The following is a 72,089-nucleotide window of genomic DNA, read 5'->3' as shown; positions in this document are numbered from 1 at the left end:
CATTGCCCCATTTGTAAGGAAATGGAAAGTCTTAGAAAAAATCATATTAAGTGAAGTAAGCCAGACTCAAAGAACATAGGCTCAATGGTTTCCCTCATTTGTCATAATCAGTAGAAACCTTGGGCTCTCCTAGCAGAGATTTACAATAGAGCAAAACCAAGATACATAAGGCCATATAGTATGACACTAAATGAAAGGACCTCCAGGATATAGAAACAAAAGCCATACAATGAGTGATTGTTGTCCTTAAGGTACTATGTTATCTCATCTCTTTTGCTCTCCCTTGGTTATCTCAGATTTTTACAGTAATTTACCTTGTTATCTGATATACTATATATATATATATGCTTATTTGGTTATTTGACATAGGACAGGGAAGGTGGAAAATAAGATGAGGGGTGGGGGTGGGGGATGGAAATGGGGATCAAGACATGAGAAAGGGTATCAATGTATGTGAATTAATGCACCTTCTATCTGGTGAATATAATGTAACCCTTCTATTAATTACAATAAAAATATATGAAAAAAAGATGGCATTGTCCAGATTCTTCTACCTACTTGAGGAAGGAGGGAAAGAGAAAAGGGAAGTGTTTCTGGAGGCTTCAAGGAATGAGAGGCATGGGGCTTTGACTGTTTTTCTGTAGCCATGAGTAAAACAGGATGCAGAAAGAACTTGGCAGAACTGAAAGGCTTCAGTGCAACTCTTGCATGCTGGTCCCACTGCACATGCTCTCTGAGCGAGCCCAGTGAAAGCCAGATTCCCCCAGTGAGTTTTGAGGCTGAAGCATTACTGGGCAGAAGCAAAGGAAAGAGAAGCAATAGGGAAGAGTAATGTGGCTTATTGGTAGATAGAGTGCTTGCCTAGCATGCATGAGGCCCTGGGTTAGATTCTTCAGTACCACACAATCAAGAAAGAAATAAAAGAAAAGAAAAGAAAAAAAGTTTTGTTAAAAAACAAAGAAAGAAACCTCAGACTTCACAGATAGCCTACTATACCATCCTGACTTGTCCAGAAACCAAGCCAGGATCCTGACTCCTTTCATCTTGTGTTTTAATGGAAATCTTTCCTATTTTATTTATTTATTTTTTGCCAGTCCTGGGCTTGAGGTCAGGGCCTGAGCACTGTCCATTGGCTTTCTGCTAGAGCTCTACCACTTGAGCCACAGTGACACTTCCTGGTTTTTCTATGTATGTGGTACCAAGGAACTAAACCCAGGTCTTTGTGCAATGTCAGGCAAGCACTCTACCACTAGGCCAAACTCCTGGCCCCACATCTTTCCTATTTTAAGCACAGTTTTCTAACACCTGTAAAGAACACAGTGTACAGAGCCTCCCCATCCCCCCATCAGTTCCAGGAGACCGAATATGAATTCTTCCTTCGGGTTGGTTTGTTAGAATTCTGTTCTGATTTCTTGTTATCTTTCAGTGTAGACATCAGCTGTGAAGACTTGGGTTGGGAAGTGTGAGGCCTTAAGGGCATGTAAAATGCTGCAGATGACACCAGTGTCATTTGGAGGCCAGGTGGGGCCTCAGACAGGAGTGGCGGTCTGTGAGCAGGAATGACACAGGCTCCCAGCAGATAACCTCAAACCAGGAGCTAACAAGTAATCATGGTTTATTGTTTGGTTTCATCTTACTTTTAAAGAGATTTATGGTTTAAGTAAAAGACAGAATAGCAAACATGATGTTTATGCAACAAAAGACTAAAAAAAATGATAAGGGGGCTGTAGGCATGGCTCAAGTGGTAGAAAGACAGCTAGTAAGAACAAGGTCTTGAGTTCAGTACCACACGCATGCACACACAAATACCACCACACATACACACAGGCAAAAGGATCATTTGAACCCAGGAGTTCATGGCCATTTAAACAGCATGGTAAAAACCTATATGCTCCATTTTGTTTCAGCATAAAAAGACTATTTTAAAGCATTGGTGACCTTACCATGAAAATGACAGATGGGCAAAAGAAATTAGATAGGTCTGAAGCATTGATGACTTCAGATATATCTAGAATCATACTTTGATTCTAAAAATACAGTAAGCCACAGAAATGAGAAAGAGGTTAAGATAGTGAAATTATTAGTCTCAGAAGAAGAGACATAAAAGTAGTAATACTTGAATGGCTGAAAATTTTTCTGTTCTGATTACAAGTGTGGATTCAAAATGAAAATATGCTTTTGAATTTCTGAATTTTTCTACCAGCCACAATTGAAAATCGTATACTTTGTTATCCATACTGGTATTCTCTCATGTAAAGTGGAAGAAAATTTATTAAAAGCTTTCTGCAGGGGGCCAGACTATGACTGAACATTTTTCTTTTTATTTATCTATCTACTATCTAGCTAGCTAGCTTGTTAGCTAGCTAGCTCTCTATCTGAATCTATATATCTTGTTGTCTGTCTATTCATCCATCTGTCTATCCTCTATCTTGCTTTGTAGGATTCAGGCTACAAATTTAAGTTCAATTGTGCAAAGAAAAGAAAAGCAAAAGAAAGACAATACATTAAAAGAAGTAACTGCTTAATTGATGCTTATTATTAGAGATACAGCATTTGCCAATGTTAGAAAGTTATTATAGCTCTGAGTTTTTCTGAAATCATATGCATAGATTTCTTATTGTAATAGGAAGTATCTGTAATTATCTGCAGAGTCTCATATCCTAGCTTCAGAAAGAAATGCATTTGTCTTGGGTCCTTATAAATGCAATTGATATTAAGAGGACACTTTATATTATTTCAAGATAGAAACATTATTTGGTCTTAAGCCATCAAAGCTTTTCTCAGACAGTTAGAAAAAAAAACTTTATAATTATTTGGAAAGAGGAATAGCAGGTGAGATCCTAGAACCAAGGAGAATTTGGGATAATTATTATTATCACTCACAGACCCCTTCTAAATGAGCCACATATATGTAGCATTTTATACTTACTCTCTCATGGCATAGTCCTACCAAACTTATACTGAAAATAGGTAATTTGTTTCATCTTCATTTTCTACAGAGGACAGCAAACAGCTGCCACAAGATGGAGCCACTAAATGATACCAATCAGACTCTAAATGGGTTCCATTTCAGAGCCTGGGCTCTCCATCACTACATGCACTGTTTTCTAGCTTCAACAATTACTATGTTGTATTGAATTGGATCCTAATCAGGTCAAGTTTAATACTCCAGGGATGACCTTAAGAGCTCATCATCACACGTAGTAAATTTTAAAGAGTATCTCTGATACTGTGTATGTTGGGGTTTTTGTTGTTGTTGTTGTTTTTCTGTGTTTTTGGTCAGTTGTAGGTGTTGAACTCAGGGCCTTTGTTCAAGGTTAGCATTGTATCACTTGGAGCCACAGCTCCACTCCTGTTTTTGAGTGCCTAATTAGAGATAAGAGTCTCATGGATTCTTCTGTCCAAGCTGGCTTTGAACTGTGATGATCAGATCTCAGTCGCCTAAGTAACTAGGATTACAGGCATGAGCCACCTTTGCCTGGAGTTGATGTTATTCTATGAAAGGGGACTTATGGGTCAATATTTTGCATAAAAATATTTTGGTCCACCTAAATGTTGATAAGTAATAGATTGGTTCCTTAGAAAGTACAGAGTGTGAAACAGTAGGAGATTCTCCAAACCAGCACAAGATCTGAATTCAAACCATAGTATCAGAAAAAGTAAATCTCATTCAAAACAATAGTGAATTCAATGTCTAGGAGAATAACAAAACATAAGATTCTTATGAGAAAATGTAAAAATATTGTTGAAGAAATAACTAACAAGCAGGAGAGAAATGTCGTGTGTGTGTGTGTGTGTGTGTGTGTGTGTGTGTGTGTGAAATCACAATTATTCAGCTGATGCTTCTTGATTAATTCTAATCAAATTGCATAAAATTCTCCATGAATTTGCTGTTGATTGAAGACTATTTATATAAAATAGAAAACTCAGATATAGCCACGAGTGGTTGGAAAATTTAAATATTTACTTTTAAAATGAAAATTCCAAGATTTTTAATGAAGCTCTATTAATATATATATTGACAATTGATATAGGGAAGATAGATAAGACCAAAGAACTCAATGAGACCAACATAGAAATGGAGTCAAGTGCCGGTGGCTTACACTTGCAATCCTAGTTAGTTAGCAGGCTGAGATCTGAGGATCATGGTTCGAAGGCAGGCCTGGGCAGGAAAGTCTGTGATAGCCTGGAGCCAAAAGAACTTGGGGCCAGCACCAGGGCCTGAGTTCAAGCTCCACAGCTGACAAAAAGTAAATGAGATTGTGAGAATGAAACATTTTTAATATTTATTTATTTTTGTTTTATGTCCGTGCCTTCAGGTTTTTGTTCAAGGCTGACACTGTGCCACTTGAGCCATACCATTCTAAAAAAAAAAATTAAGACCTAGATAGTTTTAAAGAACCTGCGTAAGAAAATGTTCTCTTTTCTTTCTCTCTCTCTCCCACAGAAACAACTAAAATTTAAAATTTCATGGTTTAAACACGCTAGACTATTAAAGTGCAAATGCAATTCACATATTGAAAAAACCTGTTTATGGTCAATCTAGTTGGCAAAGAACAGACATCAGAATATATAAATAATTCTTACCAAACAAAAAGAAAACCATCAAATAACACCAAGAACAAATGGTATTCCTATAGCAGAAAATACAAATAATGTGAAAAAAAATCACCTTAATTTCTAGGTCTAAAAAAACTACCAAGTACCATTTTTTCTTGACTTACCCACCTATTGAAACTTTGCTTTAGTCTTAGTTTTTATGTATAATACTAACTTATCTGGGTGGCTTCTAATATATCTGGCTGGATCTTTTCTTTTCTTCTCTTGCCTTTTCTTCTTCTTTTCTTCTCTTTCTGTGGGATCAGTGGCATATTCTGATTCATATTAGAATGCATCTGTGTTCCTATGCGTGCATGTGTGTATCTTTTGCAAACAGATTGTGACTTGTTTGAGCACAGGGTGGTAGCTTATTCATCTTTATGTCCAAACAGCTGATGCAGCACCTTGCACACAGTAAATTCCCACACACGTTTGTTGTTATCTGCCCTCTGAAGCCTTGTGCCAGCCACACTGGCACATACAGCTCCTTCCCTCCCTCAATTCCTGGGAAGCATAACTAGTGGAGACTAAAACCCCACAGATTGCAGAATGAATATGAGACAAAACACACAGATTGTCTAGGTCTTGGAAAGGAGATATTACAGATGGAATTGACATTGGCAAAACACCAAATAACATAAAAATGTGGTCAAAGTGATTAATTCTACTATGCGAATAAACAAAGTTAATTTACCTTCCTAGTTAAGCTGTATACTTCTTCTCCTGACCCAATCAAGGGTGGAGGTTAGTAGGCTCCTCAGGCCCAAGGTTAGAGCCATTTGATTTAGGAGATCCAGATAGGGCTTCCCTGCATGTTTTGATGTGCCCACACCTGGGTTTTGAACTAGCTGTTTACCATAGGGAGAAAAGGGAGTATATTTGTAATTTAAAATGCTGCTTCTATTTATATTGTTACCAATATTGATCTACAAAAGGAGACCCAGGATAGGCATATCTTCCATGGATCTGATTGAACCTTTTATAAACCAAGATTATGAGTTTATGCTCTACTTCTGCTTTACTGGGTAGGGATTTGAGAGTTTTTCAGTCTCATATTCTCTTTTGTACATGGTGAAATTAAGGCCCAGAGACAAAAAATAAAGCAAACTAATCATTAAAGAATAGCAAACAAGAAGAAAAAATATCACATCACCAGAAAAGATCTTTTTTTCATAATTAATTTTGAAAATCCCATGTCTAATCTGGAACGAAATATATCCTGTAAAAGAGAATTCCTTGAATACCATGGAAAATGCATTCTAACATCCAACAACCTTTGCAGTCAGAAGTGTCATTCTTGAGTGTAATGACCTCTTTTCATGCAAATTAAGCTTATTTCCACTGGTTAGATGCTTAATAAAGATGGATGACAGTCACTTTAATAATTATAATAGCACACAGGAGTATTAAAACATCTTCAAGTCCTGTCTTATTCTGCATTATTTTCTTTGCATCCCCTAATGACTTAGTGCCTTTACTCTTGAGGCATGCGTCTGCTTTGGGTTCCCATTTGCTGAGTCAGAAATCTGAAGACCAGGATTCATTTATTTCATCACTTATTAATCGTTAGGTTTGTTTCTTAAATAGCCTTCAAAATTTCCAGCTTCACGATGAAAATTAAATACACAACTTTTCCGGAGGGGAAAATAGGGAAGAAATGAGGGAAACGGTGACACTATTCAAAAAAGAAATATACTCATTACGTAACACGTCACTGCAACCCCTCTGTACATCACCTTTACCATGAAAAATATCCAGCTGTAATGTCACTTTATCATTCATGTCTCATTCCTCACCCTTTTGGATTATTGCTTGATTAGTTATTCGGCAATTTCCAAATCTTAGTTGTTTAGCAAATTAAGCTTTTGTTTCTTGGTGGCATTTTTGTTTCTTCAGAGCAGTGGTGAGCTTGGCTGGGTTTTGTGGGGCTCACCTGAGAATGCCCTGGCTCTCCATACTATCTGGGATTCTGGCTGAGGTTCACAGCTGCTATGTGGCTTGAACAAGTCTCATAGCCAAGAACAGAAGCTCATTGGGGAGAGAGCCACATCATACATAAAGCTGTTTCTTAGAGTGGCATATGCCATAGTTACTAATACCTTTTGCCTACAGGCAGTCCAATAGCCAAGCTAAACCCATAAGGGAGCCAGAGCAGAAAGTGGCAAGAGTAAGAAGGGACACAACACAAACTCTACCTGCCGTCATTATCCATGCCTGTGCTTCTCTCAATCCAGTCTCCAGGCCCCGCTGCTCACAAATAGGATGGCATGAAACTTAGAGGATTTGAAAGTGAAGTGCAAGTCCTAAACATGGCTTCTAGGTTTATTTGAATCTGACTGTACCTAAGTCTACCCTCATCCCTGTCCACTTGTGTTGGTCAGCTTTCTGTTACTGTAGCACATGCCTGACAATCAATCAATCAATCAATCAATAAAAGTTTTCTTTTTTTCTGTGCTGGGAATGGAACCCAAGGCCAACCCTTGAGCTGCATTCCCAATTGATAAATAAGTTTACAAATAGAGAAGGATTATGTTGGCTCACAGTTCTGGAAATTTCAATTGGCTTTATTTCCAATGGATGTGTAATAGTGTCTGAAAATTAGTTGATTCATTTTGTCTTCCAATCATTGTGAATCAATTTTTCCTTCCTTCTTTTGTTCCTTAGTGTATCCCAAGGAAAGATATCAATTAATATATAATTGAAACAGGAAGAAAATGTTAGATTCAGGAAGTATCAATTGAATAAAGCCATCCAGTTTAATGGTAACCAAGTCAGTATCTTCTCATTTTTTCTCTAGTACATTTTCTGTGTTTCTCTCTCTTTCCTTGGGCTTTCAGTTATCTTTCAAGGAAGTTTCTAAGAAGTCTAGTGTTTATAAACAAGAGCTTGTTGGTAACCTTTATTTTAGGAGTGGAGATATAAGACTTTCTTCAAAAGGAAGAATCTTTCAGTATTGTTTATCACACAACCTAGATGTGACTTCAATTGTCAAAATACTTGGTCATTCATTCAATAATTTACCTAATCACACAGTAGGCATTTGTTAAAAATTTGAGGTGAGAGACAGATGAAGAGATCTCTTTAGCGAGGTGAATCTTGAAGAAGAAATAGCACATTCTAGAAAATGATGATTAAAGAACTTTATGGTGTGTGAGTTGCATATGGAAATGTCCTGACAGCCCTCAAAATGACCAGTTTCTTATATCATAATCATATGAAATATCACAGACCTGATGCAGATTTCTTTATCCAAAGCCCTTGGTACAATGGTTTGTTTTATTGTTATCTCAACCAGGCTCCTGAAGAGAATACTGTTCTTTTTTTTTCTTTTTGTCTTTGCTAAGGATTGCACCAATATCACACACATGCTAGGCAGGATCTTCCCTGCCAGCAATGCCCCTAGCTGTCATTCAGCATAAATCATCTTTCTTCTATCTTTAATTTCCTAATAACTCACAGACTGTGTTGCGCATGGTAAGAACTCAAAATGTTTCGGGGCGGGGCATCTGCTTGTTTTTGAAAACATAAAACAAATGAAAAATCCTTTTGATTTTGATTATTGGTCTAAGTCTGAGGGTCCCTAATTGGTGATCCAATCTCACTACCTCACTCTTACTCCATGTAGCTTTTGGAGATTGCTTTTACTAGTTGGTCTTGATGTGTCTACTTCCTCCCACTTGGCTCATGTCTTTCTATATGTTGCTTCTTGAATTCATGAAGGCATCTGAACATGTCAGCCTGACTTCCAAACCTAAAGGAAGTCGTGATCTTACCCTTGGGAATACCTGCACATGTCCCACGTTCATCATTTAACTCTCATCCTAGGCATACCTTACAGCTCACCAGTCAAGCTCAACCTGTACTTTCTCCATTTCCTACGAGGTAAAGGTTGAATGTTTTATTATGCTTTTTTTAAAAAAAATTCAGTAGTCTCAGGGACCACTGTCCCTGGCAGTATTCAAAATGGCCTACTCCAGTGTCGACTCCTTTGCTAGGAAGCTCTCATCCATCTTTATGTCTTTTAGGAAAATCCTATTTTTCCTCCAAGAACCTGCCCTGTGCAAAGCTCATTGATTTGCCTTTCCCTACCCATTCTTATCAGAGGAATGCATACATTGTTCCCTAATCAGATCTGATTTGTTTCATATGTATTTATTTACCTCTTCTGTCTTCTATAAGGGTTGTAACTATTTCAAAATTTGTTTTCATTTGATATTCTCGGTTCACTTAATTTGACTTTTTTCTGTTACAGCCTAGGATCTTTCCCCCATAGTAATTATTTTTAATGTAATGATTAAGATATATTAATATACTCATATAGGTATTCTTCATTTTCTACCATATGTGAGCTAATGTTTTAACTAATTTATAAGCCAAGCTGGCTGTGAGAAATATTTTTGCTATGAAAGCCACATCATTATCAGAGCCTAAGGTTAAGGGCAAGCCAAATTGGGGTATAACTTAATGCAAAAGTTTTTTTTTAGGACTCTGGGTATTTCCTGTCTTGTGGGAAGTGTTTCTACCCACCCTGAGAAGGTATCAATAAACACTAGCAAATATTTATATCCTACAGCAGGGACCTAACTTCAGTGAAGCTTGCCTTTTTACCCTGTCTTGCATTTACCTGAGCATTGGTAGGGCACCTAGAGGTTATTGCTTTAATCTATTTTACTTTTTGGTTATTTCCAGGTCTGTTGCCTGATGTACCTGTTTACTCAATATTCTTTTGCTCAGAGTTTTAGCAGGAAAATCCTACCATCTGAGAGGATCCACCACCCCTCAGAGGTTTGGGTTTGTTTTTTTTTTTTATCAGTTCTTTGGCTAGGAGTTCTTTCTCTTAGTACACTGGCTTGGGTGGCAGGCTGGGGTCAGGAATAGCCAAGATAATATTCAAGGGCTCCACTAGTGTTAAAGCCACATTTTATGTAGCTTTATTGGCTCTGAGCTTTTTTTGTTTTGTTTTGTTTCCACTAAATCTTCTTTTTGTATTGTTTATTTGTTTTTTGGCTAGTAGTGGGGCTTGAACTCAGTGCCTGACCACTGTCTTTGGACTTTTCTCAAGGCCCGAGCTCTACCAGTTCAGCCATAGCACCACTTCCAGGTATTTTCTATGTATGTGGTATCAAGGAATTGAACCCAGGCCTTTGTGCATGCTAGGCAAGCACTCTACCACTAGGCAAACTCCCAGCCCTGAATCTCCTTTTTGATGCCCTGGGCAATGTCCCAGAGCAACAACCTTTGGTAACCAGATTGCCTCTAGAAGGGCCAGAACTGTTTTTGTTTTTCATAGTTTTTCCTGCTGAGGTACGTAAGCCTCTTTCCTCGTTGATGGCCGCATGAACGTGAGCTGCGTGGCAAAGGTGTATCTACTGTCTTACCTCCTCCTGTGCAAAGCTGCACCATTGGTGAAAAGTACTGCCTCTGTTCTATCCAGGGGAACATCAGTCAAATCAGGGTGCATCGGCTGAGTCAAATCCACCACATCTAAACAGTTATGTAAAGGCATGCTGGGATCATCATCTGGCAGGTGGCTCGCCGAATTTATGGCCTGGATACCTGGGAATGGCCAGTGTTCTTGTGTGCTGTGGACTAGAGCCTTGACTTCATGGGGTGCAGTGATTGAAAGCTCCTGTCCCATAGTCAGTTTATCTGCCTTCTTTCCCAGCCAGGCTCGAAGATATTCTAGCACCAGTGGGCCATTCTGAGACCACAGTGTCAAGTCTTTTTGACATATAGGCCACTGGCCTGCTCCAAGACCCTAAAGTCTGGGTTAGGACCTCCTTTGCCACCCCTCTTATGGATGAACAAATGGAAAGGCTTAGTAATATCAGGCAGAACCAAGGCAGGGGTAGAAATAAGCTCCTGTTTATGTTTCTTGAATGCTTGCTGTTCAACATCAGCCCAAGCTAAGGCTGATTTCCCCCTGTGCTAGAATATAGGGGCGTGTAATTTGTGTAAAACCTGGAATTCACAGGCAGCGATATACTACAGCCCCCAAGAATTCTTGTACCTTCACAGATCTGAGTTTTCTTAGCAGAGACTCTGTAGCCAAAGATCTGGACAGCGTTCAGAGGAATGTTGAAGAAGGCATCCTTTGGGTCCAGGACTGTATAGAACTGAAGAGCTGAAGATAAGAGGCTCAGTAAAGTAGAGGGGTTGGGAACAGTCGGGTGTATTGTCTCAACCCTCTTATTTACCTCCCTGACGTCCTGTGCAGGCTGACAGTCTTCAGTCCCTGGCTTCTGGACTGAAAGTAAGCGCGTGTTCCAAGGCAGGTGACGTGGGAACCAGAATGTCTGCTTTGAGGAACCTTGAAATGTGGGGGGGGCAATTTTAACCCCTTCCTTTGCCTCTGGACCCATGGGGTACTGTCTCACCCATATGGGAGTGTCATCTGAAGTCAACTGCACCATCCCTGTGTGCAGTGTCCTGCCAGTCCTGCAGGGTTGGTCTCAGTCTACACATACAAGAACCATGGTTGCAATTCCCAAAGATAAGTTGCTGGCTGCTCTCCTTGTAAATCTTTCTTCTGTAACAAATACTCGCCTGATAGGGGACAAGTCAAAAGAATTTGAAGGGGCAGGAGAGCTTCTTGATCTCCCCAGTGGTGAAGCAGGCTCTGTCCTCCTTAAAAGAAATAGTGGCCTGCAATTTAGAGGCTTGGCAGGCTGAGGTCCACTGGTTTTTAAGGCATCCTTTTAGGCACTGGCCCCAAGATGATTTACCAGGGTGGCAACTTTTATTAAGCAGATTTTTTTTTTAAATAAGGTTAGGATTTTCTGGGTAGACATAAAAGGCCTGAGCCCGTGAGTAACCACTTCTAGCAAGTGCAATTACTACATTTGTACACCTGTTTCTCATAGCTCTTCCCTTAACCTATCCTGCCTTATTTTCCAAAAATGACACTAGTCCCTTGATCTTAAATGGGTGTAGCTCCATCTTCTGTAACTACCTAGCCCAGAGCCTGTAACCTTGACCTGTTTCACGAAGGGATTGTTAAGATTAGATGTCGGGGTGATATTTTACTCCAAACTGGAAATTGCATACAACATTTAACAACTGCACAGTTCATTTCTTGGGCTACAATGATATCGCTTGTTTAGCACTGTGGTTTGCAAACCCATTTTCCTGACTGCCGAGGGAACCTCATCTTCGGTGTCCCTGACAATGCCTAAGTTACCTGTGCAGGACTTTAGACGGATCTCAATAGGTCCACAATCTAAGGTCCACAAACTTACTTTCCTGAGCAGATATGCCAACTCAAAATTCACTGTGAGTTAGGACTTCTAGCAGACACACAGAATTAGGTCTTTAAACTACTCATACCATTTGACAACTTTAGCTTTTTACTACTATCATAGATGACTGGCAAGGGGGTAAGTTCCTGTCCAGTTTTGAAGTAGACATGGGCATTCGCAAGGCATGCTCACAAACTATTCTTTATGACCTCCTGGCTCTGATTAATTTTGAAGAGCTAAACAAACACAAGTAACTCCAGGATGCGAAACCAGCTCTGCCTCTGGATGCTCCTTACCAGGAGGTAGAGGGCGGTCCCTTCAGTGCTGGAAAGCCTAGTGGTGAGGAAGGCTATTCATTAAACTGCAGGTGCGCTGCTTAGGAGAAAACACAGCCTCAGGAAAGCTTTGCATATGGAGATTTAAGGTCTGGCATCTTGTCCTCATGGTGGGGAAAGGTGAAGCCCCTCCCTCAGGTGATGGGTGTGCCTGCATCACTGGAGACAGGGGTGGGCACTTGGCTGATAAGTTACTAGGCCTGTCAGTCTAGTACCTGGGACAGGGAGTTTCCTATGACCCTACCCCCCTGACCTGATCCTATTTAAGCCTGGACCAGTTTAGGTGCCATTATGCCATGCCACACGTTCCCATCCCGTGTCCTGTCTCCTGGCTATTTTCTGGTCACCATGGCATTTCAGATCTCCATTGGAGCTGACTTGGCTTGTGGGTATTTTATCTGTTGTCTCTGTCATCTCTGGCCTATTTCCCTGCTGTATGTTTGGAGTGTGTTTTCTGGCTGCTGGACTTTGAGGTGGGAGTCTGTTGTGTAGTCACTGGCCTTTTAATAAAGACTCCAAAACTCAAACCAGCCAAAAAGTGGCTTCGGTATGTTTTGTACATTCTTGCCTTATAACAGTAATACTGGGGTTTGCTTGCCCAGTAGGCGAGCACTCTACTACCTGAACTGTGCCTCTAACACTTCTTGTCTTTATTTTTTTTCCATATATATTCTCATCTTCTGGAAACTCAAAACCTAGAATGGGCGGCATCTCCTTGGCAAGTCTTATTATTGCAGATAAGCTCTTCCTGGTGTGCGTTACAAAGAAACACAAAGTGCATTTTTAAGAAAGTACAGTATGATTATTATTTTGGAAAATCCAGAGAAAATGAATCTCATTTAAGAAGATGGGGTGATAAAGAGAAAGTTACTATCTGGCTTTCTGTTTGTCTGAGAGGATTCATGACCAGGCAAGGAAAAGGCTCATTGAAAATTCTCAGTTCTGTATTATGGTGTTATGCCTGGATTTTGGAGACAATGCATTGATCAGAATTTCAATTATTTGGCAGCTATGTGATAAACTTGCTGTGCCTCAGTTTACTCACTGGCCAGTCAGGAAAGTAATATGTGTACTTCACAGGGTTATAAGGAGGACTGTGTGTGTGTATCATATATATGTAAAGTTATATGATATGTAATAATGTACATATTCTCAATATATTATGTACATATTACATATAATATATACATATACACATGAAAATAGACACTGAGAATAGCTTAAGTAAGGCAAATGGTTGCCTTTTATAAAGTTATTATTTTTGTCTTGGAATTCCTTCCCATTTATTTTCAAGGTATAAGAAAAAGAACACTCTCATGTTGCTAACTGGATTTTGACTTCGAAAGTTAGGGGGGGAAAGCATGAGATTTTCAGGTTATAAACATATGCAGGGAATCACGTCAAATGTCCTTTCAGTGGTCTCTCCCCTCCCCCACGCACAGCCATTTGAGCATGCTGCCCCCTGGCTGTCACTCAGCCAGTTCTTCATAGCTCAGCCTGATTCATGTGCGAAGTTTCTTTGTCTCCACATTCCTTTAAAAGTTAATTCATCAGAAATTACAGTATTTACCCCTACACATTACTTGAAACATAGTTGCTCATTCACAGGTAGGTAAATGGATCTCAAAATTGGAATACCAATTTAATAATAACACATTTTATTCAGACTATTAGAAACAATTAGAACATAATGTATGCACTTAGGCATTTCATTGTGTTAGATTTTTCACTGCTGTGTCTGAAAATGATTTGGGCACTCTTACTAGGAGAAAAAAACACCTCTAGTGTTGGCCATTTATTTCATATCACATTTAACCTTTTTATATTAATATGGTATGACTGTGGCCACATGTCTTCCAGAAAGAAGGAACCAAAATTAATGATAAAACATACATGTGAATGAAGTCTATGAATGGTACAGATTTTATGTTGCACATCAAGGCATGTTTGCTTCATGTCCCAGTAGTCTAAACCCTATTTCTTCAGACTTTCAACACAAGACACTTTCTTTTTTAAGCAAAAGTATGAAAAACTCTTCTTTAGCAATTCTTTTCAAAACTTGTATTACTGAAGAATGTCATTTGCTGAGGTCCGCTGGCCTCTGCTGGCTGGAGAGTTTTGCAATTCCCAGCACCAGAAAAGGCAGCATCAGAAGATCCGTGACTAGTTATTGACGCATTTGTTACCGTTTCTGCTGGAGAATAAAGAATGAGTCTGAACTCAAAAAGCTCAGCCTGCAGGAAGCCCCGTCATTCTCTCCACACTTCTGCTGTCATTCCCATTGTGGGCAGAACATTATTCAAACCACAGGCTCCAAACTCCCAGGTAACTGAAGCCAGCAGGAAGCTCTGTTTGATATCAAGTATGTTCTTTATCAACCTTTTTGTTGTGATGGGAAGAAATGAACTAACTTTACTTTCATCTTGCATTGTTTTGCTTTATTGGTGTGCCTTGGCGAAACTCTTTGATATATACTGACTTTGTGGTCATAAATTAATGTTTTTTTTTAAAAAAAATTAGCCCACACTAACCATAAAGTCTTACATGTTCTTGTGTTTCATTAAAAGAGTATTTAAAATTCTGTTTATACACAGCAACATGTAGAAAAGACAATTTGATTTTCCTTACTAGATTCTGAGAGACAGAAGCCTGTCTGCCATGAGACAGAATGAATCTTAACAAAGCAATCCTGAATTTGAGAGTCAACTCTAGTGTCAATGCTTTTATGTTTTATTAGAATAACTTACGTACTATGAGAAAATGAACTGTTATTTGTTTCCTCTACAAGTAGGTGATTTTTCAATGAGCAAGCCAGAAGTGTTTGTGTTTTAGAGCTTATTAACATATGTAATTAATTTGTTTGTTGTGCTTCTTCAGGCATGATTAAACTCTATGTTAAATCTACTTTCTGTTCTTTGTAGAATATTTGGATTCATTGTCTGTTTTGTAAGGAAGGAGCAAATTTGAACAAAATATAGAATTTTTAATAGAATTACCTTAAATTCATATTTTTCTGTAATGCAGAGTCTATTTTAATGTTGTTTATTCCAAAGCTCCAAATGCAAAAAATTTAAGGCAAAGACAGGAGAAAAATATTGTTAGAAAATTTTATTTTTTTATATTTACCCAACAGTTAACATTTTATATCTTCTGTGATTTAAAAACTTATACATAAATTTTATATAAGTATTTTGAATATCAATTATTTCAGAGCAATTTTTATTCCACAATTAGAAACATTATGTATATTGACATGCTTAGTTTTTTTTTTTAACTCCAGAACCATTATGATTCTCTCTAATCTGATGCCACTGACAAAATTTACAGACCCTTATTGAAAAGGAACCAATTCAATGAAAGGAAACTGGTTTTCTCTTTGGAATTTTCATTAAAATGCTATTGCCACTTGAGGCTGGTGTAGTAGCTGTTGTAGGATGGCATTGTAGAATGTTTGGTAACATCTGTAGCCTCTAGTCACCATGTGCTGCAACAATAAAAAAATGTCTCCAAATATTGCCCAGTGCTCTCTGAGGGACTAAATGACTACTTCCTGCCCAAACATATGTTGTAAACTAACAATCCATGTACACCATTACTTCTCTTTAAATATTTCTAGTAAATTTCCAGTCAGGTCTTTGCTAGTGTATATGATTTCCAAGCCTGCGAGATGGATAGATGATCATGAACCATCTACCTGTATTATTTTTCTACTTCTTTTCCATTCCCCTTTGAATTGTATAATGGACTTCCCCATAAATATGTATTTGTTGCAGGTAAAAATTTTATTTTAGCATGATGACTATCCAGGAAGGAACAGGGACCAAATGAGGGCCATCTAAAGAGCCACTCCTGGCAAAGACCAATGGCCAACAAACCATTGGCATGTGATAACTCTAGCTAAGCCTAAAGTAGTTCATACTTGAAAGGATGACCATATTTGTTTCCTAAGTGTTGTGTATAAAGGCAGACAACTGTAATATTTTCCCTCCCCTATCAAAAGGGGTTGTTTTAGAAACACATCAGACTCAGAAGGGACAATTGAAAGATCCCAGGAAAACTGTCCCTTTGGTACTGGAGTTTGAGCTGTGGTCCTTGAGCTTGCAACTATGCAGGAAGTCTTTCTGTGGAACCATATATGCCTGCAGTCCTGACTTGTGCCCCTTATTTTTGTGATAGGGTCTCATTTCTAGCTAGATCTACTTACATTAGGCTTTCTCTGGATGTACCTCTTGGTTGAGAAGGGGAAGGAGTGAGTGTTGTGAACTTTTTTATTCCTGGGCTGGTTTCAAACTATGATTTCAATGACCTCAGCCTCCTAAGTAGCTAGAAGTTACAGGTGGGATGATGATCATGAATGTCATGTAAAAATGTAATTGGCTTCAGTGATGTGATGTCAAGTTAGTAGAATGAGGGGATTACTAAACAAGACTTGTGTGTTCAGATTTTCTAGGCTGTAGCATTTCTTCATTCTGGTAATTCCAGCATCTTCTGGAATGAAGCCTGCAAGGGATAAGGGAAAAGGGAGAGAGTAGTCTTTCCGGATTTAAGGCTTCTTTGAAGAAGAGGAGGAATTCTTCTTGTGACTTGCTTTGGGGGGGAAAAAGGGGGGAAGACAGCAAGAGTGAACACTTGAGAGATTTTGCCTCTGGGAGCTTCCAACGTCATTTAGTCCAATGCGCTTCCCATGCTAAGGGGCCATAATTTGAGGATGATGTGTACTGGGCCCTAATATGTAGGATTACAAATGAAGCAGAGTGGAAACAAAATCAATTTGTAGAACACATTCTTCACAACAGATATGAGGTAGAGGCTGTTTTTAGATTTATCCCTACGTAGTTCTAGTCCTTGAGGTTACTTTCTCCATAATGATAATAAACCATACTTCTAAAGGGCAGAATAAGATTTTCAAGGGCATAGACTTACTGGGTTTTGGAATAATATATAATTTTTAGGAAGTAAAGGCACTTCCCACAATTATTGAACTAGGGCAAATTACCCATTATTATTACTATTAGTAATCATTATTAATAATTACTTTTTGTCGGTCATGGGGCTTGACCTCAGGGCTTGGGCACTGTCCCTGAGCTCTTTTTACTCAAGCCTAGTACTCTATCACTCTGAGCCACAACGTTACTTCTGGTTAGGAGTAACTAATTGGAGATAAGAATCTCACAGAATTTCCTTCCTGGGCTGCCTTTGGGTTGCAATCCTCAGATCCCAGCCTCCTGAGTAGTTAGGATCACAGGCATGAGCCAGCAGCACCCCACTCCAACGAGGTGATCCAAGATACATGTTGTTGAAGTTTTATTTCATCAGGAGGAAAATCCAGCTAAGTTTGAACCTTGCCCATAATAAACCCAGTACTCTCGCAAATGTAGATTTATCTTCAGAGTCTAATTCCTGCTTCTCTTTTTGGTAGGGTTTGTAGTAACTTTGATTCAATTTCTTGGGAGATTTACTCTGATAGGGATTAATGAGGTGGGATGGCTGAAGCATGTACATTTTTCTATGTCCTACTAGCTCCTCCTTTTCATCCTAGATACTTTTACATTTGTGCTCTATGTTAAACCAATGCCAGAAACAACTCTGGGTGTACAGTTGAAACAAATGTGTTGTTTTCAAGCAAGATTACAATTTTCAGGTAGGAAAAAAAATCGAATAGAAGAATAAAACAGAACAAGAATTTAAAAGATGGCCATAGTTTTCTCAAGGAAATTTTCATTGTAAACATTTGCAGAAGAGGCCACCATGAGAAAATTCTTGGTATTGTAAGCCACGGACAGAGCAGAGAAAAATCTGTGGACATCTGTGAAGCCTACATGCATGCACTTTCCTGTTTGCACCAGTCTTCCTTCCAAGCAGGAACTGCTAAGGTGTTCTCAGCTAATGAGCAGCAAGGAGAGACCAGGGTGTGGTTTCTCCATGCACTTCCATATGAACTGCCTGGATAAAGCCCTTGACAGCTAGTGTGAATGAGGGGAACGTTTAGGATTGCATGGTTGATCTCTGATGCTCAGAACTGCTCACAAACAAGAAAACAGGCCACTGGCATCAGAACACCTCAGCTGGGATTTCAGACATCCTCAAGAAGAAGAGAGGAGGGCTCAGGGTCGCCTTGCATACTGAATATTGTCTGATGGTTTTCATACTGGCTGCAGGGGCTTCCAAAAAAAATACTGCCCAGGGCTTTGATTATAATTATAGCTGTAAAAGTAACTTTCAAAAACACACTTTTTTTTTCCATTTTGAAATTGCCACTTACAATTCTTATTGTTTTTGTATGGTGACCTTTGTAATTATAAAGCCATTACAGAGAAAGAAAGGTCAACACATAAAAGGAGAAAAATAACCAACAAATGGATGCTGTGTTGCATTAAGAGCATTTGAGTAACTTTGTAAAACTAATTTTAAACCATACTCTTAATGTATGGAAAAGAATTAAGTTGTCATTTATATTGGTATCTGTGAAGATCAAAACTTAATAAGACAGAACCTCTACTGAACAAGAGAGAGAAATGTGTGGAAAATTAAAATGACTACAACTGAAGTTAGAAAGATACATTTTTTTCCCCCAGGGCTCAGGGCTTGAGCACTGTCTCTGGATTTTCTCAAGGCTAGGACTCTACCACTTGAGCCACAGCACCACTTCTGGTTTTTTGCTAAGTATGTGGTACCGAACCCAGGTCCTCCTGCATGCTAGGCAAGCACTCTACCACTAGGCCAAACTCCTTGGCATTTACCCAACCATCCAGAAACAAGGACATACTAAATCCACTAGCACAACAATGTTCATTGCAGCACTATTCACCATAGCAAAGATATGGAACCAACCCAGATGTCCCTCAGTTGATGAGTGGATCAACAAGATGTGGTATTTGTACACAATGGAATTCTATGCTGCTGTCAGAAAGAGTGACATCACCCCATTTGTTAGGAAACGGAAAGACTTAGAAAAAATCATATTAAGTGAAGTAAGCCAGACTCAAAGGAACTTAGGCTCAATGGTTTCCCTCATTTGTTATAATCAGTAGAAACCTTGGGCTCTACTAGCAGAGATTTGCAATAGAGCAAAACCTTGATACATAAGGCCATATAGTATGAAGCTAATTGAAAGGACCTCTAGGATATAGAAACAAAAGCCATAGAATGAATGATTGTTATCCTTAAGGTACTATGTTATCTCTCATCTCTTTTGCTGTCCCTTGGTTATGTCATATTGTTACAGTATTTCACTTTGTTATCTGATATATTGGATATATTTGTATTTGGTTATTTGAAATTGGATAGGGAAGGGGGGAAAACAAGATGGGGGGGTGGGGGAGAGGGTAATGGGGACCAAGACATGTGAAAGGGTATCAATGTATGTGAGTTAATGCACCTTCTATCTGGCAAATATCATGTAACCCTTTTATTAATTACAATAAAAAATATCAAAAAAGATACATATTATGCTACTGCCAGATATGTTACCACTTCGCTCGAAAGAATTTCAGTTTTTACACAAAATCACTTCTTAAATGAAAAATTACATTTTGTATTTGTACATGCTTTTTTCTATTTAAGTCAATATTTTTCTCTCCATCTTTTTTAAACCATCATTTGGATGAATAGTAGAATAATGGTCACATTTCCAAAATTCTGAAAGACTATTCTTCATTTAAATCATGCCAATTGCTATCAAAGGTAATTCTGGCCAGGTACAGAATACAGATAGATAGTGGATTTCTTTCCAATTAAAAAGTACAGTTTATGTGATTTGTTACCAGGTGCTCAGAGACCAACCAGAAAGGCAGACAGTTTGATGCTTATAGTATTCTTTCTTCTTTCAAGGCCGTGATTCTAAAAACCTCTCTTGCTCACACACATAATGAGGAGATATATTTACAATTGCAACAGCAGTTGCCCACTAGTAAGGATCTGACTGACATTCAGGTATGATCTGGCTTATTCCTGACTCTAACACAATCTTAGCAAACCAGAGGACTGGAAGAGGCCACTTAGGCCCGCTGGGGGAATGCCTGGAGGTAATGGTCAACACACACTCTGAGACTGATAAACAGCTGGACTGGACAGCCCTGGGCACTCACAGTGAGTGGCCCTGGCCACAGCTCTCAGGCAGGAGAAGTGGTTTCTTCCAAAAGCAAACAACCTTCGACCCATGGTCTTCATCTGGCCCATCAGGTCAACCGTTGTTTTACAGAACATCAGCAATTGTCTTTCTCCTTGTGTCAGGAGCCTCTTGAAACATTATACGAGGATAATTAAGTGGTGAATAAAGGTCAATGTGGGCAAATAAATCAAACTGATCGTTTGAACACAGACTGATTGAGCAAAAACAAGGAATTCTGCCATGCCTGTTACCGCGGCGCTGGATGGTAAGTGACTCTGTTAACATTACATCCAGAGGCAGCAAGTGGGAACGCTTTGTGTGGGATCAAAAGCTGAGCAAAGAGACATGGGATTTAATTGTTCAGCTTTATTTTTGGAATAAAGACATGCAGTGCCTCCATTTAGTTGACTTTAATGGAGCACAAAACCAAACCCATTCTTTAGCATGCTAATTGATTTAGAAGATGCATTCCATTTGTATAACAGAGATGCAAGAAATACCAATAAGCATTACTAGACTTGGGGAGAAGTTTGGAGCTTAATTATAGAAATGGAAATTAAGTCTCTCTTTTTTAACATTTAAATTTTATTGTAAAGGTGATGTATTGAAGGGTTACGGTTACATAATTAAGGGAATGAATATAATTCTTTTAAAACCATGTTACACTTCCCTCATTTTCTCCAAGTTCTCCTCATTAAAACTCCTCCTCCCTCCCGCAAAGTTGTAAAGTTCATTTCCATAATAGTGTCTAGTATCACTAGTCTAGTATCAGCCTTTGTCCCAGTTTCTGTGTTTTCCCCCTCCCTTCCCCAGATAAATGTATATACAAGACAAAGAGCACAGCAATCAAAAACAGTGACAAGAGGGAATAAACCAAAGGAAAAAAGAAAGAAGGTAAAAATATTGATAAATATACTATTAATCTGTAATAATCTTGTGCATATTTTGTCACATATTACAAATCAAGCATTCACGTAGTTTTAAAAAAACTGTTGAATTGAAAATTACTAGCGTATGTTGGAGATTTTGCTCGGCAGAAGGTCAACTTGTAAATTCTAAACAAAAGAAGAAAAAGAGAAAGAACCCTCAAAACAGGCTGTTGCTATCTGTAGCTTTAACTCTAAGGGACAAAAAAGGATCAGAATGAAAATGCAAAGAAATCCTTCAGTAAGAAAAAAGATCTATTATTTTTTGACTACCAAAATTAATCTTGGCTATTTTATTTGGATATTGGAATCCAAAAAATTTTTGAGAGTCAAAATTTTGTTTCACTATCAGTCTCTGGTATTTAAGAAATAAATTTGTAGTTTAGGCTACTATTTTATGTTACATTAATGATCTCTGTGTAATGATATTGTATCAGATATTGTGAGACACTAGGTTTAATAATAAATCAAATCTCTGCCTATGTAAACATCGAATTTTTACATGGTAATATTTAACACTGTCACATTTAACATGAAAGAAATTAAGTTTGAAAAATAAACTTGAACAATACATTTGGGATTTTAATTGTTATCAACATATCACATATTTAACAAACTGTGGGTGAGTTTTATTGTAAAGGAAGCCATTGTTTTACAACCTCAGTCAGTAGAGAGTCCTAGAAAGAGAAATGAGAAAATGTATTGACCTTTGTCTGTCTGTGCATTCAATATTTAGATGGCCCCGAAGAAGTTGGCAATATGGTAGATTTGTGATTGCAAACAGTAATTTATGAGTTTAAAGATGTCTAAATGACATGTGTTTGGAAGCACTGATTATACACCATCCTCATATCTGGACATCTGTTTTCTTTTCTTTTTTTCCCCTAATTTAAACACAGGCATAAATAATATGCTTTGATTACTAAGGATAACACTAACTGGTATTCATGTTGGAACCATGTTAATATAAAATACCTATGAGAAATAAATTATATGGGGGGAAGTGGCTCCTGGTTCTTTTTTTAATTTTCCATAAATAATTTCACATAAAGAATCTAAGCGAAGCTCATCTCTGGGCCTCCTGCTCTGAGAAAGGTGTAATGGATCGTGCAGGAAAGAAGAAGGCAGGCTCGCACCATATCCAATCAGCCTTTTTCTGAAAGGTCAGGACATTCTGTCTGGGTCCGTTTGTGTTTGTGATTCTGCGGTTTCCCCATTCACCAACACAATGTAACTGTCACTCTCAACAAGAGTTCCTGGATCCTTTGGCTCCACAGCTCTCAGGGTAACACACAATATTTCACATCCACAGAACAATTCAGCGTCTTCGTGGGCAAACCATATGATGACCGCGGGGACCAATATGGTCACACCCTACTGAGCACTCTTAAGGGGATTCTGTAAAGAACTATCCTGGAAAGGAAGCCCAGCCTGGCTCTTCTGTGCTTCCGCGTACTTGCCAAATAGCATTTTAATGTTTCGGCTTGGATCAGCAGAAGTCAAATGCAAATGTTCTTCCAGTAGGCTCCATTTCAGTAGCTAGACAGCTTTACTGCTATGCAAAACATTTGCAGGCCCCAGAGTTAGGAGGGTGACAGATATTAGAAATAATTAAGCACATTAATAATGCCCTGGTTAGATTTCCCTCCTGTGTGTTTTGTCCTATTACTTCTTTCTCTTCCCAAACAAAACCAGACACCAGCTCAGATTTATAAGGACAAAGAATGGCTTCTGACAATTGAGGGAAGCCAAAGAACCAGTCCCCTAACAATTTTTAGCCAATGAGATCTGGACTGAGCTCTAGAGAATTAACACATATGGTACATTTGCAAGAGAGATGGCCTCAAATACTTTTTGATCAGCTGATTGATTTAAGCTACTGTCCAGTCTGTCACTTCTCTCACAGGAAAATTGGATAAACCATTTACATAAAATAACAGTAAGGGAGAAAAGCAAGAAAGAAAAGGAAAAGCTCATCTAAAACCACAGATAGTATGCTTTGGTTTGTTTATATTTTTCTCCAGTAGCATTCTCTCATTTTTTTTGATGTTACAGGAATTTAGCACACACATTTTAATTTCAATGGATCAAAGGAAATCACTAGACTCTAACTTTGGAAGGGCGGTAGCATGGCTTCCCTACTTTATCTCTTGTATTGAAAGTTACTTCATGGTATACGGAACAATGGATACAGCCATCACCTGTATATTGGCAGAAAGTCTCAACAAATCTGCCTGTGTTGAAATTGATTAAGTGTTTTTAGAGATTATGGTAGTAGAGAGTATGAAAATGGGAAAAAAATCAGAAAATTAAAAGAAGGAAAAACCTACAATCAGTACCCAAGGGGAAGTAAGGTAGTTAAAGTGTGAATCTTGTTGACAGCAGTGTCGTCACTGTGAAAGCCAAACACACCAACTCAAAAGCACATTTGGGTGGGTGGTTTCACACAGGCAGAGATTGGTTGTCTATGGACTTCTCATTTCATTGTTGGAATAATGAAGATGGTGGGAGGTTTCACTTGCATTCAACTTTAGTCAAAACGTGTGTGTGTGTGTGTGTGTGTGTGTGTGTGTGTATCATGATAGGGAACTCAGATATTGGAGAGAGGACAAATATATATAACCTTTAATACAGTACATTGTTATAATTGTTTCATTGCTGTTTTTAATCTTCTATTGCCTCAAACTTAGAAATCCAACTTTATCCTATTATATATGTATCACATATACATATATAGTATATCCACATATGTAAGTACATCTGAAACCTAAATATGTAGATGGCTAGGTGGATAGAAGACAGACAATAGAAAGAGCAGAGAGAAGAGTATTTAGAAATGCATGATTTGGAACTAACCTTGATTTCAAAACATTTATTGGAACTCTTAGAATATGAAAGAGGAATTATCTGCCAGTGGTTACAATTTCTTCTGCATTATTACCAGATACTAATGAAATCCTAAAATGCAAATTCATAATCGCCTTCCCCTGAGTTCTAACCCATGCTGTGCAGTCAGCTTGCAGTTATCCATTGAAGACGCCAAGTCATCTAGAAATGCTATCGTCTACCCTTATAGAGTCTCAGGGGAAATATTCACTAATATGAAAGTTTTCCTGTTCTCATTACCTCCCACAAGACATTGCGATGAACTTCTCTCTGTCTTACCAAAATATCTTTCATCCTGCAGCTCTCAACTTCCTTCCTTCAGGAAGATCCCGCCTATTGCTGCACCTGCAGGGATATCAGGTTCCTGTGTGCATCCAGAGTACTTACTCTCTTTACTGTGCATCTGCCACTGAACGTTTGCCTTCTTCCATTAAACTAGCTGAGTGTGGCAAGACACCTCTGGGCCTAGGTGTCAGCAGGATATTACTCAGTCACTGGAACCTGCATTACCTTGTCTGTATAACCCAGGTAATAATTCTCGGTGGAGTCACTTTGACAACCAAAAGAAATGTTAAAAACTTTACAAGCAATAAAATGGTGCACAAGGATGGGTATTATTGCTATTGCGAACACATGTGTTTTACTGTTTTCCTTCCAAAACATCCAGCATAGTGCCCAGAATAGGTCAATAAAATGAATGAATAAACCAGTAAGGAATCTAAAGAGGTATTTTACTGGTGGCCTGACATCTGAATTTTGTTCACTTCTTTGCAAAATGAGAAGGTTCTAGAGTCTGGACCAATATATATCAACGCTGATTGCATAGTGGAAATACCAGAGAAGCTTTTGTGTGCTTTTCTTTTTACCAAAAGTTATAATTATCAGCATGTATTCATTATAGAAATGAATGGGACTCATTGTGTTTCTATGCATTCAGACATTGTACATTGATTGTATTTATCCATCCTTTTCTTCCTCCTCTTAACCTCTGCAACCTTTCTAGTCCAGGTGAGCTTCTAACAAAATGCACCTGCTTAAGTCCCACCTCAACTCAATCAATATTCTCAAATTAGACTGATAAATAGGCTTTACAGTTTTTGTATATTCATTTTTTAAATGATTACAGATTTAAATGATTTGTAGTAACTCTCCCACCCAATTACCTATCACCTTAGGATGTGACAGCATGAATTGCCTACAAACAAGGGAATTCTCCGACCTATTTGTAAATAATTATCCAATTGAGATGAGGAACAAGGATACAATGGAGTGTTTATTCACATTTGCCTCAAAAATTTTTCAGACTCACACTTGGCCTTTGGTTGTTCACAATGCCACCACATACTTAGTATTCACAACTCTTTAGTTTCCTTTGGACTGGAACAATTAGTTCCTCAGTATTTCAACTTAATGATTCTACAACTGGGGAAAAGAGTAGTAACTTGGGTTCAGGCTTCTGAGGCAGGTGCATCATACACCCAGAACTTTTTGCTCTGGGTTTTGTTGTTGTTGTTGTTGAGATAAGATGTCACATTTTGCCCAACCAGCCTGCATCTCTAGCCTGCTATTTTTCAGTGCCTGTCCCTACTCACATGATAGGCACTGACCACCATGTTTTGCTAAAAAAAAAAAATAAACTTTCATGAGCTTTTATTTCATCCCAGGCTGTCCTGGAATAATGATCTCCCCACTCTCATCTTTTTATGTAGCTAGAGAAACATGAGCCCTGATACCCAGTTAGAAGATTGTATGCCATTCAGGTTTCAGAACTGCCTTCAGTTGGAGGCCATGTTATCTCCTTATGGTGAGATGCACATTACACTTGCTTGACCATTGTAGCAGAGAAGGGACGCTGGCTCCTCTTCTCCAGGTCTGTGATTCCAGATGTCCAGTTTCTCTTGGGGCTCACCTTGATGCTTGCTTAGGGCAGTATCTTCCAGTCTTTTTCATAGTTGAATGTGCATCTTCTTCCTCCTTTGTAATTAAGAAATATTTCATGGGAAGATGACTTTTGTGCTATAAAAGTATCTTGTATCTTTTCAAACTTCAAATGTACTAATTATTCACATCTTCATGCTTTCATGACTTTATATCATATTCAAGGAGCTTTAGTCTCACTATCATAATTTATCTCATTTGAAGCCAAGCTCCGAGGACTGAGTGTGAGCTCATCCCCACTGAGCAGCTGTAGCACCGAGGCCTTCTCAGTGGTAGAATTAAGGACTAGTGAATATATGAATAAACATACCTTTGTATCTACATTATTATTACCTTTGTCTATATTTTCTGAAACCACACATTTACACCAATTTCAGTGTGTTTCCTACTTCACTCCCTTTCAATGTCTGCGATTCTATTTAGTCTGCAGGAGCTCAAGGCTTTAAAATCAACACCAACAAAGAAAATCCTCTAGAATTTCTTCATTTTCATCACTGGCCAAGCCAAAAGCAACTAAAAACTTATTAACAGGTCACTTCCTCTCTTTCTCTCAAGTGTTTTCATTAAGGTTCTATTAAACATACACACACAGGTATACATACACACATACCGTATACATATCTGCATGCATTTTGTACCGTCTTTAACAGCCATTTTATTGTAGTTAAGCTAGTTTTTCTTAACAGAATATTTTTTAAAAATCATAGGAAAAATGATTTATCTATCTTTTATAACCAGACACAAGCTACATAAATAGATTTGTCTCTTGTCGGGATCAGTGGATAAGACGGGAAAATTGTGCATTCAACAATCCGGAGCCAGACAATTTGGTGGTGGAACACTGCCTGCTGGACAGTGAGATGGCATCATTTGTGTCAAAGCTTACTTCAGTCATGGCTGAGAGATGACAACTACTCTGGGAGGGATTAGTCATGTGGGAATATTCATGTCACATTATTTGCACCTTGCATTTTGTTTCACATGAATGTGCGTTTTCAATGTTTCCTTTATGTGGATGACCTTATTTCCATACAGAGCTATCATATATTTTGTCATGGGATATTCATGATTGCTGCAGTTATAGGTGCTCTGCGATGTCTCAGTATAGCCATTTTCTGTTGAAACTAAACTATGATATTTTTAAATTACATTTTATTGTTTGGATAATGTATAGAGGGGGTACAGTTATATTTGTCAGGGGTTACAGTTATATTGAACATTGATATTCCTTCCCAAGTTTTTCTCCCACTTTTCCTCCCCGAACTACTCCCAAATCATCTTGTTTTTCCCCTTCACTTCTCTATTAAAAATAAACCAATAAACATATAGAAAGTATAACAGGTAACAAAGTTGGATAACAGTAATCACATGAGATTAACCATGAGGAAAAAAGAGAAAAGAAATAACTGTACATAGTACATTGAGAACAAGAATCACAAAGATAAACCTCTTATTTCCATATCCTAGAGTTCATTTCATTTAGTCTCATCCTATATGACCATATGTACTTTTGAGCTATTGTGATCTGCTAGGAGTGTGTACTAATTATTACAAATGAGGGAAACCATTGAGCCTATTTTCCTTTGGGTCTGGCTTACTTTACTTAATGATTTTTTCCAAGTCTTTCCATTTCTTTACAAATGGGGCAATGTCATTTTTTTTGGATGGCAGCATAGAATTCTATTGTGTATAAATACCACATCTTCTTGAACCAATCATCTATTGAGGGGCATCTGGGGTGGTTCCATATCTTAGGTATGCTAAATAGTGCTGCTATGAACATCACTGTGCTAGTGGATTTAGTATGCCCTTGTTTCTGGACGGTTGGGTAAATGCCAAGTAGTGGAATAATTGCTGGGTCATAGGGGAGCTTTATGTTTAGTATTTTGAGGAATCGCCATACTGCTTTCCAGAGTGGTTAAAAAAGTTTACATTCCCACCAACAGTGTAGTCGTGTTCCCTCCTGGCCCTATCCCCACCAGCATCTATTATTATTAGATTTTTTTGATAATGGCCATTCTAACTGGAGTGAGGTGAAATCTCAAAGTTGTTTTGATTTGCATATTTTGTATGACCAGAGATGTGGAGCATTTCTTCATGTGTCTGTTGGACATTCTTATTTCCTCTTCAGAGAAGTCTCTCTTTAAGTCTTTAGCCCACCTCTTAATGGGATTGTTGCTTCTTTGAGGATTTGTTTTTGAGAGATCCAATTTTTTGAGCTGTAGGTATATTATAGATATGAGGCACTTGTCTGCTGTATGGCTAGTGACAATCTTCTCCCACTCTGTGGGCTTTCTGTTTAACTTGCTAGCTATGTCCTTTGCCATACAGAATCTCTGCAGTTTAACACAGTCCCTTTTGTCCAAACTTTCTTTAATTTGTTGTGTTTCAGAGTCTTTATTAAAAAAGTTTCAATCTGTGCCAAGGAGTCCTAGTGTATCTCCTAGTCCTACATGTAAAAGGTATCAGCTTTTACCTCAAGGACTTTGATCCATTTGGAATTAATTCTGGTGCAGCGTTACATATGAGGATCCAACTTTAGTTTTCTACGGGTGCCTAACCAATTCTGCCAGAACCCTTTGTTGAAGAGGCTGTCTTTCTATCATCCTATTTTTTGGCTCCTTTGTCTAAGAGTAGGTGGCCATAGGTCTGTGGGTTGATTTCTGGGTCTTCAGTTGTATTCCACTGGTCCTCAGGCCCATTCTTGTGCCACTACCAAACTGTTTTTATTACTATAACTCTGTAATAGAGTCTGAGGTTTAATCTTGATTTTCCTCCAGTGATGTTCTTTCTGCTAAGGATTGTTTTTGTGAGACAGGATTTCCTATTATTCCATATGAAGTTTTTGGATTGCTTCCTCTATTTCCTTAAAAAATGACATTGGGATTTTGATGAATATTGCATTGAATTTATAGATCGCCCTTGGCAGGATAACTATTTTCACGATGTTTATTATTCCAATCCAGGAGCACATGTGAGGTTTTTCCACTTCCTTAGTTCTGCTTTAATTTCCTTTATCAGATTTTTAAAGTTTTCATCATAAAGGTTCTTTAGTTCCTCAGTTAAGTGAATTCCTAAGTTTTTCCCCCTCGAGGCTATTGCGAAAGGAGTTGCTTTCTTGATTTCTGCCTTGCTCTTCTCATGTTGGCATACAGAAAAGCCATTGACTTTTGAGGGTTAATTTTATACCCTGCTACTTTGAATCAATTCAAGTAACTTGGGAGTAGCGTCTATAGGGTTCTTTAAATACAGAATCATGTCATCTGCAAAGAGGGAAAATTTAATTTCATCTTTTACTCTTTGGATCTCCTTTATGTTTGCTTCTTGCCTTATTGCTTTGGCTAGGAATTCTCATAATATATTGAAGAGGAGTGAAGATAGCAGACATACTTGAGAGAAATGACTTTAGCTTTTTACTATTAAGTATAACACTAATTGTAGGTTTGTCATACTGCCTTTATTATACAGAAGAATGCTCCATGGACTCTTAGTTTCTTCAGAGCTCTTAACATTAAGGGGTGTTGGATCTTATCAAATGCTTTTTCTGCATCTATTGCAATGATCATGTGGTTCTTGTCCTTGTTGCTGTTGATATGTTGAACTATATTAATTGACTTGTGTATATTGAGCTAGCCTTGCATCTCTGTGGTGAATCCTGTTTGATCATAGTGTTTATTTTTTTTGATGAGTTGTTGTAGTCAATTGGACAGTATTTTGTTGAGAAGTTTTGCATCGATGTTCATCAAAGAAATGGGTCTATAAGTTCTCTTTCTTTGAGTCCCTCTCTGGTTTTAGGATGAGGCTTATGTTGGCTTCATAGAATCAGTTTGTTAGAGAACTTTTGCTTTCAATTTCATTGAAGAGTTTGAGGAGTATTGGTGTGAGTTCTGCTTTGAAGGCCTTAGAGAATTCAGCTGTGAATCCATCATGTCCTGGGCTTTTCTTGGATGGCAGATATCTTATTGCCATTTCTATTTAATTACTTGAAATGGGTCTGTTTAGTTGGTTTAAATCTTTTTGGTTTAATTTGGGTATGTCAATATTTGCTAGAAATCCATCCATCTCTTCTAGATTCTCAAATTTGTTGGCATAAGTGTTTGAACAGTATTCCCTTATGATGTTCTAACCAAACTTAAAAATCAGGTGTAGGGGCAAATGCCTACAATCTTAGCACCTGGGAGCCTGAGGCAAGAGGATCATAAATTGAATGCCAGCCTGGGCTACATAATGAGATCACCTCTCATAAAAGAATCCAAAGAACTAATCAAGGTCTCTCATTTTTCACCTTATACAAGAATAGATTTCAAGGTAAGACCAGAAAATTTTAAACTGCTGAAGGAAAACACAGAAAACACTTGAAGTTATTAGTGAATGCAATGCTTTTCTAAATAGAACCCCTTTGTTCTGAAAACTGCCAAGACTTGAGAAATAGGACTATAAAACTTAAAATCTTTTTCATAGCAAAAGAAATTATTATTAGAATAAAAGGAAAACCTACATTTTAGGAGAAAACTTTGCAGCTACAAATCAGATATAGGATTACTATTCAGAATATTTTTAGAGCTCTAGAAACTCAATGCCAGAAGAATGAGTAATCCAATTAATAAATGAGCAAATGAAACCAGAGAATTTTCATAATAAGTATGAATAGTAAATATAAGAAGTGTTCAATGTTTTTAGGAATAAAGAAAATACAAATCAAAACATCAGTAAGAATCCATCTCTCCCTAGTCTGCATGGTGGTCATCAAAAAAATAAAATAAAACAAAAATTAGTTCTACCACTATAGAAATCAGTATGGAGGCTCCTTAAGAAAATAAAACTGGAACTACTATATGATCCTGCTATTGTTATAATATTCAAGTATAGAGAAGCCACATTTTTCAGGTTCAAGTCTTGGGGTCTTTATTAAAAGGCCAGTGGCTGCATTGCAGATTTCCATCTCACAGTCCAGCAGCCAGAAAAAACACAATACAGTTAGGAAACAGTCCAGAGATGATAGAAACAGCAAATACCATACCAACAGCCATTTCAGCTCTCTACCAATTGAGCTCCAATAGAGAGCTGAATTTGGACGTCATGGTTACCAGAGAACATCCAGAGGATGGACAAGGGATATGAATATGGAGACATGTGGCATGGTGTAATGGCACCTAAAGAGATTCAGGCTTAAATAGGCTCAGGTCAGGTGGTCAGGATCAAAGGAAACTCCCTGACCCAGGAACTGGACTGACAGGCCTAGTAACTTATCAGCCAAGTGCCCACCCCTGTCTCCAGTGATGCAGGCATCCCCATCACCTGAGGGAGGGGCTTCACCTTCCCTCACCATGAGGACAAGATGCCAGACCTTAAATCTCCATATGCAAAGCTTTCCTGGGGCTGTGTTTTCTCCTAAGCAGTGCTGAGGGTAGGCACCTGCAGTTTAATGAATAGCCTTCCTCACCACTAGGCTTTCCAGCACTGGGTGGATCACCCTCTACCTCCTTGTGAGGCACCAGGATGTCTAAGAACCCAATAGCCTCCAGTACCTGGCCAGGCACTGGTATGGCTCCCTCAATCACCTTACTTAGGTGCAGCCACCTTATTTCACTATACCACCCCTGGGCATATATCCAAAGGCATGAAAGTCAACATGCAGTTAAGTTACCTCCTCACCCATGTTTATAGCAGCACTATCACAGTAGCTAACATATGAAATCACCGTTGGTGCCCACGAACAGATGACTGGATACAGAAAATGTGTGTACTCAGCCTGGTGACTGTGCCCATTTAGAATTGAAGGGTGCAGTTATCACTGTGCAAGAAACTTTAGACTGTTATTTGACGTCACCAGAAGCAGTAATGCCTTTAGGTAGAAATTTATAACCACAAGAAAAGAAGTATGGTGTATATATTCATAGAGAATTATTATAAACCTCTAAAGAAGAAAGAAATTACATTGTTCGCAAGAAAAGGGACTGAACTAGAGATCATGTTAAGTGAAATAAGCCAGAAAAAGACAGGTAGCCATGTTTCCTCTCACCTGCAGAATCTAGTTCTTTTGTTTGTTTTTTTAATGAATGACTAGAAAAATCTAACATATTTTGCTTAAGGGGAGATGGTGAGTGTCAGCAGAAGATGAAAGAACAATTTGAGAGGTTTAAGGGAGATGAATGTATTTCAAGTTCTCTGTATGCATGTATAAATACAGCAATTACATTCATTGAAATTGTTTTAAGGAGAGTGAAGATGAGATGTAGAGGAGATAAATTTGATTGGGTTGGGATTTCATATGCTGTATGAAAATATCCCAATAAACCTCCCTGGTGTTAATAAAATTGTCTTTAAAAAAAAGTAGGGCCAGGAGTTTGACCTAATGGTAGAGTGCTTGCCTAGCATGCACGAAGACCTGGGTTCGATTCTTCTGTATCATCTACATAGAAAAAAGATGGAATGGTGCTGTGGCTCAAATGGCAGAGCACTAGCCTTGAGAAAGCCTAAGGAAGTGCTCAGGCCTTGAGTTCAAGCCCCAGGACTGGCAAAAAATAATAAAATAAAATAAATAAAAAGTAAAACTAAGTTGAAAATGTTACTTTTATGTAATAAGGTATATTTGTTCATATTTAAAATATATTATCTAAATCATCAAGTCATTTGAATGATTCATATTGCAAAAGAGTAGACTGTTTTGATTATTTGAAGAATAATCTCCCAATGAACAGAGCTAGTTTAAGACCTTCACATGCTTCAGACATTTCTAACCAGGAATTTGAACAAGATCATTTGGTCCAAAATTAGACAGTATTGTATTTGAGATTTGAAAAAAAAATGACAAGACTTTTCTATTCTTTTTTTTTAAGTATCATAGATATTTTCTTTTGAGGGAATTTTCTGACTCATTAAGAAAGAGGATGTAGAGAAAAGCAGTGCTATTTACAATAAGACCTCTTTTGGCAGTGGTTAGGGGAAAGGAAGGATATAAAATCAGCCACACAGAGAACACTATGTGATGTCTGAGAAAGCCTTCCCCTGGGTGAGTCTATAACCAACAGCAGAGTGTCATCCACAGACTCGAACAGATGCCCAACAGAGGATCTCCAGGCCCTCACCTCCCGCTAGTCTCTTGTGTTAATGAGGACTCTTGATGCAGTTTAAGGCACACCAGTGATCAGCCCTAAATCAGAGCTCGCCTTGTGGAAGGAAAGTTTACAATGAGTACCAAGATCAGTCAGTTAGGATTCCAGATGTGGAGCCTCTATCCTGCCTCTGACCAGCATCCATTTCTGTGCTCCACAGCTGGTCCATGTAAATGTGCCATATTGCTGCCCATCTGCTCAGAGAGCACACAGTGGCACATCTCCCTCTGACAGTGGACCGTTTTATTGAATGCCATAAATATTGAAATTCATAGGCATGAAGCAGCAGATTTTTAATGTTACTTAGAGAGACATTTGAGCCACAACCTTTGGCAGCAGCATACACTGTTAGTATCTCAGTACACTGTGCACCATTTGGTTCAGACTCATGAACAACTTTTCCAGGGATTTCATGGCTCTCCAATTCCAGGTAAAATGGAGTAGAGACCCTGAGGGACAGTATTTAGTGCGAATGTCACCCTTCACACAGTGTGCACATGGGATATGGGGCTTTCCAGCCCTGTACTATGTGAAACCATATGTTAATGTTTTTATTCTCAGAAAAGATTAGATTGGGGACCCATAAAGTTTCAAAACTACAAATAATAGGCTAACCATTGTGAAATGTGAAGCATTTCTTCAGCTGATTTTTTCCCAAAGTCTTCGCAATTTTCATTTCTGCAATGGCAAGGCTCTATGTTGTTATAGGAAACCAGCTTATCCATATTTTATAAGTTAATATGTGCAGATTTTTTGTACCAGAGAATAAACATCCCCATTAATATGAAATTAGTGGTATGAGATCTGGGTAAGGAATTAAAATTGCTTGATAGTGTTTTCTTCCCCCTCTTGACCAAATAACTCTAAACTTGGAGGCAAAAAAAACTGAATCAAAGCCCAGAAGTGAAATTTCTACGGGCTATTGCATATTTTTTAATTTCTAGAGTGACTTTTGTCCCTAACGAACTGTGAGGTCAGGCAAAGCTTTTTAGGAAAAAATGCACGCTCTGTTATTTTTAAAGAAGTGGGTATGATTTTTACGGTGGGGGAGTCAGTTTTACTATAAAAATACCATAAAGTATAGACAATGGTCTTCCAGTAATTGTTGAGATTAAGCGACAGAAGCAAGTCATTCATTCAGAGCAGTGACTGGAAATGGATGCACTAATTTGGCATTTATTTGAATCAAAGGTGTTAACAAAAGCTAATGTGACAACTATTAAAAAATAAAATACTTTCCTTGCCTAATTGATGTGAAGAATGGATAATGGTCAGTATCCAAACTGAAGTTTAACTATTCTTTGGGAACAGCCATGTCTCAAGACTGTGATGAAGTTTAGCTTTACATCATTATCTTTTTTCTTTTTTTAAAAATAGCAACTTACATCTTTATGAGTGAAGTTGTAACATCACAACAATAAGCTGTGTCATTGCTCAAACATCTCCCTGAGTTCCCAATCAACAGCGTTATATAAGGTGGCAGGTTAATAAATGCGACACACTGAAATCATTTGTACCAGATTATCTCTCCTTCCAAACTCTGACAGATGCTAAGTCCAGCTGGTAAAAAAAGTTTATAGGCGAGTTGGATCTGGGGTCTTCGCACACTCCATAATGTTGGCTACCAATGCTTGTTTTAATGAGTCACGGATTGCCTGTTTATCTTCTGCTTCCTGCTGTTTCTGCATTTTCTCTTCCAGAACAATCCTAGAAACACATGCTGCTACAGACGCTGGAGCAATGTGTGTAGACATTTGAGCCAAATTATTATAAAGAACTCTTTCTTCTCTGATAGTAAAAAAAAAAAGGGAGTGAGAATTGCACATTGCCTAGCAAGTCGTTATCTCAGATGCTCACTGTGACATGTTCAATATGGCCTACCAGAAAAAGTTGGAGACATTTGAAGCCCTAACAACTACACAAAATGACACTGTAATTGGCGGGTTTTGTTGTTCATGTTCTGGCTCGGCTAAAACTGCTCTAAACACTTTGTTTAATGATGTTACATTATGACAACACATGGCTTCTATACAGCAAGTCATCATGTTTAACATGCAACCACACAGGAAAAGTAGCAAGTCGCCAGAAAACAGGACCACCAGTCACCCACACATCTTCCCTTAGAAGTTCCATGAAATCCAAAGCATAGGCATAGAGTTTCCAAAAATGTCACTTCTCACTATGGTTTACTTAAAGCCAGTTGTCAGTGTCACAGGTTTAAGGTGACTTCTCCAGGTAAACACACTAGTTTGAGTGTGTGTGTGTGTGTGTGTGTGTGTGCGCGCGTGTGTGTATGGATTGTCCAGATTATTTAACATTCAATTGAGATGAGTGAAAGGAGTTTTAAATAAGGGAAAGCAATATAGAAGCAAAATCATGTCTTAGATTGCTTCCTGAAATCCAGGTATTTTTTTATAAGCTTCAAGAATTTATTTTTATGGAACAAGAAATCATATATCCCCTTCTAAATATATTCATATTATAGTCTTCTCTGTTTTAAAAGGTTTATGGTTATCTCATGAGTAGTCAAATTTTGTCTCATTGATAATCAATGAAAACTAGACACAGCCTCTATCCTCACGTATTTTGATTCACAATGACATGGGGGAAAATGACAGGCAGAAACAAATGTACAAAAGCTACGTACAAAAATTAAGAGATCTGAAACAGCTTTGTGGAAGGGTGCAGCTAAAGATTTTGATGACAGGGGTTGGAAAATGTTTGGTACAACATTTGTAAAACAGTCATGACTGGGATAGGTAGATTTAGGAAAGGAAGATTAGACAAAGGAATATAAAATTGCACATGACTATTTGGGGATACTGAAAGACAAGCCCTGTGAAAGAAAACAGAGGCTGGGTTTATGCATGAAGCAGAGGACTTTGATATATCCTTGGAATGTGGAAAGTTTGCAGCTCATTGTTAAAAGTAGTTTAAAAATTGTAAAAAAAAAAATGTCCAGAAGACATTAGGGAAATGGTTAGTGATGTGTGGCACAAAGTAAGGATAAGGTAGAAATATCTGAAGGACAGACAAGCACAAGGATAAGAAATGGAGCCTCTCAAAGACTCCCATTGCTCTATGAAGCACTCCATGTGCTTCATAGCAGAACTTTTTATAATGACTATTAATAGCATTTCATTTTTTAAACCATGAAGGATTGAAAACGATGTACTTCAATAATCATTTTAGAAGTCAGATAATAAAAACATTCAGTTATTGTTTATTAGCAGGAGAACTGGGAATGTGCTGGCCAAAAGATATAACATTTCAGCTACAAAACAACAGGTTCATCCAGGCACCAGCAGCTCATTCCTGTAATCCTAGATACTCAGGAGGCTGAGATCTGAGGATCACGGTTCAAAGCCAGCCCAGGCATGAAAGTCCATGACTCTTACCTCCAATTAATCACCAGAAAACAAAATGTAGTGTTGTGGCTTAAGCAGTAGAGCACTAACCTTGAGCTTTAAAGCTCAGGGACAATGCCCAGGCCCAGAGTTCAAGCCCCATGACAGACAAAATATAAAATAAAATAAAACGAACAGGTTCAAGAAATGTATTATCCCAACACTGTGACTACAGTTAATAATGAGATATTGCATCTTTTAAAATGATGGGAAGAGTATGAGAGAAAATGAGGAAGTGACAGTGTTCAAAAAGAAATGTACTTATTACCTGACTTATGTAACTGTAATCCCATCTTTACAATAAATTTTTAGAAAGTTAATGAAAAGAGTACCTCTTACGTGCACTTGCTGAAATGCTGAGGGAAAACAACTGCTCACTTCAGTAATTCCATAATATGTACATATCTTAAAGCATCCCACTATATATCATAAATCACACAATCTTTTCAAGTCATAGTTTTGAAAAGATTTACCTGTTTACAATGAGAGTCTGAAATATTCTCCCCTATCAAGACATTTCTGCCACGTTTTACCTTTAAATCCCTCCAGGAAGCCTGAAAACTGACAAGGTGTAAAATGGGGGAGGTTTCATACATGTTGTTACAATTTAGTAGTGAACACATAGTCCTTGGACTATGCCCTTATCTAATTTTTCATTACAATGGCCTGAAGGGAAATGAGAACAATATACTTGAGTAAACTCTGTAAGAAAATAAACTATATTTGAATAAACTCCATCTCTTTAGATGAATAGCCAATGTTTTAGAAGCTCCTATGGCTGCATTCCAACATGGTTATTAAGGAAGAGTGGCTTCTAGGCCCTCAGGATGGGATGGAAGCAGGTGTCTACTAACCTTAATTCCACATCCTGCCTCTTCTCTGACATTGTTTGCAATTCTTTGTCCCTGCAGGTAAAGCTCTAGAGTCTCTATCTCCCAGGCTTCCTTGTTAGGCAGAGTCTGTTGGGCTGTTTAGTAGGAGGCACCAGTAAACTGGCTTTTGGAAGGTGAAAGCTGGGGACATTTCTTCCCCATTCCCTCCCTAGCACAGTATCTCTGGCAATACTGTGCGCTTCCAAGATGACAGACCAGCATAAAGCTAGCTCTCTGTGGGGTTTGGGTCTCTTTAGTTCTAGGAAAAGGAACAGCTACCTCTTAAGTTACTAGTGTCTTGGGTGCCTCCTCATCTTTTCCTGCCTCAACTACTCTGTCCATGCTCTGGAAGAAATGTTTTTACAGGATCCTTCCTCTGAGCCACCTCAGTTAACTGCCAACACTTGCCTCAAGGTATCCTTAATTGACCTTTTTGCTTTCCTATGTAACTGCCTTGTTCCTTGGTTGTTGTTTGCTCACTTGCCTTTGTAACTAAAACCTGATGAACTTAGAGATTGTCCACTCACTGAGGACCTTGTTGTTCTGTTAGTGACAAGAGCTAACTGGGCCCCTGGCATATCAGACTCCCAGAACATCTCCACTTTCTTAGTTCTGAGCATCTGCTCCTTACCCTTTTGTACCAAGTGACCTCTCCCTCCTTTTTCTAGAGTGACTGCTTTAAAAAGAGAGCGTGGAATTTAGGACTGTCACCACTTGCTTCTCTTTTTCCTTCCCATAAATCAGATGAAAATTTGGCTACTTCTAATTTCATTGTTCCTCTTACCTACATTGTATTCCTCTCCCCTTTTATCATAGCAGCAACTTTTCTTCCACTTTCCTGGCACTACAACGTCAAAAAGAACAGCAAAAAAGGTAAAGACATACCGACTAATATTTTCACAGCATCAAGCTATACAGACTAGACAAAGACAATAGAGAAATGAATTTAGTCAATAGATACGAAGAAGGGATTCTAACATTGTAATGTTAGTAAAGAAATACAGGTATTTCTGGCCAAATGGACTATGTGTATTACTTATTACAAGATCTCATATTCTACAACTTTGCAGGACAGATGTTCAACATTACAGAGTGAATGGGAAAAACAAAGGTGGTACAGATTTCTGCAAACCCATAGAATTGGCAACCAGGGCATTATCAATTTTTAAAAAATGGTAATCTGAATAAGAATAGTGGTGCTGTTAAATGTCCCCTGTCACATCATGTCAAAATCAAGTGACCCTCAGTAGCCATAAACCCTGGGCTGCTGTTTCTTACTTTGAACTAGCTCATCAAAATGAAAAAAACCAATCTAACATATACATTTAACAATCAAAAACATTTTAGTATAGAGCGAAATTCTTCACAATATCTTCATCTGTTATTGTCAGCTTTCCATATAGTTTTTTAAGATACAGATTTACAAATGTGTTTTGTGTGTTATTGTTTTAAATGTAGATCTGTGTTAGGTTTCACTCTGGGATATGTGTCCTATTAATTTTGATAAATGTACAAACCCACATACTTCTTGTGAGTAGCGTGCAGTAGTTACTTACTGGCCACTTGGATTCTCTGTTGGTCTCAAGTCTAAGATAGTCCCTAAGCAGTCTTACTTTTGAGTTCCATCTTCCCACAGAGGAACTATATAAAGATGGGGCCAAGTTATTCCTTTATCATAGGGATGGGGTAGCTTACCTTTGGCATCCTACCTACTCAGGAGGCTGAGATCTAGGATTGAGGCTTAAAACCAGCCCAAGCAGAAGAGTCTATGAGATTTTATCTCCAGTTAACCACCAGAAAATCCAAAGTGGCACTGTGGCTCAAATAAGAAAGGACAGACGGATCTAATCCTTGTGGAGATTCATTTGAAGACTGACAGTCACATACTACAAATGCCTGACATGTGATGATCACGACCCTCAACATTTACAGAGTTCTTCTGAACCAGACATTGACCTCATTTAATGGTCACAGCAGTCCTGTTGGGGCCATGTGGCTCTTTCTTATCCCTTTCCTTTCTCACATGTGGGAACTGAGGATCTCCTGAGAAGTTTCAAGACTTGCCAGAGGCTGCATAGCCCAAAGCTCTAGAGTAGGAATATGAACCCAGGTAGTTTGGCTCCAAAAGTTTCTATCTTAGACACGAAGCAACAACACTCCCAATAATATAGTTCTACTATTAGTAATTCTGCTCCCCAATCATAGACACCTAGTAAGTGTTTATCTCCCTTCTCTTATGAGCAAGATGATCCACTTCTGTGAATTGCTTTGTAGGGAGAATAGTTGGGTTTTAAAAGTTAAAGAAAGGGCCAGGAGTTTGGCCTAGTGGTTAAAGTGCTTGCCTAGCATGCATGAAGACCCGGGTTCGATTCCTCGGTACCACATACATAGAAAAAAAAAAAAAAGCCAAAAGTGGTGCTGAGGCTCAAGTGGTAGAGCTCTAGCCTTGAGAAAGTCCAAGGACAGTGCTCAGGCCCTGAGCTCAAGCCCAGGACTGGCAAAAAAAAAAAGAAAAAAAAGAAAAAAAAAAGTTAAAGAAAAAAAAGATCTTTAAATATTGACTGAAGTATGGCTTGTTTTGTAAAGAACTAGAATGCCATTACTTAATTATTTCCCTTTTGTTTTTAATTATATTCTTCAATTCCCTTTTGTGACAAGGCTGCTGTCTAAACAGATGGCATATGGCCTCAATGGGAGGACATTGATTGTGGCACCATGGGCCCCTAGCATCATGTGGGGTTGTAAAATCACCAGGCTACTGGGCAACAGATGAAGGAGCATTGTCTATTAATGGGGAAACCCCAGCTTTGAATACTTTTAGAGGTTCAAAACACCCAATTCCACCGTACTGGAAGTTTAGGTAAGAAATATGAAGTATAAATATTTTTAGCATAATTCAATGATTGATAGAAAATTTGATGTTGCTTTTGTTGTGGTCGGGCTTTTTTTATTTTTGATGCCTCAGCCCAGAGAAATGTAGAAAATACCAATTTCATATCCATTGGTTTTGAAAGACAATGGGTTGTCATTTTAAATAGCTTTTGACAGGGGAGCACATCCATTATTTCTTGTGAATTTAGCTAAGTGAAATGTGTTCTAGGTACAACACAACCCTCTCTGAAAGGAATTAGCATTAATCTAGAAGTCGGCTGTTTCCTTCCAAGCATTTCCTTTACTAGAAAGCTTGTGGATTCTTCATTCAATAATCCCTGGTCGTCATTCCCAGGGGTTGTGTTCTCACTTTCATTTAGCTGTTTTAACCAATATGCTAATGATAGGAAGAAAACATACATATAAAATATTGTGAGCATCAGGACTTGGTAGGCGAGGGTAAGTTTGGATTCCGACCATGAAATCTGATTCTGTGGTTGCCTTCTTAATGGAATCTCTTGAGGTCAGTGGCTTTGAATTCTCCCAATTGTATGGGGTCACTCTGGCAGCATTGACCAAGTAGAAAATATTCAGCCATGGAACACAATAGCAGAAGTCACCCTCGAAGTGTCTTGCCTTCTATACCACGCAATTGACTTCTAGACTCCCCACCAAGATGTCACTGTTTGACCAGTTTGCTTTAAAACAGCTTAATTAGCTGAAAGGACAGCTATGTCTGAGCATGTTGGTGAGAAAAACACAAAAAGCTCTCTCCTTTCAGAAAACTCATGCTCTATCTTGTCGGAAATTTTTGGTTTTGAAACAAAACAACATTCCTTTCCTACACCATCAAGTCCTTGACAACAAATTTTCCTGGATGGAGGAATAACTGAATCGGAGCTGTTTCTTCATTGCTATGTAGCTTGATGTCATATAAGTCTGGGTCTGGGTTGAGACATACGCACACAGATGCATGCTAAAGGGAATCTTCCCAAAAGCAAATATGGTTACTTCTTTAACCAGCAGGACCCAAAACTGGCATGGATACATGAAGACTAGGTAAACTTAAAAAAAATCAAATAGCTTTATAGAAACGTAGCTGGGTGGCAAATAACATAGGGGTGAAAATTGAAAAACAATCTCATACTGCTTAGTCATTTGCTTCTAATTAATTTTTTAATACTTTTGTATCAGAATATGGAGCTCTGTGGTGAACATAAGAGGTATATTTACAGCCCATCTTAATTGTGTGTGCGTGTCTGTCTATCTGTCTGTTTGTCTGTTGTATGTATGGTACTGGGGTTTGAACTCAATGCTTCTCTAGTGCTTGTGAGGCAAATGCTGTCATACTTGAAGCCAGCCCTGACATTTTCAATGCAAGAGCAAATCCATTGTCTAAAAATGAATTATACTTCTCCTTTGAGGACTTTCTGTGGTTCACTCCATTTTGGATGCACAGGAAACTGTGCTTTCATTTTCTCAGGCAAAATGGCCAGGATTTGTTTTCGCTTTGAAAGGACTTGCAGAAACATTGTGAATCCAGGGAAAGCAGTCCCACACGTAAACCAGAGAATCATGAGAAACAACCACCACCTACCTCTAACTACAGCACTTCAGAAAGCTCTAAGGATTTGCTCTTTTCATTTTTGGTTGGAAAACAAAATCTCCTTGATCCAAAGAATATGTGAAATTCAAATACGTCCAACAATTAACCACTGAGATATAGCCTGGCTGCTCGTACAGTTTCCATAGTCTCATTTCTCAAGAGTAATTACCCAACGAGGATTCCATGACCAGTCAACTCCAGTATATTTTCACAAAGTTACATTTTAACACCAAATTCCAAGCAAAGTACACTTGGTATTTTACTGTTCTGAGTTTCATAATTTGGCATATTACTGTAAATAATAGTGGGGGGGGCACGCATGCACTACCTCAAAAAAAGCCTAAGTTTTGTTCCACAAACTCTCTAAAATGATAGTACATTTCTAAAGTTAACATTGGATTTTAAACTGTAACCATATCTTAATTTTTTTAATGAAGAGGATGACTAAATTAGGGAGAAAAATCTATAATTGGCAATATAAATCTTCCACTGATTTCAGGAGGTCACCAGATGAACTGATGCAGACTTCAGACACATCTGCTCAGTTGGCAACTACTGCCTGGTCCAAGGCTGCTCATTGGCTGTTGCTAATCATATGCAAGGCCTCCTGGAAGCCATTTGTGCCTCCCCTGGCTGAAGCTGGGCAGAGCCTGAACGATACGGCATTGCTCAACCAGCAAGGACACTGGCACTGGATTATGTGCTTCCCTCAGCAGGCAAAATACTGGGCAGGCAGGGCCAGTACTGTGTGGCTGTGGGGTGGGCAGCTAGCAACAACTTTGCTAGGCTGGCCAGGAGAAGCAAGTTTCCCAGGATGCCTAGAAGTCTGCAGGTAGTTGCTGTCAGGAGCTGGTATTTTCCATGGAGAAATCTGTGCCCACAAGGTGGCATCATTGGCACCAACTTTAGAAAGAAGTTCTTAGCTAAGCTTTGGAGGTGTGGATAGCATGAGGTGAAGATGGAAAAACTATTCTCGAGTAATATACCTTCTGGTATCTGTAAACAACAGTAAGGAGAATGACCAAAGGTACTGTTCTAACTACCAGGCATTGCACTGCCACCATGGACAGGACTGGCTATGAACAGCCATTTGACACTATATAGTCAGCAGTTGCATTGACCTGTAAATAATTGCAACTGTAAACTACTAGTGTGTGTGTGTGTGTGTGTGTGTGTGTGTGTGTGTGTGTGTGTGTGTTGGTACTGGGATTTGAAATTGGCCTGGGCACTGTTCATTGGATTTTTCTCTCAAGGCTAGCCTTCTGTCATTTGATCCACATTTCCACTTTTGGCTTTTTGCTGGTTAATTGGAGATCAGTACCTCATGGACTTTCCCACCTTGGCTGACTTTAAACCATGATCCTCAGATTGTAGCTAGGATTACAGGTGTAAGCAAACTACTAGTGTTCTTATTAGCTAATGAGAAAACACACTTCTGAAGTTCCAGGCTGAGCTTAGACGCTGCAACCTTAAGTTCTGAACTAACAACTGGAATTACAGTCAGCTTCTTCCTGTGTACAAAATGTTATAATTATTCTCTATATTTTTAATAACCTAGAAGAACAAGTTTTTTGAGGTTTTTGCCTCAGTAAAGGGTGGGGAGACAAAATGTAATTTACTCACAATATTCTTCGTGTTTTTAACTCTTTCTGCTATTCATCTCCTGGTAAATTTCTTTTCCATTAACTATTGATAATTCCCAATGTCTGTGAAAGTTTCTTCTGATGATGTAAAATGGATAGCTTCACTAAGTTATGCAGATATCCATCTTCTGAGAAACTCCTTGCATTTCTAAAGTAACAGAGCCCTCAGTTACAGCTTATTTCCCTGTCAGGAATTGGTGGGTACACTTGATGTTTTTAGGCTTATGGCACCTTACTTTGAAGGGAATACATGGCTACGTTATTCAGCTTAGTCTAACTTAAATTGACCACTCAGCATGCTGAGGGAAGCATAGATGGGGTCACACTTGAGAGCACACTGACCAGGGGCGAGGAAGGACTGGGAAAGTATACAGCCCTCCCAGCAGCCAGAGCCCCAGAGCCTGGCCTGATCCCTGGCTGGGCATCCACTGAGGGAAGCCTGCAGCGCTTTTGTGTTTTGACACCATTCAAGAAGCAGAGAAAAGGAAGAGAATAAAAACATTGTACTAGTTTTTTAATGTTGCCCTTATGTTTTACTATGTTTATTTCACTCTTGTTCCATCACTCCGGGATTTTTATCTTTCTAGAAATTTAAAGAGTTAAACAAGACAATAAACCTATTGTGTACTTCTCGTATCCACATTGTCAAAAATCTGGCTGCAAGTCAAGAAAGGCTTGAATATCTTTAACTAGGTTCTTTACTAAGAGCTCTGTTTCTACCACAGCACATGACATCTGGCAACCTTGGACGATGCCAATAAAATGCATAACTTTTATGTACTTAAGGAGTTGTTTATCCCATAAGAATCTTGGCCTGATCAACTTTGACCTATGAATAAAATTTTATGAAATAACTATGGGATAGTTAGACATTTAAAAGAATTTAAAGGAAAAGTTTAGCCAGCTGTTCATGTTAAATTACAATAATTGTTAAACTATGTTCATCTATTCACTAGTAAAAGCACTAATTCCACTAAATATCCATTCATGAATATCTAGCAATGGTAGAAATGTTAGTTATCTTTCAAGTACACCTCTGCAGAGAACATAATATCACCTTGAATATTATTCTTCTTAACTTCCAAAGATGATTCTAAACTACATGGTCCAACCTCATAATCGTTTGAATAAAAGATATAGTAAATTGAGAAACTCAGAGGATCCATCCACAGCTACAAAAGTCAGCAAAATACAACAAAACTAATTTGTGTATATAAAAGATTTTACTTCTTTATTACCAACAAAAGGTACACATATATATTTACCTAACTTCATCTCAAGTAAAGGGAATCAGATTTTTTTTTATTATCTTTGCTGCTTTTTACTATAAGCTGAACTGCCTAGATGTCTGTAGACTTTTCAAGCCACTGAAGAAAGCCAGCTGTATAAAGGACAGAGAGACTTTCTCCCAAGAAGCTGAGTAGAAAACAGACACCGGGCACATGGTGAGATTAGTTGAGCTAGTAGCTTAGGCACGGGCATCACGGGAGCTATCTGATAGTATGGGGATAACTTGGCCGTGGAAGTCACAGTCAGATGTAATACCTGGTCATTTCTGGAACTCTGTGGACCTGAGGGACAAGGCAGTCCCTTCCCCAGTGAAGCTGATGGTCCCAGAGAACATTGAGGCATCTCAGAGGCTAACTCCTGAGGTGAGTGGTTTGACTTTCACAGTCTTTCCTGGACTCCCTCTTTTCTCCTAATTTCCCCAATACCACATTGCCTTCCTTTAAAACTCCCAGAACAGTCTCACTTCCTTAGCTCCTTTCTTGGGATTTTCTGTGAAAAGAGGTCCATATCTAAATCTCCTTACTTTTTCTCTGTGGGGTGGAACCACACAGTTGATGAACAAATGGTTTGCCCATCTTAGAACACATCTGGAACCAAACAGATATCAGAACACATCTCCCCATCTTTTTGATGTCCTTTCTCTTCTGGTTTCCAATTATTTTTGCCAGTCCTGGGCTTGAGCTCAGGGCCTGAGCACTGTCCTTAGACTTTCTCAAGGCTACAGCTCTACCACTTGAGCCTCAGCACCATTTCTGGCTTTTTTCTGTGTATGTGGTACTGAGGAACGGAACCTGGGTCTTTGTGCATGCTAGGCAAGCACTCTACCACTAGGCCAAACTCCCTCCCCACCCCCAATTTTTTTGATAAATCAGAAGTCAAAAAGACACAGATAAAATAGCCAAGTAAACAAGCAAAGAGGGGGCCTGGAGTTTGGCCTAGTGGTAGAGTGCTTGCCTAGCATGCCCGAAGACCTGGGTTCAATTCCTCGGTACCCCATATACATAGCAAAAAGCTGGAAGTGGTACTGAGGCTCAAGTGGTAGAGCTCTAGCCTTGAGAAAGTCCAAGGACAGTGCTCAAGCCCTGAGCCCAAGCCCAAGACTGGCAAAAAACAAAAACAAAAACAAGTAAAGAAACCCACCAAAGGAAATGCCAATGTGAAATTCCTTTTTACTTAGGCATTCACTCTTTTGGTAGACATGTGCTTCAGTCACATTGTCTGGCACAAATATAAAGTCTTCTTTGGTACCATGAGATAAACATTGTGCCCAAATACCCTTGAGAATACTTCCTGTATTTTATATGAAAAAAAGGAATGGAATATGAATTACCTGCAATGTCCCTTGTCTGAATTAGAATTCTTCTGAAAGATAAGAATTTGGTGAAGAATCCCCTGGAGCATACAGATCAAGCTTTATCATTTAAAATATATTTGAAGCTATATTATATAAAGTGTTCTAATATAAACCAACTGGACTTCTTCCAGGAGAGAAAAGGAATTTTATGACATAATTACAACCAATTATAAAGTTTATATAAAGTTCTAAAATTTCCCAAGCAATCTTCTCATAGATCTTTCTATGAAAATGTTCCTTTGACACCAGTGCAGCTTCTCACAATGAGGCTGGATTTCTAGTCCAAACGTTTGTCTGCTGTGATGCTGACAGCTGCCCAGTGGGGTGGGGTCATATAACAGCACTGCAGGCAGCCAAGGGACATGGGTTCTCGACCCCTATGTCAACCTCCAAAGTTCCCAGGGTCGGGTCAACATCCTAAGGACGCCTGTGGTCTCATTCTGGGACACCTCTGGGCTATCCCATAGAAGAGAGGCATTCTTTGCCAAGAGTTCCCAGACCTGGTTTGTGGTTTGCTTTGTAGAGGGACACTGTGGCACATAAAAACAGAAATGGCTGGGAGTGGAGGTTGGGTCAGACATTGTCAAATCATTAAGAAGCCTGGAAAAGACAGGCCTGCTCTCTGGTACCACCTTGATGGGAATTATACATTTGCCCTAGAGGAGTTAGAGATGAAAGGAAAGATGTCTCTTCTGTGCATTTCATTACAGAGGTCCCTGGATCACACTTACGGCATACTCTCATGGTAGCCTTTTAGTGTATTCTGTATTGTAATCTTTAAGGGACAAGCAAAGAATTCCATTATTGTTTGACTCTTCTAGGATCAAACTGAAGGCACCTTAAGTTCCAGGAAGCAATAAAGTAAGCAAGAGGCTACTATCTTCACAAAGTTGTACATTATTATTAATGAATAGCAGCCTCAAATCCCTGCAGTCTCTTAGATTGGATACATTTTCTTAGTTACAAGAAGCATTGAAGAGAGGACCTGACAGGTGAGCAGAACTGTTAAACCATACGTCACAGGAAAACCGGCTTTCTTCCAGAAATAAAAGGAAATCCATAATGTAATTGTAACCAATTATGACCCTTCATAAAATATACATTTCACACACAAAAAAAATGGAAGCACATATGAAACCGAAATTTTAGAGCCAGGCCTAATGTCTAGAGATGTGGTAAAAGGCAAAGAAAGAAGACTTACTGCATGGCACCAGAGACCATGGAAGATGACACGACTTCAGCCCATCTTCAGCCATCCTCCCAGAAAAGACACAGGTTGTAGTTGAAATAGATGAAGAACTAGAAGAAGGATGAAAGCTCTGTATAAACAATTCTGGTCACAGACATGTTCCAAGGGTCCTGATAGTTCAAAGTCTCAGGATTGGTCAGGAGAGTCCTTTTACGATTGAGTCTTTGTGCTTCTCAAATGCAATAGTCTCCTGCTTGCTCCTTCCTGGCTTCCAAGGTGGCTGAAAAGTGACTGAAGAAGATAATGAAGAGCTTGGCTCAAAGGATGTAGATACAAATTAATTCATGAACCCAAGGAAGTAGGGCTTTTCAGCAAATGAAGCTTTTCAGTACTTTTCACAAAATGAGTTAAGAAATAAGGGAAAGGAAAGCGGAGGCAGTCCCAGACCAGATTTTAGACATTTTCTGTGTTTGTGTTAATATGAATCTGTTAGGTGACGCTAGTAAGTATGAGATATTATTTTTAAATCTGCTTATGGAAAAGACATTAGTAAAATGGAGGTAATAACCCTATCTTAATGTTTTGTGGCAAGAGTTAAAAGAAAGGACATGTGTAAAGCTCCATGCTTAAGTTACTTTAATGTTATAATGTGGCATTAATAACATTTGTAAGGAGGATAGAAACCATATAATTTAGCTATTTATTAAAAAAACATAATTTTTGATTCAGAGGGAACCAGAAAATAGACTTGTGGGATAGGAGTGTAGAACAGTAGAAGAACACTGAGTACAAGGCACTGAGTTCAATATGTACGTATGCATACACATCAGTACATAAATGTTTGAGTATATATGTATAAACTCTACCTCATTAAAACAAAGCTCTTGTCCATGGGAGTTATTAATTTCACAGTCAAGACTAAGCATCAGCTAACAGCCATATCTCTTCAACCTCACAGAACAGATTGGGCCTCATAAGACGAAGGAGAGAGGAGATATAGTCGGGGAGGAGCGATAGTCCATGCAGAAGAGTGTGAGAAAATTAGCTCAGCTGATTTGCTGTGAACATCTGCAGAAATTGCTAATGGGCACTGTGTCTAATTCAATCCACCAGGCATAGGCATGCCTGTTAGCTGAGGAACTCTGTCCTTCCCCCGCCCCCACCCCCATTGCACCTGTTGCTGGCCTGAACACAGACTTGCCTTCTATCACGTGAAATATCAAAAGAGTGTGAAGGGAGAAATCAAAGATTCCTAAGGAATTTACTTAAAGAAGCCTATCACCAGTAGGAAAGAGCCACATTCAGTATTCTACATGCATTGAAAGGCAGGTGGCTACATTAAGACCTCTCTGTTCTCCAAACTGTCTATCTGCAAACCTTCATAATTCTGACCAAGAAAGTTAATTCTGATTGGTGCAGATATGAGAAATAGTACTGCAAGATCTCAGAGTGTTAACCTGTTCTATTGGTAGAGTAACATGTTTATTCTATCAGCTGCTCATGACATAGGAAAATATCAAGTGATCTTTGAAGATCAAAACAGGCTGTTTGGGCTGGAGTTTTCTTGGCTATTCCAGATTTGATTAAGCTTAAATTTATGTCTATGTGTTAATCTGTTCCAGTGATAAATCAGTCTCCTTAATAGTTAAGACAGATTCTCCTCAATTTCGTGAATGTCATTCAGGCCAACATTGCAGTAAACATTGCCTTGAGGAAATAGCAGAGCCCAAAGATGAATAATACATCCTCTCCATTAACTCAGCTCTTTAAGCCTTGGTTTCCTTGTCTGTAACACAGAAGTAACAATAGCCACTACTTCACAGGACTTACAATTATATAGAAGTGGAAATGCCCATTGATGGCAGACACTGTTACTAGTTACTTCTGAACTAGCAATTATAAGCAGATGACAATGCACAGACTGTGTGGATTTGTCTTAAAGAGGAAAGAAATGCAGGCTAAATTTTAAGTCTCAGGTTGAGTATACCTAAAATTCTGCAATTCTACTTGAAGCCGTTGTGTTATTCATCTCAATTGTACATACCGGTATCATCTTGTCACTTTCAGCACCCAATCATTTGGTGGCACGTATATGTTCCCAGGCTGATATGATTTAGTGAATTAAACTATGAGGCTAGCAAGGAGGAACATTTTAAGTTGTATTGTTGACTACATTTCCTGTAGATTCTGTAAAAATATACATAGTCACTATTACTTTTGATTTTAGATTAGGCTGTGATGCCAAGGGAGTATTTCAAATCAAACAGCTCCCGTTTGTGGTCTAATGAGGAAAGTCTAGGGAGTAGATCTTTGTGGAGGCTATTAGAAGAGAAGACAGACTGTGAGAAGCATAGGCTAATTCCTTTGTCTTGTGAGCTCTATTTCCTTAGTTGCTCTTACTCTTTCCTTCTGTTCATTCATACCACCTCAATAACATGTCCAAGATGAATGAGATGACAATGTGAAACATCTAATTTGGGGAAGAATGGTGGAATCTTAAGCCCTAGAATGTTGTGTATGGCCATAACCCTGCTGAGACTTCTGCAAGAACAACACTCCAAGTAAGGAAAAGCCTCAGGTAGGTGAAAGACATGAGATGACTGTTAATGCCAGTGAATCCTCCACAGCGCCTCCTACTGGACACCTTCCTGCTTTTCACTCTCCATTTGCTATTTCAGCTGTATTGACTTCTGAATGGTGATTGAAACACATTTGTTGCAAGTCTCACATCAGCATTCCATCATTTCAGCATTCCATCACAATGGAGTTGAAATTGTATTCTCCATATATATATATATGGTTTTTATTTCATTTCATATAATTTATTCAATTAGACCAGTAAATGTCTTTTTGTGATGTTTTAAATGATTGCATCAGTGCATTTATAGATCAGTGCATTTAGTAGATCTGTAAGGTAGAATGTTAGATCACAATTCTAACTGAATATTCACATTTACATCCCTACATCAAATCTGAGAAATGTCTTTTCCAACGATTTTCCCCATGGAGTGAAAGCCTGTAACAGATGGACTGTATACGCTGCCCTAAAGGTCAGCTGATGGGAGAGCCATGAGGCTGGCAAGAAATCCCTTAGTCTTAGACCTTCATAAGAAAACCTTTGAGGCTTTCTTTCAATTCAGTGAGCTGAATAGCAGTGGCTTCTACCATCGAGGCAGCCGTCAGCTGAGGATCCAAAGGCCTCGTGGTAATGAGAGTGAGGAAAGGCACTGTACCATTTTCCCCAGGCTCTTCCCCAGGCCGTGGGAAAGGTGTCCATGAGTGAATCTTAAAACACCACAGAGTAACAAATGCATTAGCCAACATCTTTTTTTTTTTTTTCAGGAAAATAAAAGACATACAATTTGATCTGGCCTCTGGGATTTCACACATCTAAATAAACTTTACAGTGGGTTCAAATGGAGCTCTAGAGAATCCAATTTTAGCATTTTTTCCATGTTGACTTCCTAATAAGAATACCATCGCCTCTGGCCCAGCAATTACAACTCATCAGACAGCCAACTGTGTATACCTCACATCCCTTGGAAGACTCTATCATAAGAATAATGGACAGAAAATGCTTTCTCCTACATATTACCATTAGGCAATGGTAGATACATAGTCTCATTATGGAGGGGAGGGGATAAGACAGGGCTTCTGTTTATTCCTTTAGAGACAAGCCCAGGAGTATAGTGAGGAAATGATTCTTGCCTCTTTGGAAAGGGCCGGCTGTATATGAGAAAGTTCAGATGCTTGCTTAACTGTGAGCTTGACACAGCACAAAGTATGTTTCTGAACACAGTGCCCACTGGATTCTCTCTATAACTACACAGGGTACAGTTCAAAAGAACTTTGTTCAAGGTCTGGCTAATTTTCTTTCTTTTTTGTCTTTTGCCTCTTCTTCCATCCCCCTTCCCTGACTATTGTTGGAGTGTCAAATAGGCATCTCTCTCATCTCCCAGATTGATGGCTTCGTCTAGGACTTCCCACATAGACAAGATCAACGAAAGGCGCCCATGGACAGGTATGTAACTGTGGAGACAGCAGCACGGCAGAAGAGGTCTCCTGATCAGAAAGAATGTCTGTCCCACAGTCAACTCTCTGGCTCTGCAGTCACCTTTGACATGACTTGCTGAATAGGAGTTTGTTTTCCGATTTCCATGGTTCAGCCATAGGCCATGCAAAGTAAATACTAGTAAACGAGCCACAGTAGGTTCAAAGGAACATTAGACTAGAATCCCTCCTCCTTTCTAAGACAGTTTGAGAAGCATTCACATGTGAATCAATCTGTTTGGGGTCTTTGAAGTGACTTTGATTAAGAGTTGTAGCCCAATGGTAGTCAATTGGGCAGGGGCTGTCAAAAGAATTGGCAGTTTCAATATGGACCCTCAGCCAATGGACTATACCCAGAGGAATCCCCAGGTAATAGACCTGGACACAGAATGCTCCTGCCTTGAAGAAACAAACTGGAAACTCACTTACCTCTAGATATTTGCATAAAAGTGGCTTTTATGTGAAGCACTGAAAATGTGCCACAAACATTGTTTCTATAGATTGGCTTTGAATTAAGTTAATTCACAGAGCATTAGACTTTTTTAGTGCTCTTTCATCAGCACACATAAACAGCTTCCTTTACCAAAAAGAAGGCAAGTACTTTATTTATATTTGTGAGTAAAAACAATATACTAATAGTAATAATTAATGCCCTGGACTTTGGGGATTATATACAATCGAGAGCAGTTCACTAAGCTTTCCCTTGATTGTATTAGAAGTGCTTAAATTAATGAATATTTAAATTGATACATTTACCAGAATGCAACAAGCTTTTTGGTAAAAGAAAATAAATATAACACTTTACTGAAAGGAGAATTTCTACCTGCCTTTACCTCAGTAAAGGAATCTGGAAAGCAATTCAGAAACCTTGGCTTTTTGTTTCTCAGGCTAAGTCACTATACATTTTACTTACATTTCACTCAAGTTCCAAGTCTAATGCTTCACTTTATGTATGTACCCCCAGTTATTGCCCATCACCAAAAGCTGTAGAAATAATGTTTATTTTCAAACAATCATGGGTTGGTTTTAGAAGCCAGACAGAAAGGAAATATTTGTGGTTGCAGTATAGTTGGCATACTGAAAGAAAGCATGAATATTAGGGGTCAGACCTGGGTCAATTGCCACACCTTAGTCTTACCATGGAAAAAATGGGAACATAATACCTTTGTGATAAGTTGCTAGAAAGACCAGAGATAAAAGAGAGTGAGTTATGAGGCTGGGAGCATGGCCTAGTGGTTTTCCTAGCATGCACAAAGCACTGGGTTCAATTCCTCAGTACCACATACACAGAAAAAGCCAGAATTGGCAGTGTGGCTCATGTGGTAGAGTGTTAGCTTTGAAAAAGCCTAAAGACAGTGCCTAGGCCCTGACTTCTAGCCCCAGGATAGGCAAAAAAAAATAAGAGTGAATTATAAACTATGTATTAGATGCTCAGAAGCAGCCATTGTTATATATTTGAGGATAATTTTCTGAGTTTTTTTTTCATCAAATCTGTTGCTGTTGGTTTTTACTTTGGAATGATATTGTTTTCTTCTTGAGGCAGCCCTATGTATTATTTGTAGCTTTATGTCATTATTTTCATTTCCCTTAGGTCTCATGACTTCTGCTACTAATAACTATGATGAGCTTTGTTTAGAACAGTAACTTAAAATAGATACGAAAAGCAGATCTTTATAATTACTAGCTTAAAGTATACTGAGACTAGACATGTTCTATTCTAGCAGAATTATTTGAGTTGTTGCCTGATTTGACTCAGAAGGAGTAAGAGATTTGTAGCCAACATTAAAAAAATCCAGTCTTTTTCTATGCTATAGAGAGACATTGAAAAAATCATTATAATTCCCAGTCATGCTGACAATTCTCATGGAGCCATTTCTGGTTGAGACTTTGTTCCTTATAATCTATGGTAAGAAAGAACAAGTACTGTAGTTCTTACCATAGTTCTTATCTATTCATATTATAAGAAAATGGCTACTAACCTTTAGAAAATCCTGAATACCACAGGTATTACTATGCACGGTAATAGAAGCTACTAAATTTCCATATTAATATAACAAGCTACTTTGAGTTTAGATGTAAAAGTTTAGGTTCTTTGAGATTCTGGGGGTAAAACTTAGCAGAGTAGGTAGTGAGATTCTGGATCAAATGGTTAGTACCTGAAGGTTGGCAGTGAATTTATAAAGGGTGAGAGAACCTAGGAAATTCTCCACTTTTCTTATTTTGATGCACCACTAGAAGTCATAAGAGTACTTGTATTCCATAGAAGAGTCCAGAATCACTTCCCTGTTTTCAGTGCTCATTCTCATCCAGTGCATACACTCTCCAAGACCTATCACCAAAAGTGTGAATGCAGACTGTAGCAAAGGTTAGTTGGCTCTCCACCAATAAAAAATTAAAAATAGCCTCTGCTATTCATAAACCAGTCCTGTGGGTAGACTTTTGATTGAGTAGAGATGAGAATTCTTCCCTTCTTTATCCTTCTAAAGTTAGAGCCTCTTCTAACCCAACTTTTATTTTTAAAATTTTCCAAGTTTCAGCTGGGCACAGTGGCTCATACCTTAATCCTAGCTATTCAGGAGGCTGAGATCTAAGGATCCAGGTTCAAAGCCAACCCAGGCACAAAAGAACCTGAGATTCTTATCTCCAATTAACATCTAGAAAATGGGAAGTGGGGCTTGGCTCAAGGGCAGGGTGGTAGCCTTGAGCTGAAGAGCTCAGGGACAACACCCAGGCCCAGGGATAGGGTGATAGCCTAGAGCTGAATTGCTCAATGACTGCCCCTGAGCTCTTCAGCTCAAGGCCACTGTCCTACTCCTTGAGCCACAGCACCACTTCCACTTTTCTACTAGTTAGAGATAAGAGTCTCACAGTCTTTAGTGCCTGGGCTGGCTTTGAACCTCGATCCTCAGATCTCAGTCTCCTGAGTAGCTAGGATTACAGGTGTGAGCAAACGCGCCCAGAGTCTAGATTTCTTAAAGAAAGTATTTCGTGTTGAAGCATCTATAAACTACCTTCTCCAGTACTGAGTACATTAGTTCCCTTCCTCTGGTGTAATGAAACAATAATATACTGCATTAATTTATAGATGTATTATTTCTACATAGAAAAATAAATCATATCTTGGTTTTGTCGATAAGTAAGCGGAGGCACAAAATAGTGGCAGAAGTGTAAATCAAAGCCAGGCCTTTTAGTTCTAAACCTAACAAGCATACAAATTTGTATACCATAGTATACAAATTAAGCATACCAGATATGACCCAGGCCTTCCATGGGTCTGCCAAAAATACCACAGGGAAGATAATTTATATTGAGTATTCTGAGTATTCAGAATTGCACAAGCTTACACCAGATGGTTCATGAAAATGGATTGCAAATATGACTTCAAGACTGAGGCAAGGCCATGATCTTTCAATGCTGGGACACCACTTATTGACACTACTCAAGCCTGGATTTCAGAAAGAGTAGGGAAGGACAAGCTAAATCACAATCCAAATTAGTGTAGCCTCTCCTGCAGCAAGAGGGACACAATGTCGCCTTTGACTAACCTTTCAATGCCCTGTGTAACTGAAGCTCCGAGGGCGGGACTGAGCTGACAGCCTGGAACATGGACTACTGCACTGCGACTGACGTGTAAATCGCCTCTGACTGGGGTCTCCAAGCTAAGAAAGGAAGCATCATCTTAGGACCTGCGAGACGTGGGTTCATACACTGTCTCTTCTGGTGCCCAAGCCCCTGTATAAATAAGGGACACACTTCCAAAGAATGTTTTAAAAATTAACAACACCCTTCCCTGAAATGCTGCCTGAAAATACTCCATCTTTCTATATCCAGAGAGTAGATGCAGAGTCCATGTTCAGGACTGTGTAAAATATTTCTGAGGTTGGGTTCAGTGGCTTACCCTTGGAGTCTCAGTTACCTGGGAAGCAGAATGGGGAGGATTGAAGGTTAGTGTCAACCTGGGGAAAAAGGTAGTAAGACTCTTTCTCCACAACAAGCTGGGTGTGGTGATGATGAATGTCTGTAATCATAGCTACACAGGGGTGTGGTCGGAGGATTGCAATCCTTCTACTAAGTGTACCCAGACAAAAATTACTAGACCATGCATGAAAAATAACTGAAGATGTGGATCAAGTGACAGCGTACTTACTAGACAAGCACTAAGTTCAAACACCCAGTACTACAGGTCTATGTGTGTGTGAGATGTATGTACATACATACACATACATGCTAAGCTGAGAAATAGGGCTTGCTTTAGTTCTCAGTAGAACTATGTTACATTATAGAGATTGTAGAGAGCAGAGATTGAGAATGTACAGGTATGATAAAGGTCAGGTAATTCAGATCATCAAATAATTTATAAATATATAATAGAAAGGAGCTCCTCCTACTGGAAATCCAATCAGGTTTTAGAAATTTATATGAAATTATAATCAATTGAATATCTTCGTACATTAACTGAAATATGGCCTAACTTTCCTAACTTTTGCTTTCCTTCAGTTGCAAATTACAGATAATTCTTTAGAACATAGTTTGTGAACTGCTTACTAAGCTGTTATTTCACAACTCGTTGTGACTGAGTACCTGACTGTAATAATGTCAGCACTGCAAAAGCTAAGGCGGCAGTCTGGCAAGTGTAAAGCCAGCCAGGGCTACATCATAAGACCCTGTCTAAAAGCAGACAAACAAACAGAAACCTGGTTGTTGACAGAAGTCAGAATGATATTGTAAAAGAATACAAACTATATAGGAACATAAAGGCACCAAGAAACCGAACACAGCTAGTAGTTCACCCATGAAGGCTCTTCCAAATCACTCAGGCCAAGCCAGCTTGTGCACCCCAAGAGTGGAAGTCCTTTTTGCTAACAATGGTGAACACTCTTTAGAATACTGAGCAGCACATCTGCAGTGAGACGTGATCCCCAACGAAAGAAGAGTTCCCATTGCTGCTTCCTAAAGCAAAGACAGTGGTTAAGTGAAATCATCTTAATCTTACATCCAGTTTTCAGGGGCAAATTTTGGAACTCTGAGTGTTCCACAAATCTTTCTGTGCCAGTGATATAGGGTCTTCATTGAAGACCCAATGCCTTCATTGAAGTTTTGTTCCATATTTTCTTACTTCTTTCCTGCTAAACACCTCTTTTTGTAAGTTTTCCAGCCCTTTCACAACAAACCTCTCATTTTGTAAGTACACAAGCTATATTCTTCTTCTTTAATACTGGGGATTGAAATCGAGGACCTTCACATGCTAACACAGCACTCAACCACTGAGCTATACTCGGGTCCCCCAAAGCTGGATCTTAAACCCTAATTCAAACAAAAAAATTTGAGTAGTTGGAACTTTATAAATGTTGACAGACTTAAAACAATCTTGAATCATGCCCATATGTGCATACACACATATGTGCATGCATTTTTATCCATGTATGTGTATATTTTATAGCTTCCTGCCCTCATAGTATCATTTCTGTGCAACCTATTTGCTCTGCAGTTGCTTATTCAAGACTGTCTTTGCAAACCACTTTCAGATATTACATTTCCTTATCCTCAAAAATCTCATCAGTCATGTAGCTCAAATGGTAGAGTACCTGACTAGCAAGTGTAAGGCCCTGAGTTCAAATATCAGTAAAACACACACACACACACACACACACACACACACACACACACACACACACACACACACACACACACACCTCAGGCCTTTAGAATAGTCTTCTCATTGGCCTGCTCTAAGCCTCCCGCTGACCTCTCATTCTACATTTCAATCTAACATCTATAGTACCCAGAGGGATCTCTGTAAAATCTGTGTCTCATGTTACTCTTGGCTTTGGTGAATTTTCATTACTACCAGGATAAAAGCTAAAGCAGAATACAGAATACAAGATTTTGCAGCAGATATATATATATATATGCAAATGCTGTATTCACTATACCTCTTTTGATTTAGTATATATTTTTGTATAATAGGCTCATCATTAAACAGACTTGTCTTAAATTTGCTTAACTTGTTATGTCTCAAATTCACTGACTATTGAATGTCTTCCTCCTAGTAACATCTGTCAGGCTTCCTTAGCCAGCCTTCTCTAGGACAGTCTTTTTTTTCATATATTTTTTATTGTAATTAATAGAAGGGTTACATGATATTTGCCAGATAGATGGTGCATTAATTCCCATACATTGATACTCTTTCACATGTCTTGGTCCCCATTTCCCTCCCCTCCACCCTCACCCCTCATCTTGTTTTCCCCCATTCCCTATCCAATTTCAAATAACCATATACAAATATATCCAATATATCAGGTAACAAAGTGAGATAATGTAACAATATGAGATAACCAAGGGACAGCAAAAGAGATGAGAGATAACATAGTACCTTAAGAACAACAATCATTCACTGTATGGCTTATGTTTCTATATCCTAGAGATCCTTTCATTTAGCGTCCTACTATATGGCCTTTTGTATCAAGGTTTTGCTCTATTGCAAATCTCTGCTAGGAGAGCCCAAGGTTTCTACTGATTATGACGAATGAGGGAAACCATTGAGCCTAAGTTCCTTTGAGTCTGGCTTACTTCACTTAATATGATCTTTTCTAAGTCTTTCCATTTTCTAGGACAGTCTTAAGTGAATTCATCCTTGTGAGCTGGGACTAGCAGGGTGATAGGGCAAGGCTCTTTCACCAGAACCAGTAGTTGCTGCCCTCTGTAGAGTTCTGGCATTGGACTACTGTGTTTGATCAAAACAGCTTTTCAGATCCAAATTCAGATTTCAGAACTGTAAGAGAGTCTGAAAATCAGAAAGAACAATTCACTGATTTTACATTTAAAACGAACAAGAGCTGGAGGAAAAGAGACCTCCCCAAGAACATACAAACAACAAACTGCATGTAGAACTACACAGAAAGCACTTAGTGTGGAAAACACAGGTGAGAGGATGCAAATAAGACAAAAAATAACTCGAGAAAAGAAATCAAATTCCAATGAATTGACAGACCAGTACTTTCCAACAGAAATACTATATGAGTCACAAGTGCATGCCACAAACGTAACTATAAATTTCTCACAGAGTCACTAAAAAGAAGCAGATGAAATTAATGTGAATATTTTATTTGACTCAACATATCCAAATTGTTATCACTCACTATTAACATGCTATTTACTTTGTATTGATACTCAGCCGTCCAATGAGCTATATACCTGGCATGTACAGTTTATCTTAATTTGAACTGCCACACTGCAGATGCTCAGTAGCCTGGGCTGCCAGTGGGCAATGCATTGCAGAGAGAGAATCTTTACCTGCTTCAGGAAATTTTACATTGATCTAGCACACTGGTCCTTAACCAATCATATTTTTCTTTTTCTCCTTGAGAAATCCTTGGAAATGTCAGGAGACATTTTTGTTCGTTGCAATGAAGAGGAAAAGGGATTTTCTATTTGCATGTCTTGGGTAGAATCCAGGGGGTAGTACTAATTATCTTATAATACACAGGATGAGTCCCCTCAACAAGGAAAGTTAGCTGGACCCAAATGTCAGTAGTGCCAAGTCTGATACATCAACTCTAGAGAATTCGACAAGTAATGGAAAAATCCAATTCTTTGTGAAATGCAGTAAATGCTGAGCTTCCAGCACCTAGCCTCCCGTGAGCATCCCGTAGGAAAGCATTGTACATCCAATATGGCCATTGGCTGGAGTAGGTCCTATGCTGTATCAAGTACAGAAACCGGCAAGGGAAGGTTGAACTTGGCTTATATCTCTAACCCACCATAGGGTTAGATTGGGGGGGGGGGGGTTCCTGCAGCTGGGTGAAAAGAAAAACTAAAGAAGACAAATAAAATAAAATTAAGGTGAAGGGCTACTGAATGAAGATTTTTGAAAGAAAACAAAGACATCTGAGTTGATAGATGAGGGAGGAAATTGAAAAGGGAGGCAGAGTGACACAGAATCTCAGCTACATATGGAGAAAACCTATGCATGACCTGTGCCTGAAGCCAGTCCAGCACTGTGATATTTGAATACTTGAACTACTCAGCATCTTCTTTCCCATTCTCCATACTTGCTCCTCAAGGACTGGCTCAATGGCTCTCTGCAGCAAGGAGTCTCCTTTTCGTTTGTGAGTATAAAGAGTTTTCTTTCTGCAAGGATGTCAAGTTGTTCTATACAGAGAATGAGAGGCAGGCAGATTGGAGCTACCACAGGGTCAGTATGGACAGTAATCTGTCACCAAGCTGAGCCTGCCAAAGACAGCCTTGAGAGGCACACAAAGACACTCAAGCATTCTTTTCCAGAGGCAGCCTTTAAAGCACCTTGGGACCCTGAGCTTCCGTGTGGGGCCACCTGCGGAGAACTGTGTGTCAAGCTGACCTCTCCCAACCCAACGTGAATAACTTCCGAGAGGTAGTCACCCCCTCCCTCTCTCCACCATAGAAGGGCAGGGGTTGCGGGCAGGCCAAAGAAAGAGAAGAGATTTATGGATGCAGAATATCTCTCTCTTTTGAAAATGAAATGGCACATTACAGGGGGAGAGAGGCTTGGCTGACAGGACTCATCCCCTAGGCATGTCTAGTTCAAGGTTCATTCTCCAGTGTAAGGACTCAGTTGATCCGGCCCAGCCTAGGGAGAAAGAGAAGCTTGGGGTGTTCGGTAATAGACGGGAGGAGGCTCCCTTGGGACTTCTCTGATATTGCTTTTAAAAGCCAATATAAAATCTTCCCAAAAGGCAGGGTTTGGTGGAGAGATTGGTACTTCCCATGACAGGTTCCATGGTGGGTGGCTGAAATGTGGTCTGTCTTAGAGTATATTGAGATCAGAAAAAAACCAAAACAAACAACTTCATACACCAGTGAAAAAGCTTCTCAACCTCAAAAGACAGTTAAAAAAGGACTGCTAATTTTGGTATCTTTTGTTAGTTCTTTAGAGTCTTCCCAACTCAAAGAAATGGCTGAGAATCTTTGATTTTTTTTTTGTTTGCTTATTTGTTTTGTGCCAGTGTTAAACTGGTTCTTAAACTCAGGGTCTGAGCACTGTTCCTTAGCTATTTTGCTCAAGGCTACTGACCCTACCATTTGAGCCACAGCTCTACTGCCAGCTTATTGGTGGCTAATTGGAGAGAAGAGTCTCCTGGATTTTCCTGTCCTGGATGGTTGGTAGGAAATGCGTAGATCTCAGGTTCATGAATAGCAATAATTCAAGCATGAGGCACAAGGGCCCAGCTCTGATGATATATATATATATGCCAGCAAAAAAGCTATATATATATATAAATATATATATATACCAACAAAAAAAACTATCTTATGAGGATGACTGCCTCTTTGGGTGGCCTGCTAGACATGCTATTTCTTGCTTCCAGGTCTCTAATGGAAAGTAACAGAGTTTGATCTTCAGAAAATGTCACATTCTTGAAAGATGGTGTCTTCTGGGAAGATCTGAGGGGACAAAGGGAAATTGTGGGCAGAAAGACTGACTTTAAATTTCCCAGTTCTGCTACGCATATGTCTGAGGTTGGATTAGTGCAACCCATACACAAAGAAAACACAAGACAAGGGAGATTTGCACAGCTTTTAACTTAGGTCAAAAAAAAAACTTGTAATTTGTTAACTAAGAGGGCACTAACACGTGCCATGTCACGCTAGATTTTCTTGAAAAATAAAAAAAATAACAAAGTTAAACTTTCAGTCAACCTGAAAATATTAGCTTTTTATGGGGGGAAGGGCGGAACGAATGGAACAGCAGTGCCTTGGCTTTTTTTTCCTTGTCTTTTCTTTTTTCCTTTTTTATATTGCCTGTTTTCTGAGTCTTCTCACAGAAAGAATGATAGAGGATGAAGCAGGCAAGAAAAAAAGAGGTGAGAAAAATCTGTAGAGAGTATTTATCAAAAGATAAAGTGCCAGTAGAAAACATAGGTTGTGATTACAAAGTGATCAAAGTATGGACGGATGCAGGGTGATTAATGTTTTTCTAAGATTGAAATTTGAAGTCTTTTAATGGAAGGAAAAACTCCACCAAGTGAGCAACATATATTATAGTGTTTATCGTACAGACCAAAGCAATATTTTATCATTTCTAACTCTGAAATGGCAAGCGCTTTTCAAAAAATTATAAATCATATTAAATTCAAAAAGATATTTTAATTATAGAATTTTCATTTGTAATTTATAATAACTTGGGAGACAGGTGAGATGCCTGGACACAAGTGTGATAAGAGCAAAGGTCAGGATTGAATGGGCCTGAATTGTTTTTATTAACCAAACCTCAGAATGCAAATTATAGCCAGTGTCTTTTGTTGTTGTTGTTGTTGTTGTTGTTGTTGTTGTTGTTGGGATAATGTATAGAGGGCTTACAGTTACTATAACCAGTGTCTTACAAGGACAATCCTAACTGCTGAGGAGGCTGAGATATAAAGGGTTCAAAGCCAATCCAACCAAATAGTGCTGCGACTCTGTCTGTGATTAACTAGGGGAAAAAAGGCGGAAGTAAAGTAATGGCTCAAGAGGTAGAACCCCTTCTGAGTGAGTAAGCATGAAGCCTTCTTTGAGTTCAAGCCCTGATATTAAATAAAAAGAGAGAGAGAAAGAAAAAGAAGCAGTGTACTTAGATACCATACAGGCACTTCTCTTTCTTTTTGCAATACTGGGATTAGATTCCAGTGCCCTTAGCATGCTAGGTAAGCACTCTACCACTGAGTTATATGCCTAGCCCCCATGAGAAATAAATGAAGAAATTCTACACCTGGATCCATTTGCTCAATGCTTATTGCAACATCCCTTTGTAATCTTTTAGAAAAATCAAACTTTAAATTTTTCCTTCTTTTAATAATATTTGATCTTACCTGTATCATTAATTGAAAGTATTTTATTTTTCATCTGTGTATCTATTCTCTAACCTTTGGCCAACAATCAAGGGCTTCCTAAAACTGACATTTAAATAATGATAATGACATTGAAGAAGGTAATAGGGTATTTAAAGTCATCTTTTTTTTTGAGGATAACACACCATGATTCTCTATCATTATTCCTAAAAAAATAAAAAGTCTAAATTTTCAAATATTCTATATGATCTCAGAACAGAAACCAGAAAAACTGGTCATAAAATTAATCAGTAAATCTGACTTGTTTTCTTTTTCTTTCTTTCGTTTTAGTTTTGTTTGTTTTGTCCAGAGGAAGGTCCCTGGAGATCTTACTGTACTTCCAGAGGAACTCACTCCCTTTTGCTCTGTCTCACAGTGAAGCCAGGAATGGAGAGACACCGCTGACCTCTGGCGCCCACACAAAGAGCAGAAGGTCGGCTGTTTCTATACAGACTATCCTTTGTGCTCCATGTGGGGCTTGATCCTTGCATCCCGGAGCTCAGAAGATGCCAGGGAGATAGATGTGATGTGTTTGCCCCATCCAGGGCAGCAGCTGAGCGACTTTCACACAGGCCGGCAGGTACAGCCAAGCCTGGTAACGGATGAGAACTCCTGGGGAGCCCTTCACCATGGAGAATGAAAAAGCAAAAGAAACCATATTGGACACAGATACAAAGGGAGTTCTTGCTCCTTTTCTCTCCTCTCTGGCCCCCTTTCTCCCCTTCCTTAGGAAACAGCCATGAATGTGGAAAGCTGTCTTCCCCCAGCCAGCGTCTGAGGGTCCAGGGGCTCCAGATGCTATTCTATGCAAATAGTTTCCACCCTCTCCCGCCTGGGAGCTGGGAAACCTTTCACCCATCTGCAAACCCCTCTGGCATCTTCTAAGGGAGGAAAAGGCACACTAAGGGATGAAAACTCTATCCCTACTTCACTTGGGCCAGGGGTGACAGGATCAGAGCTGTGTGTGGAATGTCAGCTGATCGCTTTCAGTTATGGGGTTATCCCTGCCTGAGGGGCTGAGAAGCTAAGTGGAGGGTGGAGTGGGGGGTGGGCGAGGCGTGGAAAACATTTGAACCCAAGGCGCAGAGTGGCTCAAGGAAACATCAGTGAAAACCTTTAAATTTTCACTTAATGAAAATTATATAACTAAGTTTTATGTAAAATATAACTAAATCATGATAGATATAGATAGATAGATAGATAGATAGATAGATAGATAGATAGATAGATAGAGATAGATAGATAGATAGATAGATAGATAGATAGATAGATAGATGGGTGGGTGGATGGATAGATAACTGTTTTAAAAAAGTACATGGCCAGAATGGCCTAGCAAATCAGGAAGCTGAGATCTGAGGATCCTGGTTTGACAAAGCTTATGAGACTCTTACCTTCCAGAGGTGTGAATCAAGTTGTAGAGAATTAGCTTTGAGAAAAAGCAACAACTCAGTGCTCAGGCTTGGAGTTCAACCCCAGAACACTCTCACTCTCTTCTGTCTCTCTCTGTCTCTCTCTGTCTCTCTGTCTCTCTCTGTCTCTCTCTGTCTCTCTCTCTGTCTCTCTCTCTGTCTCTCTCTCTCTCTCTCTCTCTCTCTCTCTCTCTCTCTCTCTCTCTCACACACACACACACACACACACACACACACACAGCACTAGGATGTGGTCTTTCTAGGGTGTTTTAAATGTACTACAATATGGTTTGAAGCATTACCTTTTTAGGAAGTGAAACTACTTTTAAGGAAGTAAAATCAACATACTATACTGTGACTAAATCTTACAAAGCACAGTAACTACTGGCCTGGATTCTAAGGCAAACAATTATAATTATGCAATCTGATTTAGTGAGGGCAAATCTCAGCTATATGTGTCAAGGAGAATCCTTTGAGATTCAGAGTTGAATATCTTAACTTTGTCTCATCCCTTCAACACAGACGACTTAATTAACCAAAATTAGAATGAAAGTTCAGATAATATTCAAATTGATATATCTTGGAATGTTTAAGGAATACTTTTTTAGCATGTGTGACTATCATGTCACAACATATATATTTGTTTCCTTGCTATAATGAATCCCATAGTCCAATAAATGAAATGTATCTGTAATTCGTTTTAAAATTTAGGATCTCATTCGAGGTTTTTTTTTTTGATTGCGGGGGTTGAATGGGCCTGGGTATTGTCCCTGAGCTCTCCAGCTCAAGGCTAATGCCCTACCCTTTGAGCCACAGCACCACTTCCGATTTTCTAGTGGATAATTGGAGCTAAGAGTCTCACAGATGGCTTTGAACCTTGATCCTCAGATCTCAGCCTCCTGAGTAGATAGGATTACGGTGGGATCCACCACACTCAGCTTCATCATGTGAGGTTTTTTTTTAAATATCCAGTAGTATTAATAGTCTGCCACTCTATATCATTGTTACTTAATAGTACAGAAATAGATTAAGGTATTCTTTATCACATAAGAAGATGTGTACAGACAGACATAAGACAACACAGCAGTAAAAGCAGCTTGGTGTGTGTATATGTGTATGTTTTGAAAGCACTTAAAAGTATTCAATAAACTACATCAAATTAAATAATAATGGGCCAATTTACAAATATACAAGTGTTCCCCACACTCATGGCCTATATCAATGATGAATCATGTCATTTGGGGGCTGGCTACAGCCTCAGAACCCTTTTGAATATCACCTCAAGGAATCACAACTCTGTATCTGTCATAGGAATCCTCACTACTTGATAGCTCTGGGCAAGTCTCTCTGTATTTGTTTTCTCTAACAGGAAGATGATCACACAATTTAATTAGACACCACATGGTTATAGGATCGTGAATTTTTACAATGGATTATGAAGAAATGACAATAGCTATTTTTGCAAGTACGACAGATAGTGTTAATATAAAACAGTTGGGCCTAAGTCACCTAAAGTGAGTTAAATTATGCGTATTGAGAAGCTGCTTAATTTTAGAATTCTTTGTGGCTCCCTACTCTCATATTTTCACTTATAATATCATTAGTCACCAAAATGAGCTAAATCAGAGATTTAGTACAAATGACATTCATAAGCAATGAGTACTTCTCTGAACACATTTTATTTCGGAAATACCAGGCAAAGATATTATTCAGTCTCTTATTTGATATCTTTCCTAAACAATATATTCTTTTGTAAGTAAAATATAGCCTCCATCTCCTCAATTTTATAATGAAGGATGGATAGTAAAGAAGGTTAGAAATAAAGTCCTATGTAAATACCAGTCCTCTTTATTCCTCTCTGACTCCTGGGATATTCTTGTGTCTCTTCTTCAGGCAGACCTTGCCTTATTTTAAGCATAGGCTACTGTGTTACTGTTCAAAAATCTTTTCTTGTTATCTGGTCCAAGGTAGCTTGTCAACACTCCTATCATTCTATCTCTTTTCCTTCACATTAACCAACAAACCATCTATGTGTCTGTCTATTATCTGTGTCTATTATCTATGTATCATCTAGCAATCTGTCATCTAAACTTATTAATACACAGGCTGAAGTTCAGAACAAGTTACATTTCAGAAACTGTGCATGATTCTGCTCAGGCCACCATGAAAAAATACCAGACTGGGGCTGAACCCAACAGACATTTCTTTGCTTACAGTTCTGGAGACTGAAAATCCAAGCGGAAGCTACCATCAGAGTTGGTGTCTGGAGCCCTCTCTCCTGAGCTGGTAGATGGCTGTTTTCTCACTGTGCCTTCACAGGACCCATTCTCCATAGTCTCTTCTTAGAAGAATGTAAATCCTATTAGGTTCAGACTCCACCTTATGACCTCATTTAGTTTCAATTACCTCCTTAAGTCCCTGTCTCCCAAGACAACCACATGGAGAGTTATAGCCTCAATGCATGAAGTTGAGGAAAGGGTATAATTCAGCCCACAATAGGATGATAGGCACGTGTAAGTAGCAATACACATTAATATAAAACTTTCACAACAAGCTTTAGTAGGCTTTTGTTTTGTGTTAAAATGTGCCAAATAAATTTAGCAGTTATGATATAACCTTTACAGTAGCAGCACATTTGCAGCCAATCTAGTAGCTTGGGAAAAGGAGTGTGGGGGGTATGGAGACAATACACTGCAAAATGAGGCCTCTGGTGTATTTACCACATTCATCCACAAGCCCACAAACAGACTGAATTCAGGAGTGAACATTCCTCTTTTTAATGAGCTTTGCAGTTTGCCCAGAATAAGTACAAAAGCTGAGAAAAGGTTTTATACTCAGTCACAATTGGGTCTAAGCTGGTGGGATCAGATCTCTTGAAAGTGTAGCTCGAGGCGATTAAAAACAAGAGGAAGATTTAAAGCATGGTGACTCCTAGATGTTAATTGCAAGGGAGTTAGGGAGTTCATGCAAATGCAGCCACCTGCCTATAAGACATGTCTTTAGAGAAAGGATTTATGCAAAGCATCTGATTGTCTTTTTGCTGTGGATAGGGACTGAATTGCCAAGCCAGGAATAGCTGAGCTCTGTGCCTACAGTCTGGAGCAGGAGTTTGGGGGACAGGACACAGATCTGGAGTCAGAAGAGACTGACTGGGAGACACCTCAGTGTCACTTATTTCTTTGAACCAGAGGCAAGTGGCCCTGCCAGTAAGCTCCCATCTCTTCAATTTGGTAAAGGATGGACAGTCAAGAAGGTTTTGGATAAAGCCCTGTGAAAACACCAATCCTTCTTATTCCTTCATACTATGAGGATGTTATCTTCTTGCCTTACCTACCTTTTGGGAATACTAAATAGATTTCTAGATCATACAGATTGTCTATTTTTGCAAATGTCTTAGAAACACTACATTCTGTCAAGTTATTCAGAAATACTCATTTGTGATTGGATCAGAATCTTAACTTTGATCCAGGACCCAGCCTCCATTGGCTTCCAAAATGCTGAAAATAGCAAATTTTAAAAGGAAACAAGGGCTGGGAATGTGGCTTAGTGGTAGAGTGCTTGCCTAGCTTGTGTGAAGCCCTAGGTTCCATTCCTTAGTAACCACAGAAACAGAAAAAAGAAACAAAATAGCAAAGTTAAGAAATAAAAAATTGTTTCGGAGGTAAAACTGAGAAAATTAAGCAGGTTTAAGTAAAAAGTAAATTATCTTTCTATTATCTCTATCTGTCTACCTATTATCTATATCTGTGTGTCTGTCTACCATCTGTCCGACCATCTATTTGAAGGGATTACTCTATATTATAGGAGACATCGTGACAATATCATAAGCTTGAGTCTGTCAGATATGGAAGCTGAATGGGCTCATTGGCTAGCTAGTTGGACATCGCACTAAAAGCAGCTAAGCAAAAGGCTCTGTCTATCCTTTCCTGCTTGTTTTCAGTCTGCAAAAGTGTCATTTTCTGCAAGAGAAATCAGCAATTATGAATGCCGGGTTTGGAGGAATGAGATAGGGCAGAGCCCTGAGTATTTAGTAAAATCAGGAAGGCTAACTACTGTGGTATCCTAAGTTGTAAACCTTCAGACCCTCTACCCAAAGCACTGGACAGTTTGCAAATATACTAAGACAGTCTGCATATATAAGCCTGAGCCATTACCCAGCTGTGCAAATCTGAATTTACAGGAAATATAGAATACATAATTGGCAAAATCTCTTGAGATTTAGGACCAAGAACAGAAGATGATATCTTAGGTCAAGATAAAGCTTTTCTGAATCAGGAATAAGAACTCTTGCTAGAATTGCCATGGTCCCTGAGGTTCTTGCTTGCCTGGAATGTCTCTAACACTGTATCACCTGGGACTAGACTTTGGCAAGCTCTAAACCCTAGCCAGAGACGCCCATGAGTATCCTTACCTTCCTGATCTACTGGGTTCTAATCCAGCCCCGCGTCCTGATCATGCTAACTTAATGGAAGCAAAGATATGACCACTTAGTGCACCACACTGTCAGATGGCCCTAACTCAGAAGACTTACATTGGGCCAATGCCCTCCCATGCTGTTCCTTGGCAGCGTCCCTAGAAACATGTACTGTGTTAAGCATAAACCCCTTAGATTTCTCCTCTTACAATCACACTGACACGAGAATACAGAAAAGAGTTTGTTGGAAGAAATATGATGATGAATGATGGCAAAGTCTTATAAGTCCTCATGTCACCCTGGCTATCTATAGTCTTATCAAACCACAATGACAAACAGGAAGGGGAGGAAGATAAGAGATTTCCTGCTCTAGGCCTTCTGTGTCATTCTCTATGGATCTGTTGATTTTTATCCCAAGGAGATATTTCAGGGATGTTTCTTATAATTACCAACTCATGATCGTGTTGCTCTAATTTTTCTTCCCACTCTCAACTTTTCGTGCTCTTCCTTTAGTCAAACTATCCCTCCTTTAGGATATACTATCTCAGAGTTTATGTATTGATTACTATACCTGCAAACTTTCTAAAATTCCTACCAAAGCAACAAAATAAAAAAGAAAGTTCTTCTGAGCCTTTTGAAAAGGACTGGGTCCATTTCCATAAGGTCTGAATTCAACCACAAGTCAGCTTAAAAGATGGAGTGAAGATATTCCCATAGTACTTCACTTCCCCTCATCACTGCACATGTGACTATTTTACAGAGTTTTTCTGGAGGGATTGGAAGATTGTGAAGCAAAATCCTTGCTTCACTCTCGTTCTCATCTCCTGGACTTGGTGAGCTGACTGGAGTGGAGAAGATGTGGAGACAAAGAGAAAAAAAGATAGAAACAGAAGCATGGGAAAAAAAAGAAGATAAATAGGAAAAGAGTTTATATACATTGTATTCTAAAGGAGTAACATATGGGAACCCAAAGAGGCAGAATTCGATGTTTCGACTTTTATTTCATCTGGTATTCACTTGCTAAAATATAAGCATAGAGTTGACATGTTTTGAATAGAGGATGGGGAGTTCCATTTTCGGCCAGAATGGATAGTCCTTAGAGCACTCACACTGTAGCGGGCTAAACAAATTGTCTTAACTGCTTTGAATGCTTTGAGCAAACTTGCCATTTTTATTCATGGGCTTCTGAGCCATGGCTCCCAGTGGATCCATGAAGATTAGATAAATGATGTCTCTGATCATTAGTGTGCGCCAGTCTTTCACAGCGAGGGTGGGGCTGCAGTGATTCTGTGGACAGAAAGAACCTCAGCTTCTGTATTGGGGGCGAAAGATTTTTGTCATGACGTCTGCTTGGATGCAGTATGTAGAGGATGAGGATGGTGCCTAAGTCCAACCTTGCTTCATGGCTGGTGGGAGAGGACTGACTTCTATATGGCCAAGAAAGGGATAAAGATGGGTCATGTTCCAGTGAGGAGAAAGTATGCATTTTTCCCATAGCAGCTAGGCCCTGCCTCACCTTTAACATGAGGGAGCGTATGGAAAGGTGTTCCTATGGAACCTACAAAAAGAGAAGAACGTAAGCTTTACCAGGAAAGGTGTGCCACCCTGCCAAGACCCTGAGGAGAAGCTACAGTGCCATCATATCCACTGCAAACTATGTGTACATCTATCTGCCTCTTCCCTTCCATATAGTGACGACCTCAAGCCCAGGCCAACAGCAGAACAAGCGGAACTCTATTCAGATCACCCTCACATTCCCTTCTACCCCCTCCACCTCTGTCGTCCTCCCAGAGATTTGTTCTCCCATTAGACGATAGACGTCAAGTTGATGATTCTAAATCCCAGATGTGTCATGCTCAGTTAGTGAATAACGGACTGTCAAATAGAGCCATAAATCTTCTTTCTCAGTGGCTGCCGTGCGGAGCTGCCCAGCCACAGTGTGCACTACCCACTAATTCAATGTGATGAGGGAGGCTGGCGGCAGCCCGGCGGTCTCTCCAGGGACCAGGATCAAGGTGCAAACATATTGCGCTGGGATGCTTGCTGGATCCATCCTGCTTTTCCAGCGCTTCTGCCCAGAACTACAAATCCAAAGGCAATCTGCCATAAAAGCTCTGTTAATTATGTTGGCTCCATGCCTCTTTGGAATCTCTCTCCTTTCCTGAGATACTGGCTGACAACTCTTTCAGAGCATAGCATGATCCTGACGAAAGGATCGTCTGGATCATTGCATGAGGTTGTTTTCTACCACAGGGACTCTTGCATGTTTCTCAAGCAGGTGAAAGAGGCTGGAGCTTTCCTTTGATCCCAAGGCAAGGATGCAGGACCCCGCACACTAGGGGTTCCTTCCTCTTTTCTCTTCTATTGCATTTGATCACTCAGCCAGTGCACCAGAGAGAAAACACAAGAGTTGGCTTTCAGAACACTGGGAATGGAGAAACATGAACTCATCAGATAGAGCCAAACCTTCACAGCTTTTGTGTATTCTTATACTTTGATAAAGAGACTATATCCAGAGAAAGAAGACAAAACAAGATGAGAAGGCCATGCCTACATCAGCTATAAGAACAGATTTTAGGGGTGGGAGCATAGCCTAGTGGTAGAATGCTTGCCTAGCATGCATGAAGACCCAGGTTCAGTTCCTCAGTACCACATACACAGAAATAGCCAGAAGTGGTGCTATGGCTCAAGTGTTAAGAGTGCTAGCCTTGAGAAAGCCCAATGACAGTGCTCAGGCCCTGAGTTAAAGCCTGGGATTGACAAAAAGGAAGGAAGGAAAGGAAGGAAGGAAGGAAGGAAGGAAGGAAGGAAGGAAGGAAGGAAAGAAGTAAAGGAAATCTGTACATTATTCCCTTGCAAATGTAAATTGGAGTAATACACCCCCAAAAGGTACTCAATTTCAAGTTCAGGCTCCATTTTAGCCCAGTCTCATACTACTTTATAGGATCTACTTATTCAGAATTGTGGCTCGGCTTCCTGTCTTTGGATACATGATGAAGTGAAGGCAATATGAGCTCTCAAAATATTTCCAGCTTACGTGGAGTAACCCCGGCCTTGATGCTATCATAGAAACAGGCAAATCTCTTTCTAATTGAAACTAGAGTTCCAAAACCTTCTTTCCTTCTAGTATTAGTATGTTTTGAACTCTGGTTTATTACTAACTCATAGAGAAACTAGTTTCCTTGAATTAAAGCTTCCCTGACCTTTTAAGCTCCTAAGGCAACTGGAACAAGATAATTCATCCACCACTTGTTTATAAAGAAACGCCACTAAGAGAAAACTCATTTGTTGTGCATGCCTGTAATCCCAGAAAACCAATATAAGAAGGTCATTTGAGTCCAGGAGATCAAGACTGGCGTGGGCAATGTAGCAAGATCACATCTCCAAACGTAAGGATAAAAAAGTTAATATCATAAAATAAATTCAAAAACTTAAGAATATTTTCAAAAAGAGGAAACTCATTGCATAAACCTATTATTATTCAGTTCCAATAAAAATATTACTTACCCCCATAAATTTGACATGGAAAGTAGCTGTAACATGGCATTGACTTCTGACCTCCTCTTCTACCACACACTACTATTTATCATGCATGAGTTAAATCTGGCTTTCTGTCTCCTAAAGATGCTATGTATCATGTTAGCTCAGGACCTTTACATCTGCTCTTCCCTCTGCTTGGGATAGTATTGCCCTAAATTGTCACATGGCTGCTTTCCCTCAGCAATCTGAAATCTTTTCAGAAGTTCTTCCCTAGCCATTTAGGAAAAAGTATATATATCCCTTCTATCCTTCCAGCCTGCGCCCAGCAAAACTCTTTATATTTGCTTCTCAGAATTTTCCATTCCAAAATTGCCTTGTAAATATGTTTGTTTAGAAGCTGTGTTATCTGGCTTGTACCTTTAAAGTTAATTCTCTGTCCTCAGATAACCAATTTTGCTTATCACTCTATTCTCAGTGCTTGGTAAAACTACCAGGTACTTGTCGCTCAAGTAA

At 39.1% G+C, this 72,089-nt stretch overlaps 1 long non-coding RNA gene across 1 annotated transcript; it reads left to right on the top strand.

The window, feature by feature from the left end:
* Positions 1 to 20,463: 20,463 nt before the first annotated feature.
* Positions 20,464 to 49,880, top strand: LOC150059612 (uncharacterized). Its single transcript, XR_016536391.1, has 3 exons — positions 20,464 to 20,547; positions 21,096 to 21,176; positions 49,824 to 49,880. It is a non-coding gene; the product is annotated as an uncharacterized LOC150059612 (long non-coding RNA).
* Positions 49,881 to 72,089: the final 22,209 nt, after the last annotated feature.

This window comes from Megascapheus bottae, chromosome 8 (genome assembly GCF_031878675.1).
Source record: "Megascapheus bottae isolate mThoBot1 chromosome 8, mThoBot2.hap1, whole genome shotgun sequence".
Classification (NCBI taxonomy): Eukaryota; Metazoa; Chordata; class Mammalia; order Rodentia; family Geomyidae; genus Megascapheus; species Megascapheus bottae.
The sequence above is the reverse complement of the archived record's forward strand: the minus strand, read 5'-3'. Positions and strand labels throughout refer to the sequence as shown.